The sequence below is a fragment of the Gymnoscopelus braueri genome (genome assembly GCF_963280865.1).
Source record: "Gymnoscopelus braueri genome assembly, chromosome: 11".
NCBI classification, from domain to species: domain Eukaryota; kingdom Metazoa; phylum Chordata; class Actinopteri; order Myctophiformes; family Myctophidae; genus Gymnoscopelus; species Gymnoscopelus braueri.
The window spans coordinates 16,097,633-16,169,721 of record NC_137613.1 but is presented as its reverse complement, the minus strand read 5'-3'; the positions used below and the strand labels follow the sequence as shown (position 1 = coordinate 16,169,721).

The window sequence follows — 72,089 nt, the reverse complement described above, 5'->3', positions numbered from 1 at the left end:
TATTAATAATCATAATAATAAAGTAATAAAGAGTGTGTAAATTAATTTCTACTTTTGGTTCTTTAAGTACATTTTGATACCAATACTGTTGTACTTTTACATTGCAGTATTGATGCTTTTACCAAGTAAAAAAAGTGGCCACTGGCCTTACCTGTGACACTTGCCCATAGCCACCACGACAGTCAGAGTGTAGAGGACCAGCAGAACTCCACACAGGATGTAGGGCACTATGGAGAAACACTCACCACTGTCTGGAAGATAAGAAACACACACACACACACACACACACACACACACACGCGCAAGTGTTGAATAGCAGAGACCTACTGTATACAGTTAGGCACTTAACGTGTCTGTCCACCATGAAAATCAATAGAGATCATACACAGGAAAAGGTCAAATGTTTATTTAACTATTGAGTAAAAAAAAATGACCTTGACACTTTGTAGTACAATCACAATGAGCTACTTTATTTGTGGAAATGGCTACGGACAAGGTTAGAATGATGCACCAACATAATCTATAACATAACAATATTTCACATTCAACATATATAAAAGAAAAAAAAAAGTATTGCTTACTGATAACTGAGGGACAGTGAGAGCACATGCACTCCTGTGTAATGAGTTATGATATCACAAGACTTAATGCACACGTACGCACGCACACACATACGCACACGCACGCACGCGCACACACACACACACACACACACACGCATACATTATCTCCACGTTAGCTATACCTTTCTCTGCTTTCAGAAATAACGCTGCTGTACATTAAGTTGATTATTATTCCAAATGACTGTCAGACGTTATGGGTAGAAGGGTGTTATTTTGTTCTGCGTTTTACCCGGAGTGAGGTCGAGCTCCAGGGCGATGGGACGGGAGCGGTGGGACCCTCTGTTGTTTCGGGCTTCACACACGTACACCTGACTGTCCTCCAAGCTGGCCAGCAGCAGGAGACTCTCCCCCTCAGCCGTCCTCCTCAACTGGTGTGGAGGTGGGGGGATGTAAAAAGCTTCATTTTTATGCACCACCATCTTTAGGGCTGGGTGATAATATGACTTCAAACAGTGGTGGAAAAAGTACTCAAATGTTTTACTTCAGTAAAAGTATCAATGCTGCAATGCAGAAATACTCAGTTACAAGTAAAAGTCCGGAATTCTAAATGTACTTGAGTAAAAGTACAAAAGTATTGCTATCAAAATGTACTTAAAGTACCAAAACTAGAAAGTATATTCATTATGCAGAAAGTCCCATTTCACAAGTTTTCAAATGTATGAAATGTATAAAAATCTTTTGAATATAGCAGATCTACAAGCTCACAATGCGTCGCAACGCATTGTGAGCTTCTGGTCGAAATGTACATAGGGCTAATGTATGTTTTGTAATAATAATCAAAATCTACAAAGTAACTATAGTAACTAAAGTTTTCAAATAATTGTAGTGGAGTAAAAGTACAATATTTGGATCCGAGACGTAGTGGAGTAAAAGTATTGGAAATTGGAAATAGTCAAGTAAAGTACAAATACCTCCAAATTGTACTTAAGTACAGTAGGCCTACTTAAGTAAATGTACTTAGTTACTTTACACCACTGACTTCAAATATGAAGATTATTTCAAAGTTTGATTGATTACAATTAACCTAAAACCAGGAAAGCACCTGTGTCGTCTTAGATATTACGTGAGTTGAGTGAGTTTGTAGATCTGTTATTTATTTATTTTGAACACAAATCATCTCTTCTAGGGAGGGAGGGAGTCCCTGGCACAAAACGTTCTCAGATGGGGGGGGGGTCCGTGGTCAAATATATATCAATTTGGGGGTCCATGGCACGAAAAAGTTTTAGAACTACTGATTTAGAAAGCATTTGTGGAATCGGTCTCAGGTCTTAATGGGTTAATAGAACTGTTGGAACTGTTGCCCCCACGACCCTGCTCCGGATAAGCGGTTGAAGATGGATGGATGGAGTATAATACATTGTTAAGTGATTAATCAGACTAATCCATTTAGTCCATTATTTTAAAAAATCTATTCCAATTGTTCCTGTCAATTCGTTGATATATAAGAATTTTCTTTTTGATTATTCGGTTATAAGTCAGTTATTGTTTCTATATATCGGTTTCGATATATTTTTGTTTAATTGCTCAGCCCTATCCATCATACGATGCTGTTGTGCGCCGAAAATAGCAGATCTACAAGATCACTCGTACTTGTACAGTAGGCTATATCTGCTTCTTATGGTAAATGTTGAATGACTTCCTTGCCTTCGAATTAATAAATTCCTGATTCTCTGGTTGTCTTAGTCATTGTCATTTAAAGCTTAATCAATTTCAATGAAAACCGTGAGTCAGACGGCAGGAGAGCTGACATTGTAAAAGGACACAGAATGCACAACACACAGGGTGCTGCGAGGTTAGTTGCAGTGCACATGTTGTCCCATAGAGGGGGCTACAAACCACGACTGAACCAAAGCACCATTTCTGGCATCTTTAGTTCCAGTGTCAGTGGACTATATACAGCAGTGGTTCTCAACTTGTGGATTGGGACCCTAATCCTGTGTGTGTGTGTGTGTGTGTGTGTGTGTGTGTGTGTGTGTGTGTGTGTGTGTGTGTGTGTGTGTGTGTGTGTGTGTGTGTGTGTGTGTGTGTGTGTGTGTGTGTGTGTGTGTGTGTGTGTGTGTGTGTGTGTGTGTGTGTGTGTGTGTGTGTGTGTGTGTGTGTGTGTGTCCCACCTGTCCTCTGTTGTCTATGAACCAGCTGTATCGCTCCACAGGTGGGTTGGCCTCACTAGAACAGGTTAGGGTCACAGCTTGGCCAATCCGAATGGGACCAGGTGGAGTCTGGGTGGCTGTGGTGAATTGAGGGGCAACTGCGAAACAGACAGCGTACAAAAAAACAAATCAGGGTGCCTTTAAAAAAGAAAGTAGCATATCTTCCAAATCAAGACTGCAAGACAAACAGACTTTTTTTTTGCAGACTAGAGAGACCATTTGGAACAGAGGTTCTCAAACTTTTTTCATGTCAAGGACCCCCAAATTGCCATGTATTTGACAAGTGGAAAATAGTTTCTTCCTGGGACCCCCATACAAGACTTGTGACGTTATAATTCCAAACATTCCATTTCCAAGATTTCTTGGAAAAAAAAAGTGCTTGTAGATCAGCTAAGCTAACCTACTGTATGCATGTATGACTAAAGTGGTTAAACTGTTTTGGATGCTACTGTATATTGACATATTTAGCTGGCCTGGGGACGCCCTGGAACCCCTTCAAGGACCCCTGGGGGTCCCCGCCGGCTCCGACGCCACTTTGAGAACCACTGCTTTAGAAAAGGTTCAGGTGCATCTGGGATATAATGTGTCCATTGCAAAATACACAATAACAAGGGGCTTATTTTAATTTGACACCTTCCTGGAAAGGTACAGGCACTCCTGGCTGTGCCACGAGTGCCAAGGAATGCCATCCCTCTGGGGTTTTTTTATTTGTGAACTTCCTGGAAGAGGCATCAGTATTCTCTGTGCCCGGGGGAGTGCCCAGCTCCACCACCTGGGATACCTCTGTTGGCAATGAACTGCCAACTATAAAGAATCTGTGTGTCCTACCTCCCCTGTAACTGTAATAAGAGTGTGAGGAAAGACACAGCCAAGTTCTGACAAGCTCAGCACTTTCTGAACACTGGCAGGGGTACAGAAAGGTTTCTGTATGACAAATGTGTGTGTGTGTGTGTGTGTGTGTGTGTGTGTGTGTGTGTGTGTGTGTGTGTGTGTGTGTGTGTGTGTGTGTGTGTGTGTGTGTGTGTGTGTGTGTGTGTGTGTGTGTGTGTGTGTGTGTGTGTGTGTGTGAAAACAAAATAATCATTAATAATAGACCATGGTCAGTGTGTTAAAGGAGTAGTTCACCCGAAAAAATACTTATTTTCTTTATCAATGACACATCCCATGAAGCCTTGAATTCATGGAGTTTTTTAGTTTTTGGCAATAATTCATCTACTGAGTCTTCTACAGTATAATACTGACCGATGACACGGTCATCAAATTATTGGCTCAGGAATGCAACAAAAACAAAATAATCTCCATGAATTCAAGGCTTCGTGGGGTGTGTAATTGATAGAAACTAACATTTTTTTTGGGGTGAACTACTCCTTTAATTTACTTATTTATCAACACTAAAGTCTCAATGCTTACGAGAAATATGTGAATGCAAAAAGAAATAGAAAATGTGCTCAGAGAGGAGCACAGCATCTATGCCAAGCAGGTGGCATGTTTGTGGGACCTTTTGGTTCCACGTCCCCTTTTGAGGGACAACTGTGATTAAAGGGTAAGACCACTTTGGTAGAGGTTTGGTTTGTGTAGTTAGCTTGCCATGATGTAACCCCAAAGGTGGGCAAGAAATCAAAAATAATTGCTCCATTGATTAGAAATTGATAATTCAAAAATATGCTCCTCATTGACTTACATTGTACGGTAAAACAGCTCTCAAAGTCACTCTTTTAGCACATAAATGAACCCAAACATAGCTGATTCAGACAATATAGAGCATCACCAAACCCAGTACTGTTTTTTTTTTTTATAAAAATGTCAACTTCCTGTTGATTTTAGTATTTGAAGATCTGGATCCGGATCCGCGGATCCAGTCCAGGTTTTCTACTTATTAAAAATGGCAAAATCAACAGGAAGTTCACATTTTTTTATAAAAAAAAAAAAAAAACAGTACTGGGTTTGGTGATGTTCTATATTGTCTGAATCAACTTTGTTTGCGTTCGTTTATGTGCGAAAAGAGTGACTTTGAGAGCAGTTTTACTGTACAATGTAAGTCAATGAGGAGCATATTTTGAATTATCAATTTCTAATCAATGGAGCAATTATTTTTTATTTCTTGCCCACCTTTGGAGTTACATCATGGCAAGGTAACTTCACAACCCAAACCTCTACCAAAGTGGTCTTGCCCTTTAACTGTGACCAGGATTAACTGTGACCAGTTAATCACTTCTTCCCATGCGGCCATGATAAACCTTATTATACAAGTATTGCATTTTTTTGTGACAGGTCATGCCAACTGTCACGCCCAATGCCCATATTTGACCAATCGAAGTTTTGTGCAAATCTCTTGTGCGCAAACTTACTAACTGTTTGACATATTCTGCTAAGTGACAGACAGACAGACGGAGGCGAAAAATTTGTGTCTGAATGAACCAGGCAAACAAGATCCATCAGTTAAGCAAACAAACAAATCAATAACCAGAAATAAAAATACGGCAACCACCCAACCACCTCTTCTCACATTGGACTGTGAGCGCCTGCGTTTGGACGCTGAAGCCCTGGTCCAGTGGGTATCTGACGGAGCAGGTGATGGTGCTGTCGTGGTAGCTGGGCGTGGCTTTGAAGGTCAGGGTGGAGGTCAATGTGATCTGTCCATCCGCCGCCTGTTTGTTCAAAGCAGGAAGGAGAGTTTAAACCTCGTAATGTTTCCCAAATAATTAGCAAATAAATGTCGCAGTTTTTTCCCCCGTTTCCTACATTTAAATAGCAGATCTACAAGCTCACTAGTTTGGCTCCCGGGCAAATGTATAATTTCTCTTTTGGGTCTTGAGCTAAAAACTTTGGGAACCACAAAGTGTAGGAAAATATCCCATCATGTCATATCGGTAATCGGTGAAACCCCCCCCCCCACCCACCCTCTAAAATAATATTTGTATTGTATCGATCTCAAACATCCTATTGGTCAGGCTCTAGCGTGTTTATGCTTAATTATCTAAGAATTATTCCATCAACAATATTGAAATTGATAACCCAATGCAAATGAATCAATCAAACAAACAATTAAAACCATTAGCTAATTAGCTAGAAGGCTATACATATTCATTAATGTATTAATTAGTCAATTATCAATTCATTATTATCAATTAGTGAACCATGAGAAAAAAACAATTAATAACAGCTATAGTCACCGTGTCCATTCGTCCCTCCCCTACGTTCATCCCTTCCATCGGAGGCATCCAGGAGATGGCAGGGACCTGGCCATGGCACGGTACTGGGGCTTTACACTGGAGCCTCACGCTCTCCCCGTCCACCAGGTCCCTTCTGGGGGAGGTGGTCAACTCAGGAGGTGGCGGGTCTATAGCAGAGGAGATGGTGAGAGGTGAAGCCCATAGACTTATATAATAAAAGTCACACCCAGTGTGAAGTGGGCGGTGTGGTCATCACAGTGGTCATCACAGTGATGGAAGCTCACTTAATATTTTTTTTTTTAAGTGCATAGTCCTATTTATAGGTTATTAATGTCATCATGTGTCTCGCTAGCCAATCACAGTGCTGGATAGAGTCAGCCAATAGAGTCAGCCAATCACAGTACAGCTAGGGGTGTACTAATGAGCCAATCACAGTACAGCAAATGTGTACTAATGAGGTGTCCCAACCCCACTTATAGGGGCGGCTACACCGCCCAAAAACTAGAAGTCGGCCCTCCCAACCGTGGTGCAGCCAGCTTTGTCGAGTGTCTACACAAACACAATTGGGGGGGGGGGGGGGGGGCACCTGTCAGCAGGGAGTGTTGGGCGGGAGGAGTAGGACGAAGGCTCTACATCCTCCCGGTGGGGGCTCCTCACTGGTAGGTGAGTCAGTAGGATACAACAGCAGTGACAACATAGAAATGTGTGTGGGGAGGAATCAATTGGCATAACGACTAAATTGGGGGGGGGGATGATTAAAAAAAGAAAGAAAAACATTTAAGTCGGATCTCCCACCTATTCATTTAAATAAAGGTTGCTGACCCAGCGCATGCTCCCCCAGGAGTACACTCTCCTTCAGCATTTGGGGTGTGGATGGAACATTTGAGCTCGAAGCATGCACACTAGGGTTTCAGGCGGCCTTTATGAACAGTATGTGCTAAGCTTGCAATACCAGATTTGGCCACTAGTTCAGGCTCGCTTCAAATATCCTCCGCAGTCCTGCAATGGGGAGCTTGGCAGTACTTCGGGAAGTAGGGGTGCTGGGGGTGCGGCCGCCCCCCCCTCCCCCCAGGTACCGCACCCCCTACCGCCCCCCCATCAAAAAAATAAATTATTTTTTTGATAATAAATCGGTAAAATCAGGCAAAAATAAGAATTAAATAACATAACTCTAACCTAACCCTAATCCTAACCTTAAAACCGAAATAAAGAAACCAAAAACTGGGGAAAAAACGAACCCAATCCGCCCAGAACCGCGCGCGCAGGGGGTCCTCATGCACGCGCGCACCCCTAACCTAAAAGGTCTTCCTGCGGCTATGGAGCTTGGTAAAGCCGAGTCAAGCCTGATTCATACTTTAGTGCACGACGGTGTCAGATGCGACGCTTTGTGAGCTTGTAGATCTGCCATTTCCGACGCGTGACACCGAGCATAAATTAATTTAGCATTCATTAATTTATGCTTCATTGTAAGACATTGTCTTGCACCAAAAATAGCCAATTTAAGCTAGCTTCATACCGGAAAACACACTTGTGAATTTGTAGGGAGAAGCTAAGAGAGATACAGTAAAGAGGGGGCTCAGAGGTGCAGGTCTTAACTGGCATCCAAAATGTTTGTGTGCACCTGCATGTGAGCTAATGTAGACTCCTGTACCGAAAGTGTACTTCAGATCTCCACTGGGACATTCCAGTCTGAAGAAGTAGGTATCGTTGTTGTTTTCCAGGAAGTTATGGAAAACTGTGGTACAGTTCTTCATCCTCAGGTCTCCCGTGAACTCCCCCTGGAAGCCCACCCGGAAGCACAGTTAGAGGATGATACAGTACTAGTACTATTATTTATTAATAAACATTCTAGTTCTCCTACTGTAGCCCCTCCTCCTATTAGACTACAACTACTACCAGTACTACCACAATTGCTTTTACTACTTTTGATCCATAGAATACTGTATTAGTCGTAAACATTTAGGCTAAAAGGATAACACAGGAAAGTCCTGGGGACTCGTTTCCATTGTGGTCCCATGTAATTCAATTCATCAACAGAGCATAGAATATTAACACATTAATACATGTCATCAACAAATACAAATAGCTATATTTACAGAGGAGAAAAAGGAAAAACGGCAGCAGTGTATGACCCCTCATTTCAATGGGGATTCATATCGAACTCCACTTGTAGTTTCCTGATTTTTCAGGCCAGTAAACTACTACTACTACTACTATTACTAGCCTACTATGACTAATGCTGTACAACTACCATGGTTGCCTCTTTTGTAAATAAACCAATACACATGGTTGTGTGAACCCTGGCCACACCAATGTCAGACAGACAGACAGACAGACAGACAGACAGACAGGATCGATTACATCATCACCCTACCATGCACTGCTGAGACGGTAATGAAGTGATTGTGATTCTGACCTTTATACCGTTCCTGATGTCTGGTGTTGTGGAGTTAAACACGACTGAGCCAATCCTACTGCCCTTGCGCCAGATGGCGCTGCAGTTAGGTTGTATGCTCCCGTCAAAGGAGGAGGGGTGCTGGAAGCGACAGGGGACGGTGACACAGGACTCCCTTATAGCCCTGATGCTTCCGGGCAGAACCAGGTTCCACTGGCACAGGCCACCTACAGGTGATGGCATGTAGAAGGACACCTTCTAGTACAGTGGTTCTCAAACCTTTTTCACTTGACTTCACTTTGCAATTTATATTTTGGTCAACCATTTAAACGATACACGCCATGTGCATAAAACATAGCAGTACTAAAACAAAACAACAAGAACAACAATAATGAATTATGTTACATAGTTATGGCTAAAACAGCTATAGGCTGAAAAAACACATTTTCTACAGTTTGGTTACCTCATGACAAACAAAGAAAACAGATTTAAAGGGATATTTCACTTTCAAATAAAATAAACATTAAAAAAAAATATTTTAAAAAAATGAAAGAAGTTATGGCAAAATCACGGCCCCCTCACACATTAGTGACACTCTAATGCGTGAGGGGGCCGTGATTTTTCCATTACTTTTTTCATTTATTTTATATATATTTTTTAAATGTTTATTTTATTTGAAAGTGGAGTATCCCTTTAAGTCTTTCCAAAAAAAAGAAAAACAGAACCCCTCCCCCCTGCAAGGAACCCTGCAGGGCACCTGGATCCAACTTTGAAAACCACTGATCTGCTATATGCATTCTGACTGGTTATAAAGCCCCATGCACGCACGCACGCACGCACGCACGCACGCACGCACGCACGCACGCACGCACGCACGCACGCACGCACGCACGCACGCACGCACGCACGCACGCACGCACGCACGCACGCACGCACGCACCAGAGACTGACCTTTGTTCTACTAATCTCAATAAGAGAAGCCTCTCGTTGTGCAGATGAAGTGAACAATTGAAAAAGGGGAAGCTTTTTGAAGGAAATGACAACCGCACAACCCTGGTGTTCCAGCTGTTGCACAGTCTGGGAACCACTAACCTTGCATCAGATACATGAAGAAAGCAACATGCGTCACAATCACAGCCATCTCTTGGGTCTGCACCGGCTGCCAGGTCTGCCAAGGGCAAATAATAATAATAATAATACGTCGTCATCATAATCATCATCATACACTTACATGTACAGTATAATCACATTTATACACAGAATATTACTTACTTAAAAGAGCTTTACAAGCAACAGGACTGACACATAAATATGGAAACTGTATATGTGATTTTTCAGCTCAAAAGTAGTATCTAAACTACAAATCTTTGTATCATTATTATTAAAAAAAAATTACATAGTGAAGTACCTACAGTTGTATTAAGCTCTGTTGATGGGGTCAAGTTTTGTTTCAATAACAAAATGTGTCTGTGTTGAGATTGATAGTGGGATGTCACGATCTTTTCATCGTTCTGCTAACAGATTCATCGTTTTTACTTTTTATTAAAAAAATTACTCTGCAACCTTTTGTCACATTGTCCTGCCTTCTATGTTAGTAGTTTACTAGTATTCATTGGCCTCCTAGTGTCAGGAAGACCCATTCATTTGAGGCAAGAAGAAATATAAGAAATAGAAAGATCAGTTACCTTTAACGTGTACAGTATGTCCAAAAACTGGAAGATTGGAACGAGATTGGAAGACTGGAGCAAGACTACTACTGTACGATGCAGATAATTGTAGCTGAGAGTGATGCTCATAAAATGTATAAGGGAAGTTGAGTAAAACATTTGCACAACAAGCAAAATGCCGCCTTCCTATTTCTCAAATGTACTGTAGGTGTGTTACACAAAGCATCAACGCCCTGATTGCAGGCTTTTCTGTCCGACATCCCAGATCCTGGCATAGGCCTATTGTACTTTAGGCTATTGATGGTAAAAAACAGCAGAAGATTTCTCTAAATGTCACTTCAAATGAAAACTGGGTAAACGGAGCATCTGTGTCCACAGAGTGGTCTTAGATAGCATCTTTCATTTTGCTTGCAATGGGAGCAAAGGAAAGGGAGGGGAGGTGTGTACTTGGAACTTGCTGTTGAAATGTACTTGAGAGCCTAGTTATATACTGTAAGTTATTTCACACAAGTGACAGAGCACTTTGTTCTCAATTTAGCTCCAAACCATGGCGCCTGTGGGTGATTATCTGCTGACCCATAGCATTATCTTCACCAGGTGTGAATTGATGCAGCCGAGTCCGTCGTATATATTTAATATAGTAGATTTATTCAAATGCAGTTAGGTATACAGCAAGCCAGCATAAGCAGCACATCAGCATGATCCAATTCACTCTCTTCTGTCTCTCGTCCCACGTTATATCAGTTAGTAGACAATACCCTTATTTGTTACTCCATATTTTGTTCTATTCTTCTCACGATTCAAACAGGACATAAACACACATATCATCGGGATCGTTATCTGACATGTATCTGACATTGTCACCCGTTCTTTCACAATTTGTTTGATTAACCCCGTGGTGAGAGGACAACATCTCATTCTCACGGTCAACACTCTAACGTTTGCAGCAATCCCTTCTTCCTGCCAGATTTCCCCAAGCTGTTGCTTCTCTGCCACCCAATTTGGTCTTGATGTTTAGTATATCCTCAAGGGATTCATCAGGAAGTCACAAGCTATCAGTGGTGGATAAAGTACTAATTTTTTTTACTTGAGTAAAGTATACTGCAATGTAGAAATGCTCTGTTACAAGTACAAGTCTGGAATTAAAAATTCACTTGAGTAAAAGTAGAAAAGTATTGGCATAAAAATTTGCTTAGTACCAAAAGTAGAAAGTACTCATTATGCAGAAGGTCCATTTCACAAGTTTTCAAATGTATAAAATGTATACAAATCTTTAAAAAATAAGGTAATATTTTCAAATGGCCAAAATATATATAGCACTGAAGTGGTTAATGTATGTTTTGTAATAATAATCAAAATCTACTAAGTAACTAAAGTTTTCAAATAATTTGTAAGTAGTAGAGTAGTATAATATTTGCCTCTGAGATGTAGTGGAGTAAAAGTAAAAGTACTGAAAATTGGAAATACTCCAGTAAAGTAAAAATACCTCAAAATTTTACTTAAGTACAGTACTTGATGAATGTACTTAGTTACTTTAGCTATGAATACTTAGTACATGCACGTAGTAGAGTGTTTACCAGATTGCAAATACTTTACATTACATTCCTTTTATCCGAGTACTCTTAACTGCCTAGTCATATCGACCTGTACAGCCCTGTGGTTAATGATTTGTGCCTGGGACCGGTTTCTCTGTGGAGGCCTCAACCTCATCCTGTTTCGCCACAACACGCCTCAAGTAGTTTTTTTTAACCCCAGCGTCCGTAGCCTACTCCTGGGGGAAACTTTCAGAGAAAATAGCAGGTCGACAAGCTCACAATCTATTTTCAGGCGATTCAGGCATTTAATGTAGAGCGAACACATAAAATACACTAGAATAGAGCCCTGAGGGACGCCACTCACCAACGCATGGGGTGGTGAAGGGGGCCTTGTCTTGCAGGTCAGCATTAAAACCACAGGTTATGAGGACACTGCAATCAGGTTTAACCCATTCAATCCAGGAAAGAATCTGTGACATTTTAGATTTTAGCTATTATTTATAGCATTTTTTTTCAAAAAACTTTTTAGAACAGTGGCTCTCAAAAATAGCAGATGTACAAGCTCACAACGTGTCACTTTGTGCGGTGCTGCGAGCTTGTATGTGCTATTGATGATTTTTTGTGTGTGTTTGACAACCTTAGAACCCTTTTTATTAACACAAATCTTCTCTTCTGGGGGGTCCCTGGCGCAAAACATTTTCAGATCATTCAGATGAGTGTCCACGGCCAAATACATATCATGTCCTTGGCACAAAAAAGTTTGAGAATTACTGATTTAGAAGGCCAGGTCTAAACTGGGTTGAGAGAACAATGTGACATCTTCTGGACAACAAAGGTTTAAACTCACGTTGAACTCTAAACTGCAGCTAAACTAATGACTATACAAGAGGCCCATTGTGCAAACACATAGACACACACATGCAGACACATTGACAAAACAGTCAGACACACACAGACACTCACCTACCCTCTTACACTAACTGCATATGTTGACACTACAAAATATGTGTGCGCACACACACACACACACACACACACACACACACACACACACACACACACACACACACACACACACACAACACACACACACACACACACACACACACACACTCTCTCACATACATTCTTAGGCGAGACTAGAATGACTCAAATCCGATTGACTCATCTATGTTATGCACTGTACACACACACACACACACACACACACACACACACACACACACACACACACACACACACACACTCTACACACACACACACACACACACACACACACACACACACTCTGTTGGACTTTCATTTTCCAGGTCAACAGTTTACAGTTTTTATTCAAAGATCAAGCTGTCGTGTGCATTTATGTAACCTACCAGTGTATTATGGTACTGCCAGTGTTTTTTAGCTGTTTTGTTCATCCTACTATCCTACTTTAAAATGAGAGAGAGAGAGAGAGAGAGAGAGAGAGATGAGAGAGAGAGAGAGAGAGAGAGAGAGAGAGAGAGAGAGAGAGAGAGAGAGAGAGAGAGAGAGAGAGAGAGATGAGAGAGAGAGAGAGAGAGAGAGAGAGAGAGAGAGAGAGAGAGAGAGAGAGACAGAGAGAGAGAGAGAGAGAGAGAGGTTATAAAGGACTTTAATTCCAAAGGCATAACAAGCAGCATGCTACATGTAGCATATATGTGTGTGGTCAATGCACAGCAGCTATGATTACAAAATAGTCTCATCAATTGGGTCGCAGCAACTCACAGTAGCAGCATGCTGCAGTTACAACGAACGATCAGCAGATTTGTTTTGGTTATATCTTTTTTTATTTTTGCACTTTAAGACTTTATTTGATAGAGGTAGTGGAGAGTCGAGACGGGAATTATGGAGAGAAAGGGGGAGTGACATAAAACAAATGGTCCAGCCGCAGGGGCGTCGGCCACATGCGTGTGTGCGCATGTGCCCGTTGGGGCTAAGCCCCCAACCTAGTAGAGACCTAGCAACGCGTCTGTCCAGCCGGCCAGTCATCGAGGGACTCGCTGATCAGAGCATTTTGCTTATTGCTCATCTATCCCTATAAAGTGCTCTTTGTCTGTCGGGTGACAGTGTTTTATTTTTTTACTCAACTTTAAAGCCTCTAAAATGTGTTTGTTATATTGCACTATGGACTGTTACACAAAGGTTGGCATCAAGAAATAAAAAAGGAATAATCTGAGAATAGCAGCAATAGTAAGACAGGATAACAAAATGTCAGTCCCAGTGCCCTTGAGGGGCTTGAAGGTGCTGTGTGAAAGGTTCCTACTTCTAAAGTTATACATGATCTATTTACATGTATCTCTAAATTCTTAAATTCTAAATTATTACTTTTGGTTTCTGTGTTTGTTTGCCTGAATCCAGGGTGGGTGAAGATTCACAAGAAACTGAGACTTGTTGGAACAGGTTTATTACAGTAGGGAGGGGGTGCTTACAGCAACTATCCCATCAGCCATGGTTCCCCACCAGAATTAACACATCTATATGTAATGAAGGATATGACAGTGAAGTTAGTGTATATGACCTTGTTTTTTAATGTTAGAACACAGGTTTGTTTGTTAAAAAGCTTTTTTCACTATATTTTCTGAGGCTTTCAAAGCTAGTTCAAATTAACTGAAAAAAACTACAAAAAAACCCTGGCCTGAACCAATGAAAAACGTAGCTAAAATAAACTTGGTCTGGAGGCTTGGTGTCCTAGAGTGCGGGACAACCGTGTGGAGGGTCTCTCCACCTCATCTGTGCCTGGGTGAGGGGCCCGTAACGTGCCCCATCCTCGAGGAGAGCCACCTTATGGCTCCCTCAGCCCAGTTTTGCAAGCACAATAAACGTGCATGCGAGTTGGAACCCAGCCAGGGATGCTGCAATAGTACTACAAATAGTGAAACTGTTACTTTTGGTTTCTAATCTACTGTACATTAGTTTGTCTAAATCCAGCATACTGCACAAACAGTGAACTGAGAAGCACTTCAACTGTGGGGTGATATTTGTTCCTTTGACTGCAACTTCATGCAAAAATTCACTGCTATTCAGGTACGTCCTTCAGGGTAATGTGTGTGTGTGTGTGCGACGGATGAAGATACTGTGTGTGTATTACACACACACACACACACACACAGACACACACACACACACACACACACACACACACACACACACAGTATCTTCATCCGTGTTTTTCAGCTGGTATTTGCACTTTTTTGACATTTCAGTGAGTTTGCCTTAAAAATACAATTTTGATCATTATGTAATGTGTATTATGTGTATTAGTAATGTGCTCATTCCATACCTTGTTTCAAGCAATCTATTCATCATCATGCTAACCGTAAGGAGAAGTGTACGTATAGCATTCAGGACAGTACATGTTTTGTAATTTAAAAACAGTAGGTAGTTGTGGGATGCTACTGGATGTGTGTGCTGTAGTATAGGTCCTGCCTTCGTAATTGAAGCATGTGTGTGAAGATATTTGCACATTTTTGTGTGATTGTGCGTGCACAGCTGCCTGTGCGTGCGTGCGTGCGTGCGTGCGTGCGTGCGTGCGTGCGTGCGTGCGTGCGTGCGTGCGTGCGTGCGTGCGTGCGTGCGTGCGTGCGTGCGTGCGTGCCAGACAGGGTCCTTGATAATGTCAAGAAAATAAATGTCACTTAAAAAATCCATCAGCAACAGTTTGTTAATGTGTTTTTCTCACCCTTGTCTTTTAGAAAACCTTCAATTGAAAACTCGACCATGGATAATGAACGCAATGGAACGCAATGGTCTCATTGCTACTACAATGAGACCATTGCGTTCTTCTACAATCGCAGTGGGAAAGACCTCGCCAAAGATTGGAACTCCGACGGCAATCTGGTGATGGGCCTGGGTGTCAGCGTGAGCATCTTCATCATGCTCGCCAACCTGCTGGTGATGATCGCCATTTTCGTTAACCAGAGGTTCCACTTCCCCATCTACTACCTGATAGCGAACCTCGCGGCCGCAGACTTCTTCGCGGGGCTTGCGTACTTCCTGATTTTCTACACAGGGCCAAACCCCAGGCGCCTGACGGTGTGGACGTGGCTCCTCCACCAGGGTCTGTTCGAGACTAGCTTGACTGCATCCGTGGCCAACCTGCTGGCCATCGCCATCGAGCGCCACATCACAGTGCGCCGCATGCAGTTGTACACGCGCATGGGCAACGGCCGCGTCTTAGTGCTGATCGTCCTCATCTGGACCATGTCCATCGTCATGGGATTCATGCCCAGTGCCGGCTGGAACTGCATCTGCAGCCTGGACTCGTGTTCCACCGTGGTACCCCTTTACAGTAACTCCTACTTGGTCTTTTGGGCTGTCTTCAGCCTGGTTACCTTCGTTGTCATGGTGACATTGTATGCCCACATCTTCATGTACGTGCGCAAGAGGACCAACCCATACATCAGCTCAGGTGTCCGCGACCAGGACACAACCATGCCTCTGCTGAAAACTGTCGTGATTATACTGGGTAAGAAAAAGGAGAAAAAGGAGATCTAATGAATGAAGACGCAAAAAAAAGACGCACGAATCTAACTGGGTTCGATTGAAAAGAAAACGCACCGCTGCAGCCACTTGCCGCACGGCAAATTTGGAGCCGGTGTGCATGAGGTCATAGAGAACCATGTGTTCTTTTAAAGAAGTGATTTTTCCCCCCCCCCTAAAACATAATCATCAGGTATTATGGTTATACTAGGAGGAAGATTTCTTTCAAAAAAGTGTACAGAAATTGTTACAATTCTGTTTTTATGTGGACACGCCTCCAGTTCATTAAGTATACCTGGTTCTCACCTTAGCACCTCCTCCACCACCTTAGCACCACCCACCTGTCCTAGTCCATCCTCCTCCTCATGCCCACACCTGTTGTGTTATGATAATGAGGGGGAGGGTATATTTTTACTATGTCACTAAAGGGCTGTTTTTCTATTGGCACGTTTGACCCTCAAGGTTTCAGCCTCCAGGTAGAAACTCAAAATAGTCAGAGAAGACATAAAACACCATAAAAACATCACCAGGGGGCTTAATGAAGTTCTATCAACCTCATAGACACATGAAAAACTGTACATGGCACCACCTCTTTAAAAATTGATATTGTCTGTTTTTTCCGTGCGAACAATCGCACCCTGTCTGCAATGGCCTTTAGTCAACTAGAAAAAGTGCTCCCCGGAGCACAGGTCTCTGCCAAGTCGGGTAGGTTATTGTGGGCCAGCAATGTTCGAAAATCGCCAATCAGGATGGAATAAAATCAGACAGATCCGTCTTGATCACATGACTATAGCGATAATTTGTACCGTTTAGTGTGATGTTTGGACAAAATCTGTAGGAGTAATATTAAAATAGGAGTAATTAGCAAAAGACGGCCTCCTGGTGGCACTATAACAGGACAATGTGAAAAGGGTGGCATGTCTTCCTCGGCCTAGTAGTCCATGAGCCAGAGCCCCAAAATTGAGCAATGATTATCGAAAGAGTGGGCAAAACCAAACCTATATTAAATTGTTCATAGGGTCAATACGAGTAAATAAATATATGATAACCTCTCCACAGGAACAGCTTTTTCATGGTTATCACACATTTTGTAATTTTCTCCATACGTACATGACAGGTGAAAAAATGACAAAATTTAAAAAAGAGTTATCATAATGAAACTTCCTGAGCTGATTACTTACATGAAGACAATGATTTATCGTATTACAAGTTTTCTGAAATTGTATATTTAAATATGCAAATTCGGCATTTAGTCCATGAGCCAAAGCCCCAAAATGGAGCCAGATATTGAATATTCCCTCGTTAACAACCTTTGACTTCAACATATTAACAAAATGAAATAAGAATGTTGACTCTGGCTTTGTCCAATGTTCCAATGTTTGATTCTGGAAAGTTATGCAAATTCAGGCATATTTTCCTAATGCCTAATTTGCATATTTAAATATACAATTTCAGAAAACTTGTAATACGATAAATCATTGTCTTCATGTAAGTAATCAACTCAGGAAGTTTCATTATGATAACTCTTTTTAAAATTTGGTCATTCTTTCACCTGTCATGTACGTATGGGGAATATTACAAAATGTGTGATAACCATGAAAAAGCTGCTCCTGTGGAGAGGTTATCATATATTTATTTACTTGTATTGACCCTATGAACAATTTAATATAGGTTTGGTTTTGCCCACTCTTTCGATAATGAAATCTTGTCTGGCTCATGGACTATAGTGGGAATGTGCGTGCAAAGTTAAATTTTGTTCTAAACAAGCCACTCCTGCAAACTTGTCTGTCTGTCTGTCTGTCTGTCTGTCTGTCTGTCTGTCTGTCTGTCTGCCTGCCTGCCTGCCTGCCTGCCTGCCTGCCTGCCTGCCTGCCTGCCTGCCTGTGCACCCTCCTGTGCAATCAAGTTCCAAGTTGGTGGAACTGCAGGAAGAAAAATCTTCCTTGGCACCATAGCACAGTGACATACTGTATTGACAATCTGCCTTTTATTATTTATTCATGTATCTCTCTCTCTCTCTCCCCTTCAGGTTCTTTCATTGTCTGCTGGACTCCTGGCCTTGTCCTTCTCCTCCTCGACGTCTTCTGCACCAGCTGCAACGTCCTGACCTTCGAGAAGTCCTTCTTGCTTCTCGCCGTGTTCAACTCGGCCATGAACCCCATCATCTATTCCTGCCGTTTCCAGGAGATGAGAGCCACCTTCAGACGGATCCTCTGCTGCGAGTGCCAGGAGAATGTCCAGGGGATGGCCGTGGAAGGGTCACAGACGGCCATGGAAGGGTGGAAGGGAAATATTATATAAATAAGATTTTATTTATATAATATTTCAATAAAATCTAGTTTTTTTATATTGTGTATATATAATAGTATAATAATATATATGTTGTAAATATAATTATAACATAAAACATTATAGAATGTAAAAACTATTCATGGTATGTTTTCTTTTAAACCTTGAAAAATGCATTTTCATTGTGATTCCGATAAAGTCTACTATGTTAGTTCCATTGATCCAAGCCGGAACACAATCGGTTGATTCTTGATCATTAAAATAAACATGCGATGAAAATAGACTTCATATAGCCACCCATCTAGTGGTCAGATGGGTGGGCATAGCTGAGTGGTTAGTGAGCCCGCCTAGTGGTCAGATGGGTGGCCATAGCTGAGTGGTTAGTGAGCCTGCCTAGGGAGCCAGAGGCCCTGGTTGCCCCAGGTACGATTCCAGGCCACGCCAGCATATGTGTCGATGAAATGAAATTTGTCCCTGAGCAAGACTCTTAATCCCTAATTGCTCACAGGCCCTCATTGGAAACAAGCCCGCAAGGACTTTCATGAACGTCCTGTTAAAAGGAATTATCCTTACTGGTACTGGAACTGGGCCGCGAACACTGTCAATATTTTCCCAAGCGAGCCCGATTCATTCACAGGGTTAGTCTCTATTCTGTTGTTTGATCAAGAAGGGACAAAGTCAGGTGAGGAGGAGGAGGAGAGGAGGAGGAGAGTATGGTGACTGTGAACCTGGAGGTGTAGAAGTTTAGAAAAATGGGACTGAAGGACATGGGAAATGTAGTGTAGTGAATGGATATGGACTGTAGTGAGTAGATGATATGGACTGTAGTGAATGGATGATATGGACTGTAGTGAATGGATGATATGGACTGTAGTGAATGGATGATATGGACTGTAGTGAATGGATGATATGGACTGTAGACAACAGACTACATACTGGAAAGCGCTTGAGGTGTCTCACAGCCCTTAGGGCTCAAGGCTCAGAAATATGTCAGCCCTGAACAAGCACAAAACAACTAAAATGAACAAAAAATAATACATATAAGAATTGCATTCAATCTGTAAACATCCTGCTAAAAATTTTACAAATGAAGTGAAATTGATGTCTTTAGACTATGCCTTCTGCACATACAATGGTGATACAGTACTAACTACCATCCCATTCTGAACATTACCCATATCTGCTAAAGAGTTAATATTTTATTTCAATTGTTTTATCATACCTACATTCCTAGGGGTATGGGGTATAGGTGCCTATTATAATGCGCTGTGTGTTTTTTCTACAGAAAAAGAAAAGAAGGGGCACGCACGCACGCACGCACGCACGCACGCACGCACGCACGCACGCACGCACGCACGCACGCACACACACACACACACACACACACACACACACACACACACACACACACACACACACACACACACACACACACACACACACACACACACACACACACACACAAATACATGTGTGCGGAGGTTCCTTCTCAAAATAATTGCGCTTTAATTTTCCAGGTCAACAACTTTAAGCTAAGAGTCAGACCCCATGTTCATTCATATAATCTACCAGTCTATTTTGGAACTGTCTTTTTTGGAGCTGTCATGTTCATATAATCTATTTTGGAGATGTCATATGACCACTGTGTGCCATCAGCTGATTCCCCTCTGCTCAGAAAAGTTGACTGTTTTTTGTTGTTGTTTTTAGTATGTGTTTAAAAGGAAGTAACACAAACATACCCCCTTTTTCTACAAAACACATGCATTTGATCCAGTAACCATTCTGAGGTAACATACATTTTCCTTCAACAGCAACTTCAGTCATTGCTATTCAGGTAAGTCCTTATCACGTCTTATGTAATCTGCTGCATAATGGTTCAGTTCGATTAGATACAGTAGGCCTATAAGATATAAACAGGTTTTATAAACATTTTCTGATACTACAACTTCATCAGTTTATTTGCTAAATGCCTTAAAATTACTTAAGTAGTGTGCTGATTTCAAGCAGTCTATTACCATGTGCTATCAGTAAGAATTCTAAACGTTGAGGACAGGAAACTATTTTTGTCTGCCTGTGGTAAGTCACTGGTTCAATTCATTATTCATTAGTACATACAAATGAATTATGAATTGGAACAACCACTTTTTTGTAAATATGACAGGAAACTACTTTTTTTTACCGGTAAGCCAAAAACTGTCAGAGTGAAAATGACGTGTCATCCACTGGTGTTCTTCTTTTCCGAAGTACAGAATGTCATCTAACTCCGTCCCTCTCTTTATCTCCCCGTCTAGTAAGAAGGGGCAAGACATGACGGTGGATATCAATGCCATCATGGACAAGATCACTATCGTGATCTATACAATCACAGTCTTCCTGGGAGTCACAGGCAACTCTATTGTGATCTGGGTAGCCAGCTTCAAACTCAAGGTGGATATGAAATCTTCACTTAAAATGCTATACTTTATTGAAGCGGTACTATGTAACCTTTTCTTAATAATGAATACAATTACTTTTTGTCCAATCTGTGTGGTATATGTTAATACAATAGAACTTATACAATTGCGGTGGTTGTATTTTGTCTCCCTGCTCTTCTATTGAGACATTTAGATCTTGTCAAAGGTCATGTCTGTACTAGGTTGATGAACTTCATAGGAATTAGTTAGTAGGATGCTATAAAAGAAAGTTGCTTTGAAAAGTACCATGTTTTGTGTTAATGGTTTGTAAACCTTTTTTAAATTAGTAAGATACTGATTTTGGAATAGAATTCACAAATTCCACATGTGAACATGTGACGTGTGCGTGACAGCTGTGTAATCCCTTACTTACTGGTTTCAATTATGGTGCTAATTATTGTATGTACTGTAAGTGCCTAACAAATGTACTATTTTTTTTCTCTCTTTCTTCTCTTCTCTCTCATCGCATCTCCTCTCCTCACCTCTACATTCCTCTCCATCTCCTTTATCATTCATGTCCAGCCCTCTGTGAACAACGTGTGGCTGGTGAACCTGGCCGTGGCAGACCTGATCTTTTGCTTCACGCGTGTCCTTTCCCTCGTCAAGAAGCTCTTCTTCAACCACTTGCCCATCAGCATGTTGGTCTGCAAGTTCAACGGATACTTCAAGTACGCCAACATGTTCTGCTCCGTCTTCCTGCTGGCCGTCATCAGCATCGACCGCGCGCTCTGCGTCTGGTTTCCAGTCTTTACTAAGAATCGTCGCACCTTGCGAGCAGCGCGGGTGGCAAGCGCCTGCGTCTGGCTGTTGGCGTCCGTCTTGAGCGCTCCGTACTTCTATTACCGAGAAGTGTACGTGGGGAAGAACAACGCGACCAAGTGTAGCCTGGAGGGGAAGGACTCAAACCACACCAATGACAAAGCTGCCACACTGGCGTTAAACATCATTCGCTTCTCGTGTGGCTTCCTGCTGCCTTTCGTCGTTATCCTTGTCTGCTACATCCTGACGGGCATTGGCATCCGACGCACGAGCCTCTCGAAGAAGTCTCGACCGCTTCGCATCTTGGCCTCGCTGGTCATCGCTTTCTTCCTGTGCTGGGCGCCCTACCACTGCTTCCAGCTGGTCAAGATGTTTGATAGAAAAAGTCTAGTGGTAAAGATCGGGCTGCCAGTGGCAAAGGCGTTTGCGTACTTCAACAGCTGTGTGAACCCGCTGCTCTACTTCTGTATGGGGCTGGACGTGAAGGAGAGACAGAGCCTGGCTGGGGTGTTCCGCAGGGCCCTGGCCGAGGATGAGGACAGGACATCCACCCAATCTCACGCTGGCACCCTGGATGACAGCTGTAGCGAGACGCAAGCCAATACCTAACAGCCACGTGAAGCATAGTCAATTTCATTTCCTGACATTCGTTCAATTTATGTTCCCATTTTTATGGCATGGCACTAAAGTGTGTCTGTCTGTCTGACTGTTTGTACTGTATGCATGAATCTACTGTATGTCCCTACAAATACGGAAGTTCTGCCCAAATATGGAATGACACGTCATAAATATTACGTCAGTCTTGCCCAAATATCAGGGTTCCACACACTCCTCCAGATGTACTGACTGGACAGGGCGGTTATTAGATGGCATGGCTCTGACATCTCTGTAGGAGCTAGCCCGATAGGTACTGTAGGAAGTAACAAGGAAGTGACTCCATCATTTATTTTTACCCATATGTTTTATATATGTTTTAAATATTTAAGTTAATCTATTAATGGAAATCAGATCTGGCTGAAGCTTTGAACAACTATGTTATAAGTCATCATACATAAGTCACAGTGAACACTGGGATTTGACCTTTTAGGGTTTGACAATTACACTGTACCACTGTACTGTAAGTTTCAACAGAAGTAAAGAATAATCCTGGAAGAGGTTCTCACTACTACCGTTATCAATGTGTTGAATCTGTAACTCAAAGTGACAAAGCACAGTGCATGAACACATACTGTACACTACACACACACACACACACACGCGCGCGCGCGCACGCACACACACACACGCACACGCACACGCACACGCACACGCACACCCGCATGCGCGCACAGTAGCAGATGTTTGTTTCAGAAAGATGAAGCTGAATGAAGCAACATAGTTATTCTGCTATAATCTCACACGTTTGTTTAAAGTTTATTCGGTAAGACTTTATATTAAGGTCGGGTCTATAATGTGTTATAACTACATTTATAATGCATTATAATGTACTTATAAGGCATTATAGCACTCGTTATAAATGTTTATAATTATGCATAACTACTTATAACAAAGTTTATGAAGTATTATAATTTAAAATAACATAATTTGTAAATGCTGGTCATAATGCATTATAAACTCAGTGGAACAGCACATTATAACTACCAGGTAACACTTTACTTAACACATTCCCTGCGAATCACGTAGATGTACGTGAATGCAAATCCAACCGTTCACTGCCAATCACGTGTATCTACGTTTAAAAAAAATGTTTTCTCACACAGAACCCAAGATATTGTGATCCGAAGATTTGCTGCTCCATTCACTTCTTGATAACTTATTACTTAAAAATCCTGTATCTCGGCTCCTGTGTACTTTTTTTTTAACTTTGTATTTTTGGCCGAGACATGCTATTTTCAAAGGCGTTTAAAAGCGAACGGGAGGTCGCGATGACATTTTTTTTTCTTTTCGCGGAAGCACAGTGAAACCCTCTGTGATTAGCAACCATCAGGGGATCGATCATACTGGAGATAAACATTCTGTGACTACTCAAAAAAGGTTAGAAAAATCGAAAAAACCCTGGCAGCAGCAACAGAAAGCATAGTGCATAGTACCTGGCAGTGAATGTGTTGTTAAAGGTTGGGTCTGTAATTCATTATAATCACATTTAGGATGAAAATCAGCATCTCCAAATCTGAGGCCATGGTTCTCAGCAGGAAACCGGTGGATTGTGCAGTCCGGGTAGGGAATGAGGCTTTGCCCCAGGTGAAGGAGTTTAAGTATCTCGGGGTCTTGTTCACGAGTGAGGGGAGGACGGAGCAGGAGATCAGCCGGAGAATCGGAGCAGCAGGAGCGGTATTGCAGTCGCTGTACCGCACTGTGGTGACGAAAAGAGAGCTGAGCCAGAAGGCAAAGCTCTCGGTCTTCCGAGCAATCTTCGTTCCTACTCTCACCTATGGTCATGAAGTGTGGGTCATGACCGAAAGAATAAGGTCGCGGGTACAAGCGGCCGAAATGAGTTTTCTCAGACGGGTGGCTGGCATCTCCCTTAGAGATAGGGTGAGAAGTTCGGTCACCCGGGAGAGACTCGGAGTAGAGTCGCTGCTCCTTCGCTTGGAAAGGAGCCAGCTTAGGTGGTTCGGGCATCTAGTACGGATGCCTCCCGAGCGTCTCCCTAGGGAGGTCCTCGCTGCACGTCCCACTGGGAGGAGACCCCGGGGCAGACCAAGGACCAGATGGGCGGATTACATCTCCACACTGGCCTGGGAACGCCTCGGGATCCCCCAGGAGGAAGTTGCTAATGTTGCTCAGGAGAGGAAGGTCTGGAGCTCTCTGCTGGAACTGTTGCCCCCGCGACCCGACTCCGGATAAGCGGTTGAAGATGGATGGATGGACATTTATAATGTATTGTAATGTATCATAATGCATTATAATGCACTTATAATACTTCATAACACTCATTCTAAATGTTTATAAATATGCATGGAAACTTAGCCTATTACAAAGACACTTTATAACTAAGTTATAATGTGCTGTTCCACTGAGCTTATAATGCATTATGACCAGCACTTATAATACGTCATAAACGTTGTTTATACGTTGTCCTACATGATTATAAACACAAATAACGAGTGTTATAATGCCTTATAAGTGCATTATAATGCATTATAAATGCACTTATAATGCATTATAGAACCGACCTTTAAGTTAAGTGTTACTTTTTGTTCTTCTACATTTTGTTACTTCTACTTGCTTGGTGTGGACAGCCCTTCATGATCCAGTGACACAATATAAACAGAAGGTCAAAGTGTTGAATAAAAGAAAAGCAAGTAGAAGGTATGACAATGAGAATTATGTACTGCTATTACAATTTGTTGCCTGAAGAGGGCGCTAATGTGTTTTTAGAATAGTCAGTGCTCAAGTGCATAAGTTGTTCATCTGCCTCCTAATAAAGTAGGCATCATAGTTTTTTTTATTTTGCTTCTCTGTGTCGTTCATATTTTCCCCACATTATTGTGTGATACACAACAGTGCCCAAAACACTACGACAAACTGCTCCGGTTGTATGGATTGATTGACTGAATACTTTATTAGTCATGTAAACAGCATGTGGTACAGTTAGACATTAACCCAATAAGACCGGGAACGCATCTGTGTGTCATTTTTAGATTCCTTTGGCTATTCAAAAATAGCAGATATACAAGCTCATAGTATATCTATGAGCTTGTAGATCTGCATTTTTTTTTAATTGTGAACATTTGTGCAAATCTTTTAATATATATATATATATATATATATATATATATATATATATATATATATATATATCATTTTTTATATATATATATATATTTTAAACTTAGGTTGCTATTTATCAGTGGTTCTTAAACTTTTTCATGTCAAGGACCCCCAAAATGATATGTATTTGTCCACGGACCCCTGAAAATATTTGGTTCCAGGGACCCCCAGAAGCTTTTAGTTAAACATTTGAGTTAAAAATGTATCTATATATATTCAAAGATTTCAACACATTTTCACGATTTCTTTCAAAAACAAATAGCAGATCTACAAGCTCATAGCGCGGCACTCTGTGTGTGCAACAACAACCAGTGTGTGCATTCCCTCATTAGGTCACTCCCAGAATGACGTTGCAGTGTGTTATGCAATCAGCAGCAGCAACAGTGTCAAAGGGTCAGCGGTGGCAGCAGCAGCTGCTAGAGCTTATAGGATTTAAACAGATACAACTATTACTATCTATCCTGGACATCATCTGACACATCACCTCACTGGAGGCATACCAATAAGTGTCATTCAATGAATGTGGAACATTGTACAGCCATTTAACAACTTTAAAGGGATAGTTCACCCCCAAAATGACTTTTTTCCCCCTATCGATTACACACCCCATGAAGCCTTGAATTCATGGATTTTTTTGTTTTTGTCACATTCCTAAGCCAATGATTTGATGACCGGCGCCGGCTCCGGTAGGAGACGCAAAGTGCAAACTTTGAGTCTCCTATACCGGAGACATTAGCATCTTTCCGCCGGTCATCATTATTGGCTTAGGAATGCGACAACAACAAAAACATCTCCATGAATTCAAGGCTTCATGGGGTGTGTAATTGATAGAAAATAAGTACTTTTTGGGGGTGAACTATCCCTTTAAGACTGGTTTTATACTTTGGCTATTTGAAAATGGCAGATCTACAAGCTCACAACGTAACACACATGAGTGACACATACTTTTACTTTGGTACTGTAAGTACTATTTTGATGCCAATACTTTTGTATTTTCACTCAAGTAAAAATTTGAATACATGCCTTTTACTTATCTTTTATTTTTTTTTTACTAGTTAAAACGAATTCTTCCACCATTGCATTGGCATCCGGTGTGAGAGGGGTTTTCACCACTTCTCTCCCTCTCTGACCACATTCCCCATCATGGTTCCTCATGTCCAGAGGATCTGATACAAACCATATCCCTTTAACCCATTAAGACCTGAGGCCTCTTCTACAAATGCCTTCTAAATCAGTAGTTTCTAATAATAAATTATTATTAAGTATAGCGCCCAGGATTACATGCTTAGGCAATTGGCACTGGGTGAAAAAATGGGTTACAAATCGTGGGATCAAAATTTAGAAGAAAAAAAAAACATTTTTCAAACACTTTGGAGAGATTTTTCATACATTTAAAAAGCAGATGTACAAGCTCGCCTCTCTGACCTACTTACTTACTTACTTAACACGGTTGCCTCCCGGTTGGTCAGATGGAACCACTGTTCTAGATCATTGGTTAGAACCCGACCAGAACTCTGACCACGGGACTCGGGCAATCAATTAATACCTTTGCAACCACTATATTAATGGCAAGTATTTCCTACAGCTTTAAATCCAAAAATCCGAACTAACCCTTTAAGGAACCCCCGTAACTCGGAGAGTGTATGAATGGAACCAAATGGACCCATGAGGGTCATTAATCCTGCATCTGTCCTGCATCTATTCAGCATTGTACTCTGTACAGTGATATCCATTTCAATCCAATGCTTTAAATCCAACCCATTAATCCCATATTTGCACTTCTGTCAATTGTGTTTGTGAATGTAATCTAGCAGCCTCTTTCAAAAATGAGTCCCTCCCTAGGCATACTGTAGAACAAAAGGACAACAATGAGTTGTAATGACGAGCCAAGAACAACATAAAAACCTGAAATCAAGAGAATTTATATGCATAACATATCAAGCATCAGAGCCATATTATCCTAGCAGCACTGCATAAATGCATATTGAAATAATAAACATACTACTTACTTACAATTTGACAAATACAACAAATAATGAACAGTATATTTTCCACTTCACATTTACACCTCACCCCCCTGTGAGCTTATATTTGAACCATAACAGATAACTATAAGAGATGAGTGATTGCGCCACATGTTGCAGTACTGTACACATCTTTATTCTGCAACTAATCATTTTGCACTTTTAAGTAAATACTGCATAGAACTAAATAGTGATTTAAAGCACCCAATCACCACTAGCACAAATGTACCTAAGTACACTCACCAGTTGAAAACAGGTCAGTTTATTCCATTTGATTCATTGATGTTTCATGTTTTTATTGACACAAATAGAACAAAACATGACAATTACATTTGTATAAAGGCTAAAACACCCAAAAGCTTGATAGCTTATTTCCATTGTGGTCCTTTGAGTGCAAATGTGTATGTAAAATGAATGCTATTTGCAGTTGTTTTCCTTTTCTCAAAGACAAAAAAAAAATCAATAATACAATTCATTCAATTTCAACATGCAACACATCGTCAATGGCTTTTTTTAGAAATTGTCTTTTGTATTTGGTTGTGTCCAGATCTTGGTATCATGCTAGAATAGATCATGCTTATACACTATAGCCCCTGTCTGGGGCTGGGATACTATTCACATGTGGTGCAACATCAACCAATTCACATGATTGGGGAATCATTGCCTTTCTGTATTCTCCATGCCTGCAATATCGCCATAATGATATGATGTGAGAAAGAAAGTGTCAGTGTAAATGTAATATAATGACATTGCAACAGCAGTGCTAGCACAGATTAATTTCCCTTTGAAGTGTGTTAGGGTTTTTTATGTCATCTTGTCTTGAACCTGAAACGTAACCACAAGACACTGACTCATGACTGGTTATTACTGGCTTTCCTTTTAATAGTTTCACTTCCTTCTGCTTTGCCAGTCTGTGTTATGTTCTCAGCATTTTCCTGTTCAGTGTACAACAGCGTGAAACATGACTATATGGCATTTGACTTCCTATATACCCTCCAATACACCACAGACTGCACTGCATTACATTTCTACACAATTAAGTTTGTTAACTCCACACATCACAAAAAATTTACATGATTTTAACAAAGTATGAAGCTTTATATGATAAAGTACTTTTGCATTTAAGTTTACAAGCATGGCTTGTTCATCCTTGATTCTTCAAGAGAAAATTATGCCATTTTGTAAAGTATTTTTTGGTATGTCATTGCAATTCTACATTTAGAAGAATCCGTGTAAAATGTGAGAATGTGTATTTAATGCAAATCTTTGTGTGAAACATTTCACTTTAAAGCTTATAACATTTTAGATGTTTTGCTTTTTAGGCAACCCTCTTTGAAGACAAATGACCAGTGGCTCAGAACGGGTTAAAAAATAAAAATAAACTGGGTCACAAATTGAACGAACGTCCAGACTGAAACAGCCTATTCTTCATGTTCACAATGCTTGCGTCCCGCTACAGCTGTCATCCAGCGTGCGCACGTGAGATTGGGTTGATGATCTCCCATCCTCATCCAGCGCCCTGCGGAACACCCCAGCCAAGCTCTGTCTGAACCTTGACTTCACGTTCAGACCCATACAGAAGTAGAGCAGCGGGTTCACACAGCTATTGAAGTACGCAAACGCCTTTGCCACGGACAGTCCGATCTTCACCACCATACTTTTTCTGTCAAACATCTTAGCCAACAGGAAGCAGTGGTAGGGCGCCCAGCACAGGAAGAAAGCGATGACCAGCGAGGCCAGGATGCGAAGCGGTCGAGACTTCTTCGAGAAGCGTGTGCGTCGGATGCCAATGCCCGTCAGGATGTAGCAGACAAGGATAACGATGAAAGGCAGCAGGAAGCCACACGAGAAGCGAATGATGTTTAACGCTAGATTGGCGGCTACGTCTTCGGCGTTGTTGGACTCTTTCACCTCCAGGCCACACTTTGTCAAGTTCTTCCGCACGTACACTTCCCTGTAATGGAAGTATGGAGCGCTCAAGAGGGACGCCAACAGCCAGACGCAACCGGTTACCACCCTCGCAGCTCGCAAGGTGCGCTGATTCTTGGTGAAGATGGGGAACCAGACGCACAGCGTGCGGTCAATGCTGATGACGGCCAGCAGGAAGACGGAGCAGAACATGTTGGCGTACTTGAAGAAACCGTTGAACTTGCAGATGAACACGCCATAGGGCCAGTAGTCAAAGAAGAGCTTCTTGGCGAGGGAAAGGACACGTGTGAAGCAGAAGATCAGGTCAGCCACGGCCAGGTTCACCAGCCACACGTTGGTCACCATGGGCTGGAGATGAAAGATAGAGAGATAATAAGTACTCACATGTTCTACTTAAGTAAAAGTTGCAATACTGCAATATAGAAATACTCTGTTACAAGTAAAAGTCCGGAATTCAAAATGTACTTGAGTTGGTATCATAATGTACTTAAAATACCAAAAGTAAAAGTACCCATTATGCAGAATGTCCCATTTCACAAGTTTTTAAATCTTTAAATCTTTAAATAGCAGATCTACAAGCTCACAATGCGACGCATTGTGAGCTTGTAGATCGGCTATTTTCAAATTGCCGAAATGTATATAGGGCTGAAGTGGTTAATGTATGTTTTGTAATAATAATCAAAATCTACAAAGTAACTAGTAACTAAAGTTTAAAAGTAATTGTTGTGGAGTAAAAGTATAATATTTGCCTCTGAGATTAGTAGTGGAGTAGAAGTAAAAGTACAGAAAATTGCTCCAGTAAAGTAAAAGAAATACCTCAAAATTGTACTTAAGTACAGTACTTGAGTAAATGTACTTAGTTACTTTACACCACTAATAATAACAATAATAATAATACCTGGAATTTATATATTTTCTAAGTGCTCAAAGACGCTTTATATGTGTGTGGGGGCCAGGGGAGAGGAGGAAAAAAAGAGAACAAGAGATAGAGTGAAGGACAGGGAGGGAGATGTGATGAGAAAGGACAAAATAAATTAGAAGAGATGACAAAATAAAATGAATGACTGGCATTTTAAAAGTAAAGGTTTCGAAATTCATATCCACCTTGAGTTTGAAGCTGGCAACCCAGATCACTAAAGAGTTGCCTGTGATTCCCAGAAAAACAGTGAGTGTATAAATGACAATAGTGATGTTGTCCACGATGTCATTGATGTCCATGGACGAGTCCTGCCCCTTCTTACTTGATGAGATGATGTAGACAGGGATGGAGGAGTTGGTCGACATTCTGGTGGATGACAAGACGTGTTGAAGTTATTTCACTCGTACAGTATTTGTCTTACCATGAGCAACTTTCTTCTGACTGTACAGGCTCATTTATAGTAAAAAAAAATAAAAAAAACATAAGAGGTAAAGCCATAGCTGAGATAACTGAAATACTAAACAACAAACACAGTGAACAGAAGACTTGCATGAAGTTGCACAAACACCTTACAATATAATATGTTTTGTAGCAGGGCGTGTGTTTGTGTTAATTATAAGCACGCCACATACTAACAACAAAAGAAATCAAAGAGACAACTTTTCTGAGCAGAGGGGAGGGGAGTTAGCTGATGGCAAACAATGTTCATATCTCCAAAATAGATTATATGAATGAACATGGGAACTATGAATAAAAGCTTAAAATGGAAAACCTGTGGGAAAAAAAGATTGAGAACAAGTGTGTGCGTGCGTGCGTGAGTGCGTGTGCATGTGTGTGTGCGTGTGCGTGTGCGTGTGCGTGTGTGTGTATAACCGTACATATGGACATATTATGTAGTGTGTGTGTGTGTTAAAGGGCAGGTGAGAGTGTGTGTGTGTCTGGCTGTGTTTTTGTGTCTGTATGAGTCTCTCTGTGTCCACTGTCCACATAATGTTTGCATGCTCTGATGCTCATGGTTTAATTCTTGCATTTTGTTGTTGTCGGGCAGAAACCTTGTATATCCATATTTCAGCGTCCTGTGTTCGTCGTAAATGAATGCTCTACTTGATCATACAAGAGTGTTGTACAAAAGTAGTGAAAATAGCCAATCTACAAGCTCACAAAATGCGTCACAGCTTATAGATCAGCTATTTTCACTATTTTAAAATGTTTTTTTTAAGTAAAAGGGTCCAGCAACGAATTGTACCCATGATTAAGAAACAATGGCCACACTTCCCCTTTTCACCTCATGTTTTCATCACCCCACGGATGCAATGCAGCCACTGAACAACATGCCTTAAAGTGTCTGTCATTTTATTTTTTTTGCGTTGGCTATTCAAAAATAGCAGATCTACAAGCTCACAGTGCGTCACTTCTTGCCGCACTGTGAGCTTGTACATATGCTATTTTTAAATTAAAAAAAAAATATCTTGAAAGTATGATTAGAAGGCATTTGACGAATTGGCCTTAGGTCTTAATGGATGAATAGTCTGCCCTAAGCTCTGAACAGTGGTCCTTATCTGGTGTCCAACAGACAGTCCAAGAGACTTTTGACAATATTAGCATCCCTGTGAGCCATAGTCGTCTATTAGACCTCCGTCTAAAACTAGGTTATAATTGGTCTAAAAGTGAAAGTTTTTTCAACGTCTATTCTTAGCCTAGACGTTGATTAGCTGTTTTTTAAGCGTCTATATTTAGACCGTCTATATTATAGACGTCATTTCAACGGCTATGATATAGACGGTCTATATATAGACGCTTAAAAAACAGCTAATCAACGTCTAGGCTAAGAATAGACGTTGAAAAAACTTTCACTTTTAGACCAATTATAACCCGGTTTTAGCCTAGACCTTAGACGTTTTTTAAACGTCTAATAGCCCGAAAAATGCTCAGTGGGATGGATTTTGTTCTGTTTGATCCAATGATGGTGGTCATTAGCTGAAGTCGAGGCTACTTGTGGCTAAATGGAAACAAATCATAGGCAACGATATGGTAGTGGGGGGGATTTGTTTTTTTCTTCTTTTTCATTCTGTCTTTCTGTCATTCTGAAACAGGAAACAGACTTCTGCAAACTCTTGTCACAAATCTGGAAGCCTACAATTGCCTAGAATGTCACTGTAGTGTGTGTGTGTGTGTGTGTGTGTGTGTGTGTGTGTGTGTGTGTGTGTGTGTGTGTGTGTGTGTGTGTGTGTGTGTGTGTGTGTGTGTGTGTGTGTGTGTGCGCGCGCGCGTATACATCTCTAGGAAAACAACCAGATTCCTGTATAATATCTTGTCTTCTGCCCACATTCATAATCATTTGTCTTTACATTTTTGGCAGGATTATGCCTAATCTAATGTAAGCATGAACACTATTCTATTTTCAGACGTGTGCCCAGAGCAGCTTCTATCGCGGAGGTGATCAATCTGGGAACACATTCCGTAAAACAAAACGTTTTTCAAATGGAAAAAGAAAGGGGGAAAAAAGGGTTCCTAAACAAAAATTGCATAGGACAAATGTGACGAATAACTTCAATTTAACAAAGAAATGCCCTTTACCAAATAATCAATATAAATAATGTACCAATATGGCCAAAGTAGGCCAATTTAATCATTTTATACTTTCAATTAGTTTATGTAGTGATCTGCTGTTTCCGCATTTTGTTTTTATGCTTGAAAATGAATACAAATGTTCAACAGATTCATTTATACAGAGGAATGGAAACAATTCGGACGATTCTGCAAAATAATTGTAATTATCTCAAATAATTACAATTATTTCAAATAATTGTGATCAGGTGTAGCGTGTCATAATTGTAACAGGCCTTTTACCCAAGTACATTTTGAATTATTTTACTTTTACTTGTAACAGAGTATTTCTACATTGCAGTATTGATACTTTTACTTAAGTACAAAATGTGAGTACTTTTTCCAGATAGGTAGCGGGGCGTGCAAGGCGAGGTTGCAGTATCAGGCAGTGTGAGTCAGTGGTAGTTAGCCTCGGAAACCCATGCTTTTTTTTTGTTACAAAAGAAAAAAAGCCTGGGAGAGCCATGCAGGAACGATAGTCTTAGGACCTTGTTATCTCCTAACCAATCAGAGTGCAGAGGGGCGTCGCTCTAAATTTAGTGACGTCAGCGTGCTCCGTGCACAGGCTGGGGGGGGGGGGGGGGAGGTGAGGGGGAGGGGAGGCGGGGACATAGATTGGTGAAGCAATAGGAAGCCCCGCACGAATCCGGGCGGCTGGGTTTGGATATGCCCTTCAAGACCATCCTTTGGGCTCGTTCTCTCAGTCTAGTGGTAGTTGATTTTCTAGTTCAGCCATTCCCAACCAGTGGGCCCTGAGATTATTGCAAGTGGGCCCCCAAATAATTTGCAGAACTCTTTATTGATAGTATAACATAGTTATATAATAGAAACAAATACAACAAAAAACTAACAAAATGTCATGGATTTTTTTTTTTTTTTAAACCTTGAAAGATGTGTTTTCATTGTAATTCAGATTAATAGGAACCTAAAGTATACTACGTTAGTTCCATTCCAAACATGTTCTGATACACGTGGCCCACACATCTGAGCACTATTAACACTTACTTAGTGATCAGTCAGATGGGTGGGCTATCACCATCAAGATGGTGGGACTGTGCAGTACTGTATGTGAATACAACCCTAATTTACGGTATACACTCAAAACAATCCCGGATTGGGCCTTTAACCATTTATGCCCTATTTTATACTTTGTAGTAAGATGGTGTCGCAAGGCGAAAATAGCAGATCTACAAAATGTACTTGTGATCTACAAGCTCACAACACGATGTGACACGTGTGTAGATATGTTTTATCCCCGCCTATGGTGGCGCCAAATGGTCCGGCCCTCATCAAGTCACCTTTGGCCCAGTGCGGCCCTCGCCCCAAAATGAGATTGACACCCCTGAATTAAACTATAGCTGAGATACCTCAAGTACTAAACATCAATTCAATTAACCAAATTACAAATCTGCACAATTGCTGCAGATTACATGAATACATGAATATCAATTAACAGAATGCTTGCAAGTTAATATGAACATTAATCCACCTTAAAATTATATTTTTTTCTGGATCAAATGTGTGTGTTTTGTAGTAGGCCATTAGTTTGTTACTTCCTTTTAAGCCCATACTAACAAACAAAATCAAAGAACCAACTTTTCTGAGGTTGAAAACTGTTAAAATTGAGTGAAATAGGTGAAATAACAAAGGTTATAATAAGTATACTTATTGTATATTCCTTACCTGCTGGTATCACAGTGTTATTCCAGTACAGCACATAGGTCAGGTGCTTCAGTCTCGCCGTTTTAGAACATCTATAGGAGGCTCTATACTGTATATTCACATACGAAGTGGAGTGAATGTGAATGTGAGGTAGTTGTGATGCAGTTGCTATTGGCTTGCTTATGGTGGTGGTGGTGTGCGTGCATTTGTGCGTGCATTTGTGCATGCGTGCATGTGCGTGTGCGTGCGTGTATGTGTGTGTGTGTGTGTGTGTGTGTGTGTGTGTGTGTGTGAAAGGTTTGACCCCAACATCCCTGCACTTCCTCTCTCTCTCTCTCTCTCTCTCTCTCTCTCTCTCTCTCTCTCTCTCTCTCTTCCCGTTTCCCCTGCTCTTACTTTATTTCAGTTCTCTCTGTCTCTCTCAGAGAGTCTGTCTGTCTGTCTGACTGTCTGTCTCTCTCAGCCTCGTTTGCATCATTTTCTGTCTCATTTTCTGCTATCACATCTATCACACAGTCACACTCACTTTGTCTCTACATTTTTTTTGTTTACACACACGCACGCACGCATGCTGCGCGCACATGTACGCACGCACGCACGCACGCACGCACGCACGCACGCACGCACGCACGCACGCACACACACACACACACACACACACACACACACACACACACACACACACACACACACACACACACACACACACACACACACACACACACACACACACACACACACACAGACAGAGTAGAGTTTAGGGAGCTTATTTCCAACTGCTAGGTCCAATGAAACACTCAGAATATGACAACTGTCCCCAAACCCTTTCCTTCATTATCCCAAGACAAGAGTTGAATGAGACTCATCTCAGACATCACTCCTCCACATCATTAAAGGACAACTCTATCCTAACTAGTGGTGGACAAAGTATATACTCAAATAAATACTCAAGTATCAAAATGACAAATTACTACTAAGTACATTTTCTTGTTTATATATTTCAAAAATAGTAAAGATAGTAGAACTACAAGCTCACAAAAAATAGAACCCCCCCCCCCAAAAAAAAACATACTTAATTACAGTACTCAAGTAAATGTACTTAGTTACTGTCCACCACTGACCCTAACAGACAAAAGGTACAGTGGTACAATTATACAATAATAACTGTTCTGATAGTAATCTTTAACAGGGGTCATTCCGTCTCTCCAGCTCTTTAGTAAACAGAAAATACATTTTCAGGTCGGGATACCAACGTCATCCAAGTGTATTTTCCTGTGTGGTGTTCCCCTGTGCATGTCTTATTCCCCACATTCACTCATTGGTGTGTGATTGAGTAGTGATGAGTGGCTGATTGACTACCAATAGGGCATAGCAGTGGCGGCCATTTTCTGGTTCCACTTCAAAATAGTCAATGCATTTTTCCCATTGACATTTCCAAAAATATTTATATCAATTATTTTAAGCATAGAATCAAGCCATCCAGGGTCCTGGTGAATCATGACCATAAAACGTTTAATTCTGTGAAAAAACTTTTTTGAAAACGACAAAACAAAGGGTATTTATTAAATATAGTATATCATTATAATTAAATATAAAATCAAATAAAATCACAGAAAAAAATGTTTTATGGTCATGATTCACCAGGACCCTGGATGGCTTGATTCTAGGCTTAAATTAATTGATATAAATATATTTGGAAATGTCAATGGGAAAAATGCATTGACTAATTTGAAGTGGAACCAGAAAATGGCCGCCACTGCTATGCCCTATTGGTGTGAGTGGTAACTGAGTGGTGTCTGAAGTAAGTATGTATAATAGTAAGAATGGAATGCGGAAATGCTCGTTCTATCTCAATGAGAAAGTTCCAATGTTTGGAAATATAGCCCATAGCGGCCCGCTTTGCGGCCAGATCAGAGTGTGTCATAACTCTCTCTCTCTATGGGTCTGGTGGACCCTGCCGGTGATTGGCTCTTGTGACCAAGCTGTAGACTATTAAGCTGTCTGTCTCCTATGGCTCTGTTTTCCTCATAACCAGCTTCAACCACACCATCAGTGTTTGTCAGCATTTTAGATTTGTGTTAACATGGGTTAGTGTGCAGCCTTGGTACTGTAGGGGCGGGTGGCCTGTCTTTTTCGGTTACTGGTCTGTTCATTTTTTTTCTTTCATTATAATTAGGTTTAAAAACAAATTATAATATAGGTAAGCATAGGATTTTCTTTTGATTAGGAGTTTATAGGGCCCTCCCTGAGGTAGTTTCTCCATGTTTGTCAATTCTATAATAAATCCCTGTCTTTTGGATTTTAGAACGTTGTTGGCTGGCTGTGTTTGAGGACTGGAAAGGAGGGAGTCTATATTTTATGTTAAACCTGGTGACCCCTAGGCCGGGTCTGGCACAAAAGTCTATATTAGAAGCATAATATAACTCATTGGTCAGCTATGTTTGTCTCTCCTTTAGGATGCACTGCAACCAATCACTTGTGATTATTGTAGTCCTCAGTAAATTCCATCCAGGAAGCCTTTTGTGTGTACAGTAATACTACGTGTATTACAAAGCAACATGAGGTAAACTGTCGTTCATATAGACGTATTGGAGCTGTACAAAATTGCATGAAATGCATATTCAGAACTTAAAAGGCTGAATTTGGAGTGAGCTTAAAAAAATAAGTCATAGTATTTTTTTGTTTAAAACTTGTTTTCATTGTGATACAGATAAATATGAACTTAAAGTATAATACGTTATTTCCATTAATCCGAGCTAGAACACAATCAATTGATTGATCATTAAAATAAACATGCTCTTAAAATGCTCACGGTTTAAGTGGTCAGATGGGAGGGCCAAGATTTTCAAGTGGGCTCTAATAGAGGAAAAGGTTGGGATGAACCAAGGAGGTACAGTAGTCATTCCATAATTACTAAGCAGCAGCCTCAGGCATTAATCACAATCCAACATTTAGCCAAGGTTGTTGTAATTATAGGTAAGATGTACTGTACAATCTATCACCACTGACTATATGATTTAATATAAACTGTTGATAAAGAATATAGCAATGGATATATGTACACAGTGTGTACATTGATCAACAGTGAATATGAAATAGAATATCATGTACAGTTTGAAGAGTATCTGGGTGATATAATGTATGCAGTCTATCAAAAAGCTATTAATGAATATACAGTAATAGTATGAATGAATATATAAACACTAGTTATGAAAAGTGTTTCATATGAAATAGTTTAATCATCATCATCATAAAATGAATTAGCAGAAACTGCAGAAGGTATTTACAAGCAACATGTACAGACTGTTTGTGTAAACTTAATTTTACATTAAGCAAAAAAAGATGAAGAATATTTGCTCATGAGAGCTACCCTATATGACATTAACTGTACAGTGATTAGCGCCACTACAGTACATTAAAAAAGCTTACCCATGTGTTGTATATAATTATTTATTTTTTTACATATGTTTCACATAATGAAGTTACCATATCTTGTATCTACTTATGGAGTTGTACCAGTTAATTTCTGGTATGGTAAGCTAACTTTGTTCTCAATGTCTTTTACCATGATCTTTATGTAGGTGTAACGTAAATGTTTTAGTTAATCACATTACTGAAGTAGCCTGAAACAACTCCTGGACTTGAACTCATCACACACTGCTCATCTTCATGTCTGTCCAGGAAGTTCCAGGTGTCTTTGCAGAGAGTTCAGGTACACCTCCTTCAACACTGAATAACGGCTGTGGCTCTCCTTTAACGTTTGTCTCAGTGTTGTCATATCTCTGTTCTTCTCCTCCAGTTGTCTGTTAAACTCTCTCTGCATCTTTGTGTTTGAGATCATGATGCTCATCTGAAGCTCGGGCAGGAGAACCTTCATCAGGTTTCTCTCTGCTTCCACTCTGGCCTCTGCTTCGTAGGTCTCTCTCATCTCCTCTATGTCCAGTGTGTGTTTCTCCTCCCTCTCCCTCTCTCTCCTCTCATTCTCTATCTTTGATCGAAACCTATCCAGCTTTCTCTCCATCCCCTCTCTTTTCTCAGACTCCCTCCTCAGCTCCCCTTCCAGCTCTCTTTTCTTTTCTTCATCCCTCTCCTCCTTCATTTTTCTCTCTAGTTCACTCGTCCGATGGTCGAACTTCCTGATGTCTCCCTCGTGCTCTTGGATGGATCCCTCTATCTTCCTCAGAGAGTCCTTAAGCTCCTTCTCAAACCTCTCCCTCATCTCCTGCTCCTCCATGTGTCTCCTCTCCTCCATGTCCCTCTGAATCTTTCTCTCCATCTCGCTGACCAGGGCCTCTGCCACCTGGTAGGTCTGAGTGCTGTAGAAGCTCTCTGTGTTTCGTGCCACCATGCTCTCTATCTTCTCCAGCAGCTGTGAAACCTGACCAGCATTGCTGCTGTCCGTATTGTTGAGGACGTGGCATCTGTTCCCACATTTCTCTACAAGCTGCTGATGTTCCTGACTGCCTGCTTGGAGAAACTCCTCAACACTCTGCTCTTTCACACTGTCAGCGTGGATAAAGATGACAATGCTGTGTTCCCAGCAGCTCTCTCCAAATGCCTCCTGCATCTTCTCCATCATCCCTCTCACCTCTCCTTCAGAGGACTCTCCTGGTATGACCAGGAGGAAGGCATGGGGACCGGGGGCGGACAGACGTACACACAGCCCCACATCCTGCCTTGTGTCCTCCAGTGAGCGTCCAGAGAAGTCTGGAGCGTCCACCAGCACCAACCGTCTCCCACAGACATCACCCTCTCTCCTCCTACTCCTCTGGCTCAGTTCAGAGGAGCTGGCCTCAGCACCAAACACCTCCCTGCCCAGGATGGTGTTTCCTACTGCGTTCCTCACAGCTACAGTCCTCCCCAGTAGCACCAGTCTCAGCTCAGATGCAGTGGGAGATACTGGTGAGTCTAAAATGCTGTCTGCTGCCACTGAAACACAAAACAATGGAACAAATTATAAAACTGTACCAGATATAACACAGTATTCAGTAACTATATGCAACGACTACTGTATATGATATCACAGACGATTTAGGTGGCCCAGACAAATCTGAAGTTATAGCAAGAACCTCTGCATGTTACGCTCAACCATTAAAACCCCTTCCTGTCTGGTGTAAAGAAGTGACTGGTGACCATGTGTATTGGAGGAGACACCATGGTAGTCTCAATCTGGGAACCCAGTCCGCTAAAATATATACATATAAAATATAAAAAATATATATATTTTTAACCTTTTTTCAAATTCTGCAGAATCTGTCTTGAGAGATTATGGCAGTCTATACCCCTAGACCAACAGCGGGGGAGTTGCCAGCAAAATGGGGGACAAATAGTACAACGGCACATCTGCAGACAAATTCCTGTCACTTAACTCCATATCAAGTTTATACATTTTTCTTTCTGTATTGAATATGTTTAAACCTTCAATAAGACGCTTTAATATGGTTGCGAACAAGATGTTAAACATATTGAAAATATTTGATTGTACCATTTAACAATGTTCATAAAATAATGCGCACATAATGTTCCCCTGCCGAACTTTATTTGAAAAAACATCATAGACTCACTATTTGGAGGGAGCCATTCCATGCTTTCTCTCTTCCTCATTGGTAGAGTGGAGTCTTCATCCGTGGTCTCTCCTCCCACTGCAAAAGAACAGTCACAGATATCGATACAAATGTCCAGTTGGACTGGAAACCAAAGAGAGGGAAAGAGATTTAGCTACAGTATGTAGCCAATAATGAAAGTAAAGTAAAACATAAAGTAAAAAAAGTATTATGGTAAAATGGTCCATATAGAGTACAGTAAATCCTAATGCTCCTGGACATGGGTTAAATCACGTAAGAAGGTGAATAAATAAAAAATTAGGCCGGTGATTCAGTCAGTGAAATAGCTCTGTATCATTTATTATAATTATTTATATTTGATACAGTCTGTGTTCGGAGAAAATTGAATTAACCGTTAAAAACTACGTTAGGAAATCACGTTATTCACCGTCTCCAATGAAGCACGTCACGCTCCGTCAAAAACATTCTTGAGATTCCTTAGATGTGACATTTGTTTGTGTGTTATTTAGTTTGTTTGATTTAACAACTGAGAACTGACAATGCCTCTGTCCTACAGAAAAAAAGAAATCCAATGCATCACGACATGATGCCGATTATGTGCGCCAGTGGTGCCAGCCTCATGTGTAATGGCAGATGTAGTTGTTAGATAATGTTTAAGTCTGAGAATTGTACACACAATATATACACAATATTTCCGAGCTGCGTTCGCTTCCAGCGTTTGCGCGTCTTACTTGTCTTACTCTTTGGATAAATGAATACCTTTTCACAGTCAGTTGATGCTTCATAACCATAATGAGTAAAATCGATTAAAAAGTTGATAAAAAAAAAAAAGTGACAGCAAATGAAGGCCAAATGGAAGGTCACACCTAATGACCTACATTGTAGGTCATTAGGTGTGACCTTCCAACAAAGTGTGTTCATTCAAACACCCTCATAAGTACTGTATAACACTTAGGGTGCTATATAAAGAACGAGGAGTCTCTTTAGAATATCTTCTGCTTTTCCTCTCTCTCCTTTTCTTCCCTTACTCTCTCGCTCCCCCTACTGCTAGGCATAGGAACTTTTCAGTCTTACATTCGTCTTAGTTTCAGCTGGATTTCCATGGATGGATAACCATGCAAAGATGACAAAGAAGACAAACTCCAAGCACACTCCAGACTAACAAGGACGTCCTTGCTCGTCGGTAGTGTTCTTGGAGTTCGCCCATCAGGCTTCCTTTCATCTATGATTAGTTTTTGACTTTGTGAGCACCTCTTCACCTCCTGGACTGGAGTTGTTGTCTCTTTATGAACTCTAAAGAGCACTCATGTGGCCTTTGTTCTATCTATAACCATAATGAAGTTTAGTGTTTGTTTGTTTATTTATTTATTTGTACATATTTTAAGTCATGACATATAACTGAAGGAATCACCAGAATTAATAGAAAGAACATCATAATCACAAAATGAAACAGTAACATGGACTCACTGCCTGGAGGAAGCATCATACTGTGTGTCCTCCTCAGTGGAAGAGTGTTCTCTCCATCCTCTGCAACACAGCATAAACAGTGATTTTATTGACAATAGAAAAAAGAAAGGAGTTAGTGGGCTATTAAATGCCCCGGAATGTACTGTACATTACAGTACTTTTGTACTTTTGATTACTAACTTTCTGGAGGAATGTTGATGCTCCATCTCCTGATTGGTAGCTTGGGGCCTGCTGTAGAGGTATACTCACTCTCTATAAGACAAGACAACTATTTATCAACTTACTAATGTCTTCAACACACATAAAGGAGATATATTTCAGGTTACTGACCAGTCTTTTTGTCTGATTCAGTCCTCAGTTTCTCTAATTCAGTCTTCAGATCACAGATCTGCTGAGCTGCAATGACAGGTTGAAGATTTGCAGTATTTATGTTTTGATGAACCACCACACCATATTATAGAGAGATTAGGTATTTTTTTATAATCCCATTCTCACCAAGCTGTTTGTTTTCAGTGATGACATCATCCCATTCCTTTTTCCTCATCTTCAGCTCTTCATCTTTCTGATTCAATTGTTGGTCTTTGTCTGTCAGTAGTTTAATACTTTCCTCCAGTTGGTTGTCTTTTTCTGTTAGTTGGTTATTTCTTTCCTCCAGTTGGTTGTCTTTTTCTGTCAGTAGTGTAATACTGTTCTTCAGTTCTTGAACTTTTTCTGTCAGTAGTTCATTACTTTTCTTCATTTGACTGTCTGTTTCTGTCAGTAGTTTATTCTGTTTATCCAATTCTTGGTCTTTTTCGGTCAGTAGTTCATTACTTTTCTTCATTTGACTGTCTGTTTCTGTCAGTAGTTTATTCTGTTTATCCAATTCTTGGTCTTTTTCGGTCAGTAGTTCATTACTTTTCTTCATTTGACTGTCTGTTTCTGTCAGTAGTTTATTCTGTTTATCCAATTCTTGGTCTTTTTCGGTCAGTAGTTCATTACTTTTCTTCAGTTGACTGTCTGTCTCTGTCAGTAGTTTATTACGTTTATCCAATTCTTGGTCTTTTTCAGTCAGGAGTTCATTACTTTTCTTGAGTTGACTGTCTGTGTATGTCAGTAGTTTATTGCTTTCCTCCAGTTGGTTGTCTTTTTCTGTTAGTTGGTTATTTCTTTCCTCCAGTTGGTTGTCTTTTTCTGCTAGTAGTTTACTACTTTTCTTCAGTTGACTGTCTTTGTCTGTCAGTAGTTTATTGCTTTCCTCCAGATGGTTGTCTTTTTCTGTCAGTAGTTTATTACTTCTATCCAATTCTTGGTCTTTTTCTCTCTGGAGTTCATGACTTTTCTTCAGTTCTTGGTGTTTTTCCATCAGTAGGACCTGCTGATCCGGGGTCATATCCAGGAACAGCCATCTCTGATCCTGGGTCATATCCTGGGTCATTTCATGTTGTGTCGCTTTTATAGAACATATAGAACACATACACGTTTAGATTAACTGCAGCCATTTTAACATTGTGTGTGTGTGTGTGTGTGTGTGTGTGTGTGTGTGTGTGTGTGTGTGTGTGTGTGTGTGTGTGTGTGTGTGTGTGTGTGTGTGTGTGTGTGTGTGTGTGTGTGTGTGTGTGTGTGTGCGTGCGAGCACGTGCACCTGCGCATCTGCGTGTGCATGTGCATGTGTGTGTATTACTCTACTTGTGAGCGCCAAAAGACATTGTGAGGACCATTTTCCAGGTCCTCACAAGAGAAATGGTTGTTTTATGGTTAGAAATAATTTTTAGACTAGGCATACTGTACAATTAGGAAAAGATGTAGGTTGGGTTTAAGGTTATGAATAGGTTAGATTTAGGGGTTAGGATTTAAACTTAATCACACGCCGGTGTCGTGCACTGAAAATATCAGATCCACAAGCTCATGACGTGTCGCAGCGTGACACGTCATGAGCTTTGTGAGCTTCGTGAGCTTATGTGATATTTTCAGCTTTGGGGTTAAAAATGGCAACAAAAAATGGCATTCGTAAAATCACTGTCCTAAAACCTTAATTGTTCTCACAAGTATAGTAATACAACCGTGTGTGTGTGTGTGTGTGTGTGTGTGTGTGTGTGTGTGCGCGCGTGCACTTACCAAGTACATGAGCAGAATGATTTCTTCTACCCTTCTGCTCTGCTGTCTCATTGCTGAGATAAGCTTTAGCTTCAACTTTAGTTACATCTACATGGAGAGATTTCAAAGTGTTTTATCATCATGTTTATACTGACTGGATAATACATCTAGCATTAAATCAACTTCAGTCTTGAATACATGTAGGCTACATGAAGAAGAACAGGCATGCAGATTCAAACAATCTGAACACATCAGATAAATACAGACTTTGTATAAACTTAGTGTAAATAATATAAGCTGAATTACTGATTTGTGTGTATAATGATGTCACTCTATTTTCTGCAGAAAATAAAAGAGAGAAGCATTGGGAGGTTTTCTGTCCTATATATAAATATATATATATATATATATATATATATTCCAAATATTATTTCACTATATCTTTTCAAGATCTTTTTGAAAATAGCAGATCTACAAGCTCACTGTGAGCTTGTAGATCTGTACAAGCTCACTGTGAGCTTGTAGATCTGCGATTTTCACCATATATATTTATTTATAGAAAGTGATTATATGGAAAATAATGAAGGCTTAGATTACAGTAAACACTTATAGCCATTATATGAAGGCAGAGTGTAAATTATACATGAAGAGATAAACATAATCACATAATTATACATACAGTACATATCGTTGCTGTCAGCCAGAAACCTTATCTCCGTATTTCATTGTTTCATGTTTTGTTTTGTGTTCTTGTAAATGAATGCCTTACTTCATCATATTACAATGTCACACAAAATGTGCAAATATAACCGATCTACAAGCTCACAACGGTGTAACGCATTGTGAGCTTGGTATAACCTTTTAAACCAAGTTTTTTTTAAAGAAGCATGTATGTGTGTATGGTGAAAACTTGAAGTACAGTAAAACTGAAAACACACTGGAGGCCATGAAGTAGAATTGATTTGATACTCACTTCCCATTTGTTCACGTTCACATTCATCGTTCATGAAAAGAGAAAACACATGCATGGAATGGTTAGAAAACTGATACTTCACAAACAGAAAGATTACTTATAATTTGCTAATTATTAAGGAACCTGAAATATGGAATATGCAATAATAGAATGGGTTAAATGAATCAACTATCACAATTATTATATAAAATAATAGCTTTCTTCATTAAGCATTCTAATTATGACATTCTAATTCAATGAAGTGACTAAACGTCAGATTACACTACAGGAATCAGGGTTATCCTCCATAATAATCTTCTGATTCATTTATTTAATCTTCCTCAGTATGCTATCATTTATATCTGGTATTAATATGCATTCTGTTTCTGTAAACAGTATGTTAAGGTAGAGCGCAATATGTAAACACATAGGATGGATTGTGATGATTGGAATGTAATCACATGTCAGACCACATCAGAATCTGCTCTGACACACAGAGTGATGTGAGTGGGACGTAGTGAGTCCATGAAAATATGAGTTATTGTTCCTGAGGTTGTGTGTATGCATGTATGTTACAGTTTATTTATAGTTTGTGGCTACAATCATTATTTAGAATATGTTTTATTTGATGATTGAAGGTTTTTTAAAGAACCATTTAAGAACCATTATTTTTCTGTGTGTATGGTGAAAACTTGAAGTAAAACTGAAACACACTGAAGACCATGAAGAAGAATTGATTTGATACTCACCTCCCACTAGTTCACGTTCACATTCATCATTCATGAAAAGAGAAAACACATGGATGGAATGGTTAGAAAACTGATACTTCACAAACAGAAATATTACTCATCATTTTCTAATTATTAAGGAACCTGAAATATGGAATATGCAATAATAGAATGGGTTAAATCAATCAACTATCTCAATTATTATATAAAATAATAGCTTTCTTCATTAATCATAAATATTCAGCATTGTAATTACAACATTCTAATTGACTTTGTGAAGTGACTAAACGTCAGCTTAGAGATAAAACTCTACACTATAGTATACATTAAGAGAGAAACATTTTCATCTGCTATGACAGATTGTTGTCCTCCATAATAATCTTCTGATTCTTTCATTTAATCTTCCTCAGTATGCCATCATTTATATCTGGTATTAACATGCATTCTGTTTCTGTAAACAGTATGTTATGGTAGAGCGCATGTTAATGTAATATGTACACACATAGGATGGATTGTGATGATTGGAATGTAATCACATGTCAGACCACATCAGAAACTGCTCTGACACACAGAGTGATGTGAGTGGGACGTAGTGACTCCATGAAAATATGTGTTCTTGTTCCTGAGGTTGTGTGTATGCATGTATTTTACAGTTTATTTATAATTTGTGGCTACAATAATTATTTAGAATCATTTTCGTTTGATGATCATTTGTGAGCCTAACTACCATTTAATTGGGTCTGGAAGATCATATAGCACAGTGTCATTCAAACATACATGAGAGATTAACATGATCACATTATTGTAGGATACATGGTTACATTCTGAGCTGGATATGTTCTGCCATGTAGACCTGTAAGCTACACTATGTAACTTGCTTGTTTTGGTTTTTTTTGACCAATCTGTATGGTAGAGTATGTTAATACAATATAACTGGTGGTTATAACCAAAATGGTGGTGGTTGTATTTGGTCTCCCTGCTCTTTTGTTGAGAAATGGTAAGGTCTGACCTACTGGTAGACATGTGGTACTGCATGAAGGTCCAAATAAAATGTCTCTCCTGTGTAAGGGCGGTTTCAGACTGGATCCGTTTCCATACGAACTGTTCCCGAGAACGAATGGCCTCTACCAGATGGCCTGCATTCACATTGGCCAAGATCCTTGCACACCAGAGAACACTTGCATAATACCCCCCGATCCTATAGGTGGCGGCATGCACATAGTAGTTCCCCTGTGGACACAGACGTCATCAACTATTCGACAATGTTTGTGCTGGTCGCGCATAAATATAGGGTTGCGGCTTGGGAGTGAGTCAACACACTGAGCGCTCAGCGCAGTGAGAGGCTGAGCGCACAGAAGTCAAGGCACAGACTGCTGTGTTGTTGACGGACAACGGATGTACGCTTATGAGAAACAACACAAATAAAACCTGGTGAAACACTTGTGTGCATTAGCGCAAGATGATGATACAGGAAACATTCAGTATAAATGTCCAGTTTGCTAACCTTCACAACTACTACTACTTTTGCATTTGAAACTTTAAATTTCTCTAAATATTATAAACTTTCACGACAGCTTAAGTACAAAAAAATATCATTTATGAAAAGGCAACTATAGTAGCCTATACAGTGAAGTCGGACTGAATGAAGAAGAGCACAGGGCGCATATATATATATATATATATATATATATATATATATATATATATATATATATATATATGCGCCCTGTGCTCTTCTTTTTCTCTATGAAGAAAAGTACAAGTACAGTTGACACAAACGCATTGCGCAACGCTGCCTGTCTGTTGTTTAATCTGCGCATCCGCGCATTACGTGCAGATCTCATCCTCTGGACTGCAAAGCCATAGCTGGTCATGTAGGAAGGTGTGCGATAGGATCGCGCTTGCCATAGTCTCCAAAGTAATAATAATAATAAGAGAAAGTTCACTTTTGGTTATTTAAAAAGAGTCTCCTTATTTTATGTATTAATTTATTAGCCCTACATGGGAGAAACGTTAACTTTAGAGCTTTGGTTATAATTTAAAAAGACTGTAGAGCAGTTTGTGTGCAGACTCACCTTTTTATTTTTTATTTATTTATGATTTGTGGGTCCAGCACTGTGTGTAAAAAAGAACTGTGGGGACGTGCATCTCCTGCCTTTGTTCATATTTAAAATAAAAATTATATTTTCCAATGCAAGATCAGTGTGGTTATCTGCTCTACATTGTAATATCAAAAATAGCAGATCAACAAGCTCAATGTGTCGCATTGCACCGCATTTTCAGCTTGTAGCTTGGCTATTTTTGATACTTTTGTGTGACACTGTATGACAATAGGGCATTCATTTATGATGAAAAAGCATTAAAAGTTGCAATATGGGATACAGGGTTTCTTCCTAAAAGCAAAGATATGTAGTAGAGATGCGCAGATGGCCTCTCATGGTCATCCGAATCCGCATGTACAAATTAATTATCCACCCGTTATCCAACCGCAATAATTATTTTATCCAATTTAAATATCCGCACCAACCGTTTCTCCCGTATGTCAAAATATTATTATTTTTTGGTATTCCCCGTTAGTTTTAGTTAGTTTACAATTAGTTGTGCGATGCGATCACAAAATGCATTGATTTAGCCTATGGAATGTCGGTGCGTCTTTTTTCTTTTTTTCAAACCGGTGCTGCGCTGACAGACTCTGTGCGGCATCCAACATACAGGCATCGGCATCCAACGGTTGGATGCCGCAACGGTTGGATTCCAACCTACAGAGCGCACTGCTCTGCTGTGCTACTGCTTGGTGTGGATATGTTACGGCCATGGTTGAACCCCTGTGGATTGATCTGCGACGTGTTTTTGTTGGCTGTTTTTGTCGAGTTTATATACCGTCACCTATTCCAAATAGCGGGCCACTTCCGTCTAAGGTACGCTTGGTTTCACATTGCAGCGTACCGTACCCGAAAACGCATGATCCGGATCCGAAACTGCCTGCGGAGGTGGTTACGGGAACGGAACGGTGATCCGTTTCGGGAGACGATACGCAACATTCACACTAGCGCAACACCTGCCAAGCGGTCTGGAGTGCGCACCCGGGACCATAGTGTGAAAAGCGCTATAAGAAGGCATATGCTCTATTAGCTCTGTGGTAAAAATGTCAGCACTTGCACGGTGGACCTAGGGTTCGAATCTCGGGTAAGACATGAAAGAATGCAGCTTTAATGTATCCTCCTAATGTGATTAGATGACTTGTCATCGGATGACTTGTCATCGGACTTGTCATTGGATGATTTGTCATCATCATTGTTGTAGATGGAAAAAGGGGTCCAAGAACAGAGCTAACTCAGGTCCGTTTCACTAAGTATAGAGGGTTTAATTGGTTAAGACTCCTTCAGATTGTATTCTGCTATAATGAAAACATGATTTAAAACTGAAACACATTGCAGGCCATGAAGTAGAATTGATTTGATACTCACCCCCTAGTTCACGTTCACATTCATCATTCATGAAGAGAGAAAACACATGGTTGGAATGGTTAGAAAACTGATACTTCACAAACAGAAATATTACTAATAATTTGCTAATTGTTAAGGAACCTGAAACATGGAATGCATTAACACATGGAATGCCAGAGTTATTTCAGATTTTTTAGCTGTTTTATGCCAGAGATTTTTCATTGAGAAAAAAAAAGTACTCAGGAGCTGAGATACAGAATTTTTAAGTTTTAAGTTAAAGGAGAATTCCGGACATTTTAAGTGTTATCTTTGATGTGTCGTTACTCACCTACCGACGTAAACAGTGGCATTGTTTATTTCCAGATATTCCCCTGTCGTCATATTTTCAACCTCCTCCGTTGTCATAATGGGAGCGCGTGTCATAGGGAAATTCGTCTATTATAACCGATGCAAAGTTATTTTTTTCTCTACTACTACTCATTGTGGAGTCTGATGATAGTCAAACATGCACTGAAAGTTCCTGAGAGGCTACCGCTAATGACGAACGAGCTAACGCTAGTTGCTTGTTTCTCAACATGGCAACACCAAGTTGCCAGGTTCTGGGAGAGAAACAAGCAACTAGCGTTAGCTCGTTCGTCATTAGCGGTAGCCTCTCAGGAACTTTCACTGCATGTTTGACTATCATCAGACTCCACAATGAGTAGTAGTAGAGAAAAAAATTACTTTGCATCGGTTATAATAGACGAATTTCCCTATGACACGCGCTCCCATTATGACAACGGAGGAGGTTGAAAATATGACGACAGGGGAATATCTGGAAATAAACAATGCCACTGTTTACGTCGGTAGGTGAGTAACGACACATCAAAGATAACACTTAAAATGTCCGGAATTCTCCTTTAACAAGGAAGTGGATTGGAGTATAAATCTTCAAAAAATCCTATCTCCTTGGTCTTTTTTTTTTTTTTTTTTTTTTTTTACGCATATATGCATTCTTGGCACACAAGTGATGGATTCAAAAGAACGCAAAGAACGCATATATGCGTTCTTGGCATTAGAATGACTTAAATTAATCGACTATCTCAATTATTATGTAAAATAATAGCTTGCTTCATCAATCATAATGATTCATCATTCTACAATGTTCTAATTCCATTTGTGAAGTGACAAGAAGTTAGCTTAGAGATACAATTCTACACCATCTATTGTATTTTGTTTTCCAAGTACAGAGTTAACTCAGGTCTGTTTCATTAAGTATAGAGGGTTTAATTGTTTAAAACATAATTGGAGGCCATGAAGTAGAATTGATTTGATACTCACATGCTAGTTCACGTTCATTCATGAAGAGAGAAAACACATGGTTGGAATGGTTAGAAAACTGATACTTCACAAACAGAAAGATTACTAATAATTTGCTACAGTAATTGTTAAGGAACCTGAAACATGGAATGCATTAACACATGGAATGCCAGAGTTATTTCAGATTTTTTAGCTGTTTTATGCCAGAGATTTTTCATTGAGAAAAAAAAAGTACTCAGGAGCCGAGATACAGAATTTTTAAGTTTTAAGTTAACAAGGAAGTGGATGGGAGTATAAATCTTCAAAAAATCATATCTCCTTGGTCTTTTTTTTTTTTTTTTTTTTTTAAACACATATATGCGTTCTTGGCACACAAGTGATGGATTCAAAAGAACGCAAAGAACGCATATATAAGTTCTTGGCATTAGAATGAGTTAAATTAATCGACTATCTCAATTATTATGTAAAATAATAGCTTGCTTCATCAATCATAATGATTCATCATTCTACAATGTTCTAATTCCATTTGTGAAGTGACTAGAAGTTAGCTTAGAGATACAATTCTACACCATCTATTGTATTTTGTTTTCCAAGTACAGAGTTAACTCAGGTCTGTTTCATTAAGTATAGAGGGTTTAATTGTTTAAAACATAATTGGAGGCCATGAAGTAGAATTGATTTGATACTCACATGCTAGTTCACGTTCATTCATGAAGAGAGAAAACACATGGTTGGAATGGTTAGAAAACTGATACTTCACAAACAGAAAGATTACTAATAATTTGCTAATTGTTAAGGAACCAGAAATATGGTATTCAATAATAGAATGGGTTAAATTAATTGACTATCTCAACTATTATACAAAATAATAGCTGGCTTCATTCTAATTTCATTTTTGAAGTGACTAAACGTCAGCTTAGAGATAAGAGTGAAACATTTTCACCTGCGATGACAGATTGGCTTATATTAAAAAGATCAGTTTCATAGTAAAAAATTAAAAAGTGTTCAGTACTTGAATCAGTCTAATGTCTGATTTCAAGATTATTTGCTTTTCAGGTCAACTGCTTCGGCAGTCGATGCCATTTATTATTAACCAGCCTTGTGGGCACCAACTTGTAATATTTTTAATGTTTACACAAAACGTTCACCTCCACACTACTCAGGAATCAAGTTCATCCTCCAAAATATCTTCTGATTCATTCATTTAATCTTCCTCAGTATGCCATCATTTACATTATGTATTAACATGCATTCTGTTTCTGCATACAGTATGTTAAGGGAGAGCGCATTTTAGTGCAATATGTAAAGACATGAAAGTTACAGAGTGCAGCTTTAATTCATCCTCCTAATATGATTGGATGACTTGTCATCACTAAAGTCATCATCAGGTGTAACTGGAGCCAAATCACACTGTGATCATTATGTTTATGATCACAATGCCTCAAATCAAATGAAGACACAGATTACAGTAAAAACTTACAGCAATTATATGAAAGCACAGTGTAATTTATACATGAAGAGATAAACATGATCACAATTATACGTATCGTTGCTGACTGGCCGAAACCTTGTATCTCCAAATTTTAACTTCATGTCAATAATGAATGCCTATCTTCTTCATACTAGAATGTCACTCAAAATGTAGAAAAATAGCTGATCTGCAAGCTCACAATGGTCACGGTGAGCTTGTAGATTGGCTATTTTTAACAAAGAGATCTGGAGTGGAGGGAAACAGTGGGCCAAGTACAGAGTTAACTCAGGTCTCTTTCACTAAGTATAGAGGGTTTAATTGTTTAAAACTCATTTGAGGCCATGAAGTAGAATTGATTTGATACTCACATGCTAGTTCACGTTCACATTCATCATTCATGAAGAGAGAAAACACATGGTTGGAATGGTTAGAAAACTGATACTTTACAAACAGAAAGATTACTAATAATTTGTTAATTGTTAAGGAACCTGAAACATGGAATGCATTAATAGAATGAGTTAAATGAATCGACTCTCTCAATTATCTTGCCACAATAATTGACAAGCACACTCATGGAGTGTACACGACTGTATGGCGGCAGTCTCCAAGCACACACATGACCCAACTAACTCCACAATTTCCATAAAAAATCCTCAATATTCTGCCTGTAACAATAGCTGCTTCCCATACTGTTACGTACTTGCACGATGTAAAATTAATATCAAACGCATTATGACCCAATACTTATGCAAATCACTTCCGCTGGTAGTGCAACGTCACAATGGTCACGTCTTTTGGACAACAGATCTACAAGCTAACAACGCCTCGCGCATAGACGTGTTGTTGCCTTGCAAATCTACTGCCAGTAGCCCCTCCCCCTGCAGAGCACACAGCACCGAGAACGACACAGGGAGATGGAGATAGGGAGGAGGGAGAGAAAGGCCGAAACACGAAACTTTTCGGTCAGAGTCGCGAGTGAGGGAGAGAAAGACAGACAGAGAAAGACAGACACAGACAGACAGAGAGGGGGAGAGAGAGTGTGACACACGACACTGCAGGGCCGGCGCGCCCATCAGGCAGAGTAGGCAGTTGCCTAGGGTGCCACTAGGGGGGGGGGGGGGGGGGGGCGCCCCAAAAAAAAGAAAAAGGCTCTAGGTGGCGCTGTGGCAGAAAACGGTGGCGCGGCGCTGTCAGACATAGGATAGGCTCCTGTCCTCTGAATTACTTTCTGTTTAAAAGAGACCGAGGTGCTCTTATTTTTAAATGGGGGGGGGGGGCGGGGGGGCGCCAGGAAAAATATTGCCTAGGGCGCTAAATTGCCTAGCACCGGCCCTGCGACACTGACAAAACTTTACTACACAAAACTTTGCATGCAGTCATGGGACCACGCAAAAAAAACGATGGCCAAACGCACATGCAAAGCCGTACACAACATCAGGCACGTGCACACATAGACATCAAAGGGGGCTTGAGCCCCTGCCCTTTTACCCATCTAAAAAAAATAAAAATAAAACAGACAGGTGCGTCAATTATTACAGGTATAATGCATAGTTTTCTATGCATTTCTTTTTTTTTGGGGGGTTTGACCCCAATTTTTTTGGGGCGCGCAGATAGGTGTCCCTTATTTCAATCTCTGGGAGTTGGCAACCCTAACCTTGCCATACCTTAGCTTTTGCTGAACTGATGCCACTGGACATACACACAAATTGAACAGGTACAGTGAAAAGAATGTGATGTCAAAATGTACATTTTCTTATAACAATAACAATGTGTAGTGTGTGTTACAAAATCGAAAAATCCAAAATAGGACCGTCATTTTTAGCTTGCGGCCCCTTGGACTTTTGATATTTTGCTGAGTGGCCCCTGAGCCATCTTAAGTTGAGTAGCCCTGCCGTACCTGAATGCAGCGTTCAAGAGAATTGCCTTTTCCAAACTCTCCTGAACTTGAATGCAAGCATTTTATGTTGAAAGAATTGCATCTCCAGTATTGGCTTGAATCTTGAAAGCTTTAGTTGAGTGCGGCATCACGCACCGAAAATAGCCAATCTCAAAGCTCACAACGCGTCGCAGCGCGACGCGTTGTGAGATCGGCTGTTTTCTGTATTTTCACCAAAAGTGCCCTTTTGGAAACTTCAGCCCCTGCCCCTCTAACATTCTCTGCACGTCCCTGCACAACATCGTGTGATGGAGAGAGAGAGAGAGGGACGGAGGGAAAGAGAGAGAGACAGAGAGACAAAACTTTTCTTAGAACATCTGTGCAAACGCAGAGAGAGACACACACACAGGGCAGGGGGAGAGAGAGAGAGAGACGGAGGAGGAAAGCGACAGAGAGAGAGAGGGGGAGGGAGACGAGACGACACTTTTCTCTCTCTATCACAATGCAGGAGGAGTGTGTGTGTGTGTGTGTGTGTGTGTGTGTGTGTGTGTGTGTGTGTGTGTGTGTGTGTGTGTGTGTGTGTGTGTGTGTGTGTGTGTGTGTGTGTGTGTGTGTGTGTGTGTGTGTGTGTGTGTGTGTGTGTGTGTGTGTGCCAAGAACGCGTGTGCACACGCGGACAGAGAGAGATATAGTCAGGGGATATTAGCAGAAAGATTTCCAATCTTGGAATAAATTCCTTACCAAAAAAAATCTTCACCAATGTGTTTCTAAATCTCACAAAGACTGAAATTCAGTTTCCCTGGGAGAATTTTTCACAGCTGCTGAAAGTTGGGGTACCCACCATTTCCCTGCATTTCCATGCAGGGCAAAATAAATCTAATTTTAATTCTGTTTTAAGTAGCATGTGAGGGGTCAAACTATGGTGTTTTTATGATTCTGAATCCATTGCAAGCATTTGTTTTGCACCAAAACCACTCCTTGGGCTAAAAACGGCCATAGCCATCCTTGTCCAGGTATACTTTTTTTGTAAAAAGCCCATTGAGATTGGGCTGTTTTTAAGCCCAAGGAGTGGTTTTGGTGCAAAACAAATGCTTGCAATGGATTCAGAATCATAAAAACACCCTAGTTTGACACCTCACATGCTACTTAAAAAAGAATTAAAATTTGATATTTTTTTTGCCCTGCATGGAAATGCAGGGAAATGGTGGGTACCCCAACTTTCAGCAGCTGTCAAAAATTCTCCTAGGGAAACTGAATTTCAGTCTTTGTGAGATGTGTTACTAGACACCTTTACAAACACATTGGTGAAGATTTTTTTTGGTAAGGAATTTATTCCAAGATTGGAAATCTTTCTGCTAATATCCCCTGACTAATAGGGGAGAGAGAGAGAGACGGGGGGAGAGAGAGAGAGCGACAGAGACCAAGGAGGAGAGCTCGAGAGGGAGGGGGAGGGGGAGACAGAGACAGACAGAAACAAGCGTGCATGCCAGTGTTGCCATGTACACTAATTATAAGCGACTTTGCCCTACTTTTCACAGCGCTCTCAGCAGTGTTGCCATGTCCGAATATTATAAGCGCCTTTGGCCAACTTTAACAAAATGGTCTCTCTAATACTGTGAGGTGGCTGTCAGGTGGATCTGCGATGCGAAGTGGGCGCTACGTCACGCTAGATGTGAGAGCCGCGCAGCGGCTCGAACTTCTAGTTATATAAAATGATAGCTTGCTTCATCAATCAATGATTCAGCATTCTACAACGTTCTAATTCCATTTGTGAAATGACTAAACATAAGCTTAGAGATACAACTCTACACTATCTATACTATTCTGTTTCTGTATACAGTATGTTAAGGGAGAGCGCATGTTAGTGCAATATGTAAAGACATGAAAGTTACAGAGTGCAGCTTTAATTCATCCTCCTAATATGATTGGATGACTTGTCATCAATGAAGTCATCATCAGGTGTAACTGGAGCAAAATCACACTGTGATCATTATGTTTATGATCAAAATGCCTCAAATCAAATCAGAAAGACCAATAAGATATCAGAAAGTGATTATATGGAAAATAATGAAGACTCAGATTACAGTAAACACTTATAGCCATTATATGAAAGCAAAGTGTAATTTATAAATGAAGAGATAAACATGATCACATAATTATACTGTATATACATATGCTGTCGGGTTTAAACCTTGTATCTCCGTATTTTTACTTTGTATGGGTTTCTTTTTCGTAAATAAATGCCTTACTTCATCATACTAAGTGTCACACTCACACAAAAGTAGCTAAATAGTGGATCTACGAGCTTGTAGATCGGCTATTTTTTTTAAATAGCTATTTTTGGTGAAGACATTTTGTTTAGAGGGGGAAAAAAGCGGTCCAAGTACAGAGCCAATTAACTCAGGTCCGTTTTTACTAATCTTTAGGGTTTAAGTGGATAGGTGTATCCGTGGGTTTTATAAATGTTGAACCAATGCAACGTATTATAAAGAGCTTGTGACTAAATAATAACTACATTAGATCCATTACAACTTTTTTTCCATTCACAGTTTTGGACATACAAGGTTTCCACCCGACAGCGACAATATCACAGTTAATGATAATGCACAGTGACAGTAGGTCACTTACATCTTATTCTTAATTCCACAGCAATCTCCTCCTCCTGTTCTCCATGTTTGACCTGACAGATGTAAACTCCATTATCTGAATAATTGCAGCCTCTCAGTGTCAGAGACACATTGCCTTCCTCCAGCCTCTGGATGTTCAGGCTCAGTTTGCCCTCGTAGCCCCTCCCCTCTATCACCTGACCATTCTTATACAGGTAAATACACTCTGACTCCTTAAACCAGCTGATTGTCATGGAAGACGCGCTGGTCTCAGGAGAGAGGTGACAGGGGAGGGCGACATTATCACCACTCCCACCCTTAGCCCAGCTTTCAGTGACGAGTTTAAAGTCACCTGGAGTAAAGAAAAGACACAGTTAGTGAAATATGAAAGCATTACTCTTCATTTAAACATAATCATAATTAAGAAGACATGCAGTGATGTAACCAACACTTTAAAATGACACCCCCAAAACACACACACACACACACACACACACACACACACACACACACACACACACACACACACACACACACACACACACACACACACACACACACACACACACACACACACACATTCCTGTGTCAAACTGTGTGTCCTCTATATCTAAATTAATTTCCAAATATATTCAACAGGTTATAAAGTCAAAGCATCTTTTGCTACAAGGAACATAAACATATTATCCTGGCAAAGTTTTGCTTTAGCTGTTAAACACCGAATAGGACTGAAATTATTAGAAAATCTGATAAGCTTCTTTCTTTCTTGGTCTTTATGACTTGAACCAAGTTATGTTATAGTTACTAATGGAGCTCAGAAACCTTGTATGTCCAAAACTGTTATTTTTCAGGAAATGGAAAAAATAACCTGTGTTCCAATCCAATGTAGTTATTATTCAGTCACAAGCTCTTGTTAATACTTTATACACACATAACCACTTTCATTTTCAATTTTTTTTCAAGATTATCTAAATGCATTGTGAGCTTGTATATCGACAATTTTTTGCTACTTTTGTGTGACACTGTATTATGACGAAGAAGGGCATTGATTTACAAAAAAACATACAAAGTTGAAATATGTAGATATGTGGTTTCTGCCCGACAGGGACTATATTTCTGGGCGTTAGGGTGTTCATTTAGTAGTTAAAACGTTGCCCTTGTACTCCTTTTTTTTTGGAGCTATAACCTCTTTGATTTCTACCTTTTTATCCAGTACCTGGCCTAAATACAGGTACAAGATGTGCACACAATCTCCTCATTGAACTGGAATTTTGGCTCAAATCCCCAAAAAGTCCCAAATACTGAATTATATCTTGTTTGTCCCGAAAGAGGTTTTCTGTCATTTCTTTTTCTATTCTCATAACATAATGATTACAAATAAACAACAGGCGCATTGTGGTTGGTGAGGGTTAATGTAATTACACCTGGCAATTATAATTACCTTGCACTCATTGAGGAAAGTTTGCTTGTGTTGAGTGCTACTACGAATGACATCCTGTCACATACACAGAATGCTTTCCAAGTGAGTGGAAAAGTGGATATATTTTACACATTTTCTGCGAAAACTTTCAAATGGATTTGATACTATATGACAAGAACTCCAATTACAGCAATTCATTATTGGGTGAGTACACACAGAGGATGAAAACATACACACAACTGACAAATACCATCTTTAAAACCCATAAAACCGGGAAAGTATCTGTGTCATTTTAGATGTTTGCATCTTTGGCCATTCAAAAATAGCAGATATAGAAGCTCAAATTCAAGCTAGATGACTTCTTGTGGAAAAAGATTTATTTTCTTTTTTTCCTTTTTTACTGTCAGTGGTGAAAACACTACAGTAAAGATATAGTGAAGTAAATTTAAGCAAAGGTGTCATAGTCTGTCTGTGAATGATAATGTTTATGTATTATTGATTGAAATGTGAACCACATATCTCCCTCCTCCCCATATCAGTTGATGATGGTTCATCTATCTGTCAATTTTTAAAAACTGTGTTGTGACCTACCATGACCTCTAGCCTCTGCCATGTCTCCTGTATAGAAAAAATATGTATCCAAATTACCACACCTAACATTCATAACATTTATCTGTAAATAGCTTGTTATTTGTGAGCTGCAATTTTCTTCATCAGAATGGAGATTACTTTCTTTGCACTTGATCACAAGTAACAGTTTATACCGACCGCTGTTTCCTGCTCACAAATCCTGAAACATACAGTGGTTCTACTGCCAGATTTCATCATTATTAAAGGTTGAAAAATGTTAAGATAATCTCTTACCTTTCACTGCTTGGCATATGCTTTAGACTTGAAAAGCAAATTCATACAAATCCTCACACATTACTGACTCCTATACAACTAACCAGCGTGAACACAAGTGAAAGTATTAATGTTAGATTCTTATCCGTAGTTAATCATTGACTTTCAAGAAGTCAAGTCACAAAGTGACTGATGGTTTAAGTTCACTGCTCCACTCTGAGTCATCGTAGAGCAGTAAAAGGTGATAATGATTTATGTGGCCTGTGGTAGTTGTAGATACATTATAGACACATTGTGCAGTGGATGCTTTGTTAAGTGCAGAACATCAGTTGAAAATACATTTGTAGAACCTGCACACCGATCCTAATTAAAACATGATGCAAAAGAAGGTTTGGATCCGTGTTGGATTTTGTTCTGTCTTCCACAGTATTAGTGTCAGCAGTGTGTTTCTATGAGGCCTAGTAATTTCAGCAGAGCCTAGAATAACTGCCAATGACCCTGATTTCACTCTTCTTTTTTTCATTCAATGCTTAGTGGCAATGCAGTCTGAACAACAGGAACTGACATGATGACCTGTCCATTATTATCAACCTGTTGTTACTTTGCTGTGTCCGGTAGAAAAAAAAGCAGCATTCTTTAGTGCTGCAATTTATAGAGTAGCAGAGATTTAGCTTATTAGAGACATTAAGTCTCATTATAGCAGCATTGGCTAATTGTTCTGGATATAATAACACACTTTGCCAGTAGATATCCTCATAGCATACAGTATGCTTGGTTTTACATGAAGCTAATAGTTATGGAAATACTTCATATGGTGAATAATAATACCATCTTTAATAAGTGGTATTGTATCGCTCATTGTATCCCTCTGCCTTCCTCACACAATGTTTTTGAAATTCATGCACAGTTCATGAATGTGTGTGTGGACAGGGTGCGGTTTTATCTTAGACCATGGCTTGCATAACAGCGCCTTGATCACAACTCTGCTATTAATAATTAATTAGGCTTAATATCATAGACAATACCTCCTGGAGAACTGATAACCATCTACTGTATGGGTTCTTTAGAATAACTATTACTAACCCACTGCCACCCACTGCCACTGTCCTTAAGTCACAACTGGAGCAGAACAGTGGTGAAGACAGGACTAAGCCTCCGTCTAATATACAGAAATAGCAGCAAGACAAACACCAAGCTATTAAACAATAACTGATAGCAGTAACACTGTACCTGTGATTTATTAGTGGCAAGTATTTTACTGAGTAGCAAACATATCATATAGAGTTACATCAATCCTCATAAGCTACAAGACATAAGATGAACATTGGCTGACCCCTGTGCATGTGTCGACCATTGCATGAAGAGTATTTTGTTGCCCTCGGGTGGAAAGTCCAACTGAGTTTTTAAAAAACAGAAGTAGTAATAGTAGTGCTAGTAACTCATGTATGATTACGGTAAATGTTTTGTTTCTGCCAAAACAAACAACAAACCAGGGGTCTATTCCACGAAACCTGGATTAGGGATAAACCGGGTTTAATCGGCTATCCTGGCTTAAATTATCCAGGAATCGGTTTCACGAAAGCTGAGTTAGCTCGGCAGATTAACTTAGCCAGTAAACCTGGATATGTTTATCCATGATCCTGTTTCACAAAAGAAAATTGAAGCAATCCTGCCTTAGTTACCATGGCAATTTAGCTGTGAAGTTAGCCTGGTCCGGACCAGGCTAACAGCCAAGCTTTATTAATCCAGTGCCTTGTTCTTCAAGTTTTGTGAAATAGCTGTTAGTCCAATGACTCCAATCATAAACCAATGAGTTTTTCCACACTTATTCAATTCTTATGCAAAATCGAAGATCTACAAGCCAGAAATGTTTTTGTCTTATGGCGGCCGGGGATCCCCGGCCCCCCATGGACCCCCGCCCCCTGTGTACCTCCGGACCCGCGTGGACCCCCGCCCCCGTGGACCCCCGGACCCCCGTATACCCCGGACCTCTGTTGGGGGTCAACGGGGGTCCGGGAGTACACGGGGGGCCGGGTACTCCCGGACCCCCGTTGACCCCCGGCCCCCCGTTGACCCCCGTGGACCGGGGACCCCCGGCCGCCAAAAGGCAAGCTTTTCACTTGTAGATTTTCGATTTTAGAAATTAGAAAATTATTCTAAGTGTGTAATTATAATTCCAACATTCACTTAAACTCCTTATGTTTAAGCCTAACTGAATTATATATTTATGGATTGTATAAAAATTAATTGCATATTTTTGGACAACTTGTGCATTTAATTTGTCTGCAATACTTTGCCACGCTTTCTCCCTGGATCTATATTTATTGCGGTTGTGTTTCCTCTCTTGCTTATTATACATTTTACTTCCTTGTATGATTTCATGAGCTGCTGCAGTGCTGCTGTTCAGCCACAGAGAAGAACGCCACTCTGGTTTTGGGCTCCATGATTGGTCAAGTTCTTCAAGGATTCGACTTTGATGGTCTTTTATAGGAATATGTGAACTCACATTCAGCCTGGTTTAACGATCCTGGCTCGACAAACCTCTCCTTCTCAGCCCGGCTTGCCGTTCGTGGAACTGAATAAACCAGGCTGAACAGCGCAGGCTTGTCAAACCTAGATTTGCCTTTCAAACCAGGATAATTTAATTCCGCTTTCGTGGTATAGACCCCTGGTCTCTATTTTCAATTCAGCATTTTAGAAACATTTTAATTGTCACCATAATTGAAAAGCAAGTATGTTCATAATATCATGAAGTTAAGTGCATTCAGTGGCCAGAATGAAAGACATCTCTCTGGGTCAGCAGGAATGGAATAAATATGCAATAATTTAATTTAATTTTCAGGTTTTTGATTGTTTATTTTTCTTTTTTTTATAGCAGTCGTATCCAAACATTTACCATGAAGGGCCAAGAGTATTGCAGGTCCTCTTTCCAGCCAAATGCTACATGATATGATTTCTCCCGAATAGTTCAACTCCTCTGTAATGACAAACTCCTGTAGTGTTGGGTTGAGATGAGGACACCACTGTTTAATTGCATTGGTTTACGATGATAGTTTGTACTCTTCCTGTCTGTTTCAGGCTGGTGTCACAGGCAGCTGGCTTATTACTTCTCCCTGCTCTGCTTTCTATTGACTCTGGTCACACTCCTACAGACCCTCTATAGTGAGTACTGTACTTCATGTCTCCTACAGACCCTCTATAGTGAGTACTGTACTTCATGTCTCCTACAGACCCTCTATAGTGAGTACTGTACTTCATGTCTCCTACACACTCTCTATATAGTGAGTACTGTATACTACTAGATTTCCACCAACCATACTGTAGGTCTATGTCATATTGCTGCAGGGCTGTGATTAAATGTTCATATAGGCCTTACTGTCTATTTTCTACTTCTCAGTGCACTGTGGACTGCCCTGTTCAGTGCACAAAACATTACATTTCAACCATACTGTGGAGGTGTTGTACCTTGTCCTTCCTGTGTGGAGTTTACACTCTGACTCAGTAGGAGGAGATAATGGGCCATTCAGGTACAATGCCAACCCCCTGTGATGACGAGGACAATTGCTCAGTGCATTAAAATAATGCCACACAAACACACAATGTGTTTGAATTTGCCACCATGCTGCAGATGTTTTTTGTTAGACCGCTGAGTCTGAATCACGCCTTATTTATTTATCTTTGATCACATCTATTCCAGTTGCAAAGCATTGTGTGAAGGATCACTTGCATAGAACTGCCTGGATATAGAACCCATCAAAGGTTTACTCAACACGCACATTCACTCTCAGCCTAGGATTTCCAAAACCACTTGTTTTGGGATAGAGGCAGAGCAACAGTTTATCCACAATACAGTGTGAACATTGACCTACAGTATTCCATCCATCATATTGATAGTTGAGGTTTCTGCAGTGGATTATTTTACCTTTAGGCTGTTAGCTGACAACATGTCCAAACATACTGTAGAGTCATATTCATTTCCTGAATTGCAAGCAGGGGTAATCAAGGAGAACAAGGTTCAGAACCATAGCAGCACACAGCAAAATCTTGAGTGTTAACTTCACCACCAAGGATCATCCAGGATGGTCAATGTTTACACAATTACACTCTCTGTGAAATTCACAACCAGGAGGTTGTAGAGTAAGAGTGTGTGTGTGTGTGTGTGTGTGTGTGTGTGTGTGTGTGTGTGTGTGTGTGTGTGTGTGTGTGTGTGTGTGTGTGTGTGTGTGTGTGTGTGTGTGTGTGTGTGTGTGTGTGTGTGGTTGTTTGTGTGTGTGTGTGTGTGTGTGTGTGTGAGTGTGTGTGCGCTCACGAGTGCGTGCACACGTGTGTGTGTATGCGTGCCTGTGTATAAATGTATGCACTGCAGTAGTGAAGTGTCACCTGGTTATTCCAGTCTCAGTCTAGCTTGCAGCAGTCCAGACTGACACTTCTGTTTAACAGGCCCTCCAGCCCAAGTACCCTGTCCTCAACCTCTACTGTCCTGTCACCAACACTACCACAAGGGTGGGTGTTGTGTTTCCGTCCGTCCGTATGTCTGTCTGTCTATTTGTTTGACAGACCAGCCATTGTGTGTGAGGTAGTTTGTCGGTTATTGTGGTTCTGTCCTTATAATGACCACATGTCTTTCCAAGGAGATAAGAGTTAAACTGTATGGATCTCCGTGGATAAATTATCAATTATATCAATAAATGTAACATGGATAATAAACATGACATGACACTAGACATCTGTGTCTGACTATATCTTAGATGTTCATGAATATTCTATCAATAAATATATACAGCAGTATGAATGTAAATCTATTACCATTCTATTATATGTATCAATATACAGCTACAGTATCACCAATGGATTTATCAGTGGTTCTTAAAGTGGGGCCTGGGGGAAAAAAAACGATTGTTAATCAAAATCATTTTAACCACTTTAACTCATAGGCTGTTTTTTTTAAAGAACTTGAGGGAAAACATTTTATATTTTTGAAACATTTTACCAACACAAATCTTGTATGAGGGTGGTCCGTGGCAAAATACATTTTAGAACCACTGGGATATATGAATGAATCAGGTGTGGGTCCGTGGCAAAATACATATTAATGTGGGGGTCCTTGACATGAAAACATTTTAGAACCACTGGGATATATGAATGAATATGTAGACTATCTACTATCAGTAGTGAGTATGACAATGAATATACAGTATGTACAGTATCAGCCAGCCTTCACTAGTACAGTATATGGATAATACAGTCTTGAATGGTGAACAGTGAAGAAGATCAGGTTTGCTGCCACTACTAAAACTCCTATAATGATTTATGAAACGTAGGCAAGGAGAGTTGATTAAAACGAAGATGCAGGCAGCGCCATCTTGTGGTCGCACAGTGTTTCTCACATTTGTTATTCATGGCCTAGCTTACAGTGTAGGCTATATGCATTACAATCAGTATTCATTTAACTCTGAAGAGTATATCGCTTTGGTTTGTACACACTTACTGTAAGAGTTGAATTTATATTTGTCTTTACAAAACATGTTGGCATGATTATGCCTAATCTAATATAAACCATGAACACCTATTCTATTTTCAGACATGTGCCCAGAGCAGGGCTTCTGTCCTGGAGATGATCAATCTGGGAACCCATTCGGTAAAGTTCAGGGGCAAATATTGCACTTGTTACTCCACTACAATTATTTGAAAACTTTAAATACTAGTTACTTTGTAGATTTGGATTATTATTACAAAATCTATTATTTTCAAAAGATTTGTATACATTTTATACATTTGAAAACTGCATAATGAGTACTTTTTTCTATCGTAAGCACATTTTGATACCAATACTTTTGTACTTTTACTCAAGTGCATTTTTAATACAGGACAACTTTTAACTGAGTGTTTCTACATTGCAGTATTGATACTAGAAAAGTAAAGAAATGTAGTACTTTTTCCACCACTGGTAAAGTAAAAAAAAAGTTTTTTAAAAAAGAAAGAAAATGCTTTGTAAACAAAGATTGCACAGGACAGGTATGACAAATAACTTACCAATACGGCCAAAGAAGGCCATATTTAATCATGGAAATGGAAACCATTCTGACGATTATACAAAAAAAAATTTTGTGAAAAAAATGATTTGCAGACATTTTCAAAAATAGCAGATCTACAAGCTCATAGCGCAGCACTCAGTGCCACGCTATGAGCTTGTAGCTATATCTGCTATTTTTGAATAGCCAAAGTATAAAATATGGATAAAGGGGTTAAAATGATTGTGACACTGTTTTAACTCATTTTGCTGGGGACCCCCTGGTACCCCCTCAAGGACCCCTGGGGGTCCCCGGAGGGACCCCATTTTGAGAACCAATGCTCTAGTTCAGCCATTCCCAACTAGTGGGCCCTGAGTTTATTGCAAGTGGGCCCCAAAATAATTGGCAGAACTATAATATAATAGTCAGGGGATATTTAAAAAATCTTGGAATAAATTCCTTACCAAAAAAAATCTTCACCAATGTGTTTGTAAAGGTGTCTAGTAACACATCTCGCAAAGACTGAAATGCAGTCCCCCTAGGAGAATTTTTGACAGCTCCTTAAAGTTGGGGTACCCACAATAACCTTGGTTAAAAAAAAAACTAAAAGAAAATCTATATTTAATTCTGTTTAAAGTAGCATGTAGTACCATTTGTTTTGCACCAAAACCACTCCTTGGGCTAAAAACGGCCCAATCTCAATGGGCTTTTTACACAAAAAGTATACCTGGAAAAGGATGGCTATGGCCGTTTTTAGCCCAAGGAGTGGTTTTGGTGCAAAACAAATGGTTGCAATGGATTCAGAATCATAAAAACACCCTAGTTTGACCCCTCACATGCTACTTAAAACAGAATTAAATTTAGATTTTTTTTAATTGATTTTTTTTAAACCAAGGTTATGGTGGGTACCCCAACTTTAAGGAGCTGTCAAAAATTCTCCTAGGGGGACTGCATTTCAGTCTTTGTGAGATGTGTTACTAGACACCTTTACAAACACATTGGCGAAGATCTTTTTTGGTAAGGAATTTATTCCAAGATTGGAAAATATTCTGCTAATATCCCCTGACTATAACAATACATCCAAAAATGAAACAGAAAACAAACAGAATGTCATGGATTTTCTTTTTTTTTCTTTAAAACTTTGAAAGATGTGTTTTCATTGTTACTCCGATTAATAGGAATTTAAAGTATACTAAGTTAGTTCCATTCCAAACATGTTCTGAAAATACACGTGGCCCACCCATCTGAGCACTTAACACTTTAGTGGTCAGATGGGTGGGATATCGCTATCAGGATTTTGAAGTGGTCCTGACCTCTAAAAGGTTGGGACTGTTTGACACAGCTCTTAATAGGACTACCGCTACAGAAAATAAATGAATCCATTACATTTAAACTGTAGTTTGAGGCAGTTTGTTTACATTGGTCATGTTTGTAAACATTGGAGTAAACCAAATCTATATTTTGATTTACAGTGAGTTAAGAACGTTAAAAGTGTTACATCCACAAATCAAAATCTGTAGGACTGTACAGTATGTGAATATGACACTAATGTATATATTCAAAACAATCCCTGGTTGGGCCTTTAACCATTTATGCCCTATATTATATGTCATAGCATGATGGTGATGCAAAGCAAAAATAGCAGATCTACAAGATCTACTTATGATCTACAGGCTCACATAACAAGATGTGACATTTGTGTAGATCATGGGTAGATCCCACCTATGATGACGAGGCCAAAATGGGGACGCCAGGTTTAAAGTGGTTACATTATATAGAGTATGTAGTAAAATAACAAAGGTTATAATAAGTAGATCTACATATATATTCCTTACCTGCTGATATCAAAGTGTTATTCCAGTACAGCTCAGGTCAGGTGCTTCATTCTCACTGGTTAGAACATCTATAGGAGGCTCTATACTGTAGCTGCACTTACTTAGAAGTGAATTTGAGGTAGTTGAGATGCTGTTTCTATTGGCTTGCTTATGGTGTTGCTCTCTCTCTCTCTCTCTCTCTCTCTCTCTCTCTCTCTCTCTCTCTCTCTCTCTCTCTCTGTTTCCCCTGCTCTTACTTTATTTCAGTTCTCTCTGTCTCTCTCAGAGAGTCTGTCTTTCTGTCTCTCTCTCAGCCTCATTTGCATCATTTTCTTTTTATTACATCTTTCACACTGTCACACTCACTTTGTCTCTCCATCTTTGTTTACACACGCACGCACGCACTAGACGTCCAGCTGCTCGATCAGATAAAACACTCAACATATGACAACTGTCCCAAAACCATTTCCTTCATTATCCCAGGAGAAGAATTATGATTGAGGTTCATCTCAGACATCATTCTTCCACATGATATATAAAAGAAGAAAAGAAAATTCTACCCTAACAGCCTTCAACCACTTAAAGGGGGTTTACAACATTTTATTTTAATCCTGCACTAAATTCTATCCAGAAAGCCTTTTGTGTGTACAGTGATACTAAAGGTATTACAAAGCAACATGAGGCAAACTGTCGTACATGTAGATGTATTGGAGCTGGAAAAATTACGTAAAATACATATTCAAAACATAAAAGGCTGAATTTAGAGCGCTAAATGCAACTACAAGACTTTGTCCTGTATCGCTCCTGTGGGGGTTATTGTCCAGGTTTAAGATGACCCTGGTTCTTCTCAATCTTCATGTCTGGAAAACTCCAGAGGAGAGGACAGAAGAAAGGATCATAATTAATACTGTAGGTCAGCCCTGGTAAGCAGATAGTGGTGTAGAGCATATATATAGAAACCTATGGTGTGTACAGTGTCTGAAATGAATCTTATAGGACAGCGATTCCCAACCTGTGGGCCGGGGCCCACTGGTGGGCCATCAGGTTATTGCAAATGGGCCACTGAATAATTGCCAAAACACTAAGATTGTTTTGATAATATAACATTAACATTAAAACATTTATCATTGTTAAAAACTTGATACTGATAAATAGGAACTTAAAGTATGCTACTTTATTTCCATTGATACAAGCTGGAACACAATCAATTGATTGATCATTAAAATCTGAAAATACACACAGGTTAAGTGGTCAGGGGTCAGGAACACTCAAGATTTTCAAGTGGGCTCTAATAGAGGAAAAGGTTGGGAGCCACGTATACATACAGTAGGTACCTTGCTTACTGTAAATTGCTCTGGATTAAGAGTGTCTGCTAAATGCTTAAATTGTAAATTGTAGGTACAGTATGCATTACTAAGCAGAAGCCTCAAGCACAATTTAGCCAACGACATAATGATATAGAGCATATAATGTACTGTACAGTCTATCACCACTGAATATATGAATGCATATAATCTATTGCTAAATGATATACTGTAGCAATGATATACAGTATTTACAACAGTAAATCAACAGTGAATACGAACATTTATATTGTGTACAATATCAAAAGGCCTTCAAGTGAAGACCTAAGTGATATACTGTATGTACAGTCAAAATGATATCAATGAATATACAGTATGAATGGATCTATTAAGTAACACTAGTTATGAAAAGTGTTTCATATGAAACAAAGTTTAATAATCATTATCATCATCATAACATGAATTAGCAGAAACTGCAGAAGATATTTACAAGCAAGATTTACAAACATTATAAATAAATATGCTTCCTTAAAGGTAGGGTAAGTGATATTTTTTGGTTAAAACAAAAAGTATTTTGTTAAAAGGTTAAAATACTATATTCTGATAGTAATCATTGCTATAGAGTGTTTGTTCAGTAACAAGAGTCTCCCCGTCTCTCCAGCTCTTTAATAAACAGAAAATACATTTTTCGGTAGGTGTCAAAATCTCAGCCAATCAGGAGAAAGTACCCATTTTTAAGCTTAATTTGTATAGTTTTCAGTTCCAATTTTGCATGCTCATTTCTTAGTGTCATCACTTCCAATTTCACTTGTTTAATCTGTATCCTGATTGAGTTCTCTGTCCTGGTTGGATAAAATTGGAAATGAAACTAAAAAAAAAAAAAAAAAAACTACAAAATACATTTTCTGTTTTATAAAGAGCTGGAGAGACATGGAGACTCTTTATATGGACAGGACACTCTATAGTAACGAGCACTATCAGAACATAGACCCATTTTGCAATTATTTGAAACTTTGCAAATCACTTACACTACCTTTAATTTGACATTTAGCAAAGAAAGATAAAGCAGGTGATATGTGCTAATGAGAACTACTCTACAGTATATGAGATTAACTGTACAGGGATTAGCACCACTATATTAAAACGCTTACCTGTGTGCTGCATACAGTATAACCATATGTCACATATATTTAAGATTAAAAACATTGTTACACATACTCAAATTACCAAGTAGATATCTTGTACTGTATATACGCACACCATCATAGTTAATTTTGGAACATATTGGTATTGTAAGCTAACAATGGCTCTCAATGTTTGATACCATGACCTTTACGTACAGTAAGTTCGGTGACGTTTTGGGGCGAGCGTTCTTGCAACAGCAGCAGCAGAAGCACGGGAGGCGCGCGATGCGCTAAACTTTGAATTGGGCTTATACAGTAAATCATTGCTGCCATAAAAGATGCCACCCAAGAAGACACTCACAACGGAGGATGGCGAGTCGATTAAGGAATCAATTGAATTCTTGTCGGCCGAGATTGCTGAAATGAAACAGCAGCAGAAAACCATCCTGGACCTGGTGGCTGAGGTGAAACAGCTGAAGCTGCAGAATGCGGACAAGGACCAGAAACTCCAACACCTGGAGACCAGAGTTGCAGATCTGGAACAATACACCAGAATGAATGACGTTATTGTCACAGGGCTCCAAATCAAACCCAGGTCGTATGCCAAGGCGGCGACCGTGAACAACGGGGATGAGCCAAATGAGCTGGATGCTATCTCTGTGGAGCAACAGGTAGCTGCATTCCTTGATACCAGAGGGATCGAGTTGGATTGCAAGGATATTGAGGCCTGCCACACTCTCCCACGGAGAAATGACAAGGACAAAACATCAACTGTCATCATGAGATTTGTTAATAGAAAACGCAAAATTGAACTGATGAAACAGGGAAGGAAACTGAAGGGATCAGACGTCTACCTCAATGAGCATCTCACCAAACGCAACGCTGACATCGCCAGGAAAGCACGTTTCATGAGGAAAGAAAAAAAGATCCAAGCTACATGGACCACCAACTGCAAAGTGTACATCAAACTCAACAGAGAACCGGAGGAGGCCAAAGTACTGTGTATCAGAAGCATCGAGGAACTGGACAAACATCAGTGAGCACCATGGTCGGGCCTGTAAGAACTGGATCATATTGGACCATGGATCGAGTGTTTTGTTATGGACTGGATGACTGTACTGCATGGAGGTAATAACAAACAAAACACAACCATGACAACCACGAACATTTTGTCTAAATCAGGAAATAATAATGACATAACACAAAGGATAAGTGAACATGAACATCTCGAACTTAAACCGTTTGAATACACTGAGCATAATGTACTGGACTTGGAACAGGATATAGACCCGGACAAAAAATGTTTCTCTTCCATTAATAACAATTGCTACTACTATACGGACGATCAGTACAATCAGAACATCAAATCGGAGGGAAAGCTATCTATTATTCATTTCAACAGCAGAAGTTTATATGCCAACTTTAAGAACATTAAGAACTATCTACTAACTTTTGCACAGCCATTCAATATAATAGCAATAACGGAAACATGGTTAAGTGTTGAAAAAGGAATAGACTTTGAATTGGATGGATATGAATTCACTTACATCAACAGACAAATCAATGGCTATGGAGGAGTTGCTATATATGTTGAAAAATCTTTAAATTTTAGGATTATTGATGGAATGACAACTGTGGTTGATAATCTACTGGAATGTCTAACAATTGAAATCTGCAAGGAAATTAACAAAAATGTAATCATAAGCTGTATATATAGGGCACCAGATTCCAGCATAGATATGTTCAGTGAGTGGATGGAAAGTATGTTCTCAAAAATAATTAACAAAACTATGTTCTTATGTGGGGATTGGAATATTGACATTTTAAATCCCTATAATCATAATAGTACTAATGTATTTATAGATTTAATGTATAGCATGAGCCTATTTCCAAAAATCACCAGACCCAGCAGACTTACATCCCATAGTGCAACTCTTATTGACAATATATTTACTAACGATGTAGAAAATAACGCAATGAGTGGATTACTGATCAATGACATTAGTGACCATCTACCAGTGTTTATTGTGTATGATAAAAATTACGGGAAAAATATTAATAGACAAATTGAATATAAACGAATAAGATCAGAGGAATCCATAAACTTGTTAAAAAATCAATTATTGAGGCAGAACTGGGATGAATTATACTGTGAAAAAGACGTTGATACTGCATATGAATCGTTTCTAAAAATATTTAGTTCATTATATGACAAAAATTGTCCAATTAAAAAATATTGTAGAAAATTAAATTTTAGTAACTGTCCATGGATTACAAAAGGACTTCAAAATGCCTGTAAAAAGAAAAACACACTTTACAGAGAATTCATAAGACGGAGAACTAAAGAGGCTGAAGTTAAATATAAAAGATATAAAAATAAATTAACTAATATTATACGGACAAGCAAGAAAGACTATTATAAAAGGAGATTAGATGAAAATAAACATAATATTAAAGAAATATGGAGTATCTTAAATAATGTTATAAGAAATGGCTCTAGGCAGAATAGTATTCCTATGTACTTCATTGATAAGGATATTGAGAATTATAATATGGATGAAGAGGCAAACAGTTTAAATGATTTTTTTGTAAATGTAGGACCTGACTTAGCAAGTCAAATCCCTGATCCAGGGTCACATGGTGAACATTTAACAGAAACAAATCCATATTCAATGTTTCTTACTGCAGTACATGAAAATGAAATTTTGGATATTGTTAATAAATGTAAGAATAAAAAGTCTACAGACTTCAATAACATTGACATGACAGTAGTTAAACAGGTAATTGAGGGCATCTCTAATCATTCATTTGTAATCTATCTTTTCAAACTGGTTCATTTCCCAATAAAATGAAAATAGCTAAGGTCATCCCTATATTCAAGACGGGGAACAAGCATCACTTCACAAATTATAGACCGGTCTCATTACTACCACAATTCTCAAAAATACTTGAAAAACTCTTCAACAATAGATTAGACAAATTTTTAGAAAAGAACAAAATACTTGCCGAAAATCAATATGGGTTTAGATCAAATAGATCAACATCAATGGCAATTATTGAGGCAATGGAAGAAATAACTAGTGCTATAGACCAGAAACAATATGCAGTTGGAGTATTTATTGATTTAAAAAAGGCGTTTGACACAATCAACCATTGGAAAGATATGGTATTAGGGGAATAGTGCTTGATTGGGTCAAAAGTTATTTGAGTGGGAGACAGCAGTTTGTGAAGCTGGGTGATTGTTCCTCCATGTGCTTGGACATTACTTGTGGAGTCCCCCAGGGGTCAGTATTGGGTCCCAAATTCTTTATTTTGTACATTAATGATATGTGTGAAGTTTCCAAAGTTTTACATTTTGTGCTATTTGCGGATATAAATGCAGAAATGAATAAATTAAAATTATGGTTCGACAGAAACAGACTGTCATTAAATGTGAAAAAGACAAAGATAATATTATTTGGCAATAGCATGAAAAACACACAGGTAAAGGTCAAAATCGATGGGGTGGAAATTGAAAGAGTAAAGGAAATACAATTTTTGGGGGTAACCATAGATGAAAAAATAAACTGGAAATCACACATTAAACATGTACAAACTAAGGTATCAAGGAGTATTGCAGTTATAAATAAAGC

At 39.7% G+C, this 72,089-nt stretch overlaps 5 protein-coding genes across 8 annotated transcripts in view; 2 read left to right on the top strand and 3 right to left on the bottom strand.

Annotated features, from left to right (window-relative positions):
• LOC308095357 (B-cell receptor CD22) overlaps positions 1–10,127 on the bottom strand; it is an 18,227-nt gene extending 8,100 nt beyond the window's left edge. The window contains exons 1-9 of one of the 3 annotated variants that reach the window (XM_080442405.1): positions 10,027–10,127; positions 9,434–9,509; positions 8,321–8,568; positions 7,568–7,724; positions 5,947–6,113; positions 5,280–5,421; positions 2,735–2,871; positions 853–991; positions 152–251 (exon numbers count right to left, since the gene is read on the bottom strand). In XM_080442405.1, the coding sequence (XP_080298531.1) occupies positions 152–251; positions 853–991; positions 2,735–2,871; positions 5,280–5,421; positions 5,947–6,113; positions 7,568–7,724; positions 8,321–8,568; positions 9,434–9,482 (1,139 nt within the window). In that variant the 5' untranslated portion in view covers positions 9,483–9,509; positions 10,027–10,127. The remainder of the gene's footprint in view (positions 1–151; positions 252–852; positions 992–2,734; positions 2,872–5,279; positions 5,422–5,946; positions 6,114–7,567; positions 7,725–8,320; positions 8,569–9,433; positions 9,510–10,026) is intronic. The other 2 variants (XM_080442406.1, XM_080442407.1) reach the window with 2 other exon arrangements.
• Positions 10,128–15,278: 5,151 nt separating this feature from the next.
• LOC308095476 (lysophosphatidic acid receptor 1-A-like) lies at positions 15,279–18,341 on the top strand (the record flags this gene model as incomplete). Its single annotated transcript, XM_080442534.1, has 2 exons — positions 15,279–16,026; positions 18,070–18,341. The coding sequence occupies 2 exons, from the start codon at positions 15,279–15,281 to the stop codon at positions 18,339–18,341; spliced, it is 1,020 nt and encodes a 339-aa protein (XP_080298660.1).
• A 2,295-nt stretch (positions 18,342–20,636) lies between these two features.
• LOC308095475 (chemerin-like receptor 1) lies at positions 20,637–22,159 on the top strand (the record flags this gene model as incomplete). Its single annotated transcript, XM_080442533.1, has 2 exons — positions 20,637–20,756; positions 21,305–22,159. 2 exons carry the CDS (start codon positions 20,637–20,639, stop codon positions 22,148–22,150), a joined length of 966 nt encoding a protein of 321 aa, XP_080298659.1. The 3' UTR covers positions 22,151–22,159.
• Positions 22,160–27,518: 5,359 nt separating this feature from the next.
• Positions 27,519–66,140, bottom strand: LOC308095365 (C3a anaphylatoxin chemotactic receptor-like). Of its 2 annotated transcripts, none has more exons than XM_080442417.1 (3): positions 66,051–66,140; positions 30,373–30,553; positions 27,519–29,616 (listed from the first exon to the last, which is right to left on the bottom strand). In XM_080442417.1, exons 2-3 carry the CDS (start codon positions 30,550–30,552, stop codon positions 28,774–28,776), a joined length of 1,023 nt encoding a protein of 340 aa, XP_080298543.1. In that variant the 5' UTR covers position 30,553; positions 66,051–66,140; the 3' UTR covers positions 27,519–28,773. The 2 variants fall into 2 exon arrangements, with proteins under 2 accessions (XP_080298543.1, XP_080298542.1); XM_080442416.1 differs by lacking the exon at positions 66,051–66,140 and adding an exon at positions 34,478–34,613.
• On the bottom strand, positions 37,970–57,974 carry LOC308095474 (uncharacterized protein; the record flags this gene model as incomplete). Its single annotated transcript, XM_080442532.1, has 8 exons — positions 37,970–39,385; positions 40,021–40,098; positions 41,488–41,547; positions 41,668–41,739; positions 41,983–42,918; positions 46,257–46,379; positions 55,964–56,293; positions 57,953–57,974. The coding sequence occupies 8 exons, from the start codon at positions 57,972–57,974 to the stop codon at positions 38,124–38,126; spliced, it is 2,883 nt and encodes a 960-aa protein (XP_080298658.1). The 3' UTR covers positions 37,970–38,123.
• Positions 66,141–72,089: the final 5,949 nt, after the last annotated feature.

Excerpts from the sequence above, each read along its gene's own strand:
- LOC308095365 (XM_080442417.1), bottom strand. The coding sequence starts at position 30,552 with ATGTCGACCAACTCCTCCATCCCTGTCTACATCATCTCATCAAGTAAG. Across the intron at positions 29,617-30,372 it reads TTGCCAGCTTCAAACTCAAG|CCCATGGTGACCAACGTGTG; the intron begins GTGGATATGAAT and ends TTTCATCTCCAG.